This window comes from Chiroxiphia lanceolata, chromosome 11 (genome assembly GCF_009829145.1).
Source record: "Chiroxiphia lanceolata isolate bChiLan1 chromosome 11, bChiLan1.pri, whole genome shotgun sequence".
In the NCBI taxonomy this organism is placed as follows: Eukaryota; Metazoa; Chordata; class Aves; order Passeriformes; family Pipridae; genus Chiroxiphia; species Chiroxiphia lanceolata.
The window spans coordinates 12,189,398-12,260,514 of record NC_045647.1 but is presented as its reverse complement, the minus strand read 5'-3'; the positions used below and the strand labels follow the sequence as shown (position 1 = coordinate 12,260,514).

Sequence of the window (71,117 nt, the reverse complement as noted above, 5' to 3'; positions counted from 1 at the left end):
CTGGGGCCCAGGAAAAGAGCCAATCTGTTGACTCCATCAGGTTAAGGAAGCCAAGCAAAGAGGACTCCAGGATCGCTGTGTTCCTGGACTCAGACATGCAACCATCATCTCCTGATTTAGGAGGAAAGAGGTGATCTCTGACACAGAGAACCTAAAGGACTCTACAGACTGAAACAGGTGGCAGAGAAACAAGCACCTTGCAGAGACAGGACATCAAAGGCATAGGCTGAATTTCCTGTACAACAGCTTCTCCTCAGCAAGGAGACATGGGTATAGAAGAGCCAAGGCTTCAAGGATGCTCAGGGCTTAAGTGGCTGAAAATTAAAGTGCTGGGACATTTTTTTAGCCTGCACTTGACAGTGGGGATGAGATAACATCAGAAAGCTGAGCAGGGAGCATCTCTTGCAAAAGATTGATTATGCCAGCAAGGAACAAAGCCAAAAACATCATGTCAGCCTCCATCCTCTTGGAGCTGAGCTCTGTCACATTTGGGACCCCCTGTATGCTCACCAATGTCTCCAGTCACAGGTTCCCCATCACTGATGAGCCAGACTGAGTGCTGTTCAAATCACTCCCTTGCCCTGTACTGGATCTCCCTGCTCCTACTTCAAGACTAGCCCAACCAGAGAAAAAGCAGCTCTTTTGTCCTCAGACCTAATGGGTTGGGTACCCTTCATGTACCAGCCAAGACTCTCTTGTTCTTCATGGGTGTTCAGAAAACTTTATAAAAAACCCCAAGTCTTTTCCAGCTCATCCATTTTCCACAGCTCTGCCAACACCTCAATCCTACCTGGCTCAGACCTTGGAATGACCACAGCCTGAGTGTAATCAAAAAGCAGAGATTTTAAGCAGGTGTCTCACCATCCCCATGGGATTTGGAAGGCCTCATTAAGTTACCTCTCACCCCACAGTAAACAAGTCCAGCCTGGTTTCATCCTGTTCAGAGGTGCAGATAACCCAAACCTCACCCACTGGCCACGCAAGATACACTGCCCAGACCCTTCACCCAGGGCCAGCCCTTCCCAGCACCACCACACTAACACTCCCCATCACACTTTCCTTACAATGCCACCAGCAGTGCCCAGTGTTATTTGTCATTGCTTCTGCCTGGTACCCTCTGAGCTGGTTAAACAGCCAAGATACTCCCTGAGGGGCCTGGGCTCAAAGAAGTACAACTGTGTGTATCTAGAGCACAAGAAGCATCCAGATCCAGTTGGGAATGAGAGCCACAGACAGAACCTGTGACACAGGGAGTGAGGATTTTGGAGGAATAACATGGAAAACACTCCCTTCAAATTTCCATACACATCCTCAGTCCTGGGAGAGGGGGGAAAAAAAAAGGAAAGAAAACAAGTGGAAAGGAAAAAAGTATCCTTTTCAAAGTGAGGATGTGGTAAGGTCCAAACAGTCTCCCCTGAGACACAAATCAGGATGCAGAGATGCTGTTTCTTCCAGGAGGAAAGAAGGGATTTTGCTGTCTCCTTCACTTAACGAGGAATTAATCTTAGATCTCTGCAGATCGGGGCAGCTTATATGCCTGATCTCTGCCCTGTGCCTTACTTTCCCCACTAGTAAATCAGGTTGATGCTCATCTATGGCACAGTCAGGCATGAGGCTTAACTTGTAGCTGCAAAGCCCTTGGAGGCCTTCACATATTCCACCATCCATCATCGTCTAGAACATGAACACAGAGTTTTTGCAGTGCAAAGAGCAAGTCCCAGCCAGGGAGAGACTCTGCCCTTTGAGGCTCAGACTTTCTCCCCTCTCACCTCTCCTCCTCCAGAAACAGTCTCCTTTCCCTCACCTCCTTCCTGCACAGGTCAGAAACAGAGCCAAGCTAATAATTCAGATAACAGAATTAAACTGATCCTGATTAGAAAAAACCTTTGCCCCAAAGAGAGCAAACTCTGGCTCGGTGCTGCCTGTAATCCAATAGTCTCCCATGGCTGTGCAGCAAACCTGAAACCTGCCTCCAGGCAAAGGCACTTTGTCTTGAAACAAGGGAAGTTAAATGTGTCTTAATGGGAATTTTGACACGTTTTGCTTTGATTTAACTAATGTTACAAAAGTAACTGTTAAAAAATATTTCAGCCCCCCCATGAGGAGTCAGGTCCTCGTGTGTATGGGCGCTCTGCCCAGCTGGGCCTTTCAGAAAGGGGTTGTGGCTGTGGGGAGAAGGGGTCTTGGTGCCAAATCTCTTCACACTTCCCTGGATGCAACTCATGATGTAAGAGTCCATCAGGGAGGCAGGAACCCTTCAGCCCTGCCCAGTTTGCAATGACACCTGTGGAGCAGCCAGGATCACAGATGGGACCTCTTCTTTTCTGCCCATACAGCCAAGAAATGAGGAGATAATCCAGGCTGAGGGTCCTGGGGCTGCCAGGATGGTGGGTCTGGCACAGTTTTGGTGGGCACTGATGATACAGGGCTGTTTGGTGGGCAACCTATGGGGCCCACAGAAACACCATCACAACATGTAGAAAAAAGGGATGCATGGGAATTGCTATGAGGGGAAATACTAAGCCAGCACCCACCTAAAAGACCTTTCAGGAGACAAAGACAGGTTGTCCACAACATGCCCCGGGGCAAATGAGGATCCTTCTCTGCTTATTTTCCACTTCACTTGTGCTGTTCAGGTGTGGTAGGGCAATCATTCCTTACAGGAGCAACACTGGCTCTGCATGGATGCAGCATTGACCAAGCAGCAGATGCTGAGCCCCATTGCTTCTTTGTCCACAGGCACCACAGAAGGATCACTGCTGTGGGCACTCCTGAGGGGGTAGGAGTAGTGTTCCCCCTTACCCCTATGGAACCTCTTGGCAGCTCCTCCTGAGGTTTCCCCCCCTCACTGTTTCCAGCCCCAGGCTGTTGTCTCATCTGCCCCAGGCAGAGCAGGGTTGGGTTCAGTGCAGGCAGGATGATGACACAACCATGTTAGTAACTCCCTGATGTATCAGCTATTTCTTTCCATTTGGCACCAAACCAGCAGTTGGTGCTTCCCTGGTCCTCAGTGACTTGGGGCTGGGGAGACCTCCTATGTGTTAAATGAACCCTACAGACATTTTGGGAGCATTTAACTCTGAAGCACCTGGGAAAATACACCAAGAGGGGACCAGATGCCTCCCACAGTGAGGCATTAAGGTGTAAGTAAAACCCTGGGGCAGAGTTGAGGATGTGTTCTCCCCAGTGTCTGGGAACTCCTCCACTCCACGTTCATGGGCAGAAGCATCCATGATGGATGCAGTTTAGTCTTGACTGATCTCAATGAAATGCATCACTTAACTCCAAATCCCAGGCATTTCAAGAGGAAGAAGCAGGATTTCCTTGGCTTTCTGGCTCCAGCTCAGCCTGATGGTCACTCTGTGGGCTTGCAGCACATCCCTGGCTGAGCTTTGGTGTGGAGCACTGTGGTCCCTGCATAAGGGCTGCTGACCAGGCTGAATCAGGATAGAAGGGGAGAAAAAAGTTGGTGCAGTTAGGACAGCAGTAATTTTAGCAAGGCTGAATGCAACAACCCCAACTGGAATAAATCAGACAAGCAGCCAGGGCTATGGGGTTGCAGGAGCAATCTGTGCACCTCCTCAGAGATAGTGTTTACTTGCAGTAGCTTTTCCCATCCCTGCTCCAGTGGCCCCATCTCTGCCTGGTCTGACACAGCCCACATTTGTAAGCTATTTTTTGTTGTTTTAATGCAATGCTGCAATTCTAACCCAGAGCCTCAGATTGTCAAACAGTTTTTCTTTTCTTTTCTTTCCTTCAGAAAAAAAATACAGCTGAACTAACTTGATGAAAGGGGAAAATAAAATGTAAGCCAGACTAAACACATGCAGTTCCTACCTACAGCCAGGACCTGGCTTCTCCCAGGCCAAAGTCAACACATGTCAATTTTTAACATGACAGGGCTTTAAAAGGGAGGTTTGAGCCTTGGATGAGAGGTGGCTGGAAAACATTAATAACAAGGTCTGTCAATTAAAGGCAGGCATGACAAGCCACCAAGACAAGGGCTGGGGGGTTTCCCTTCCTCCCCTTCTCTTCCCTCTTTGGTGAAAAAAAGTGATTTATGAAGAAAACACTCCATTCTTAAAAAAAAAAAAAAAAGAAAAAAATGCAGCCACTTTACCAAATCAAGGATGGGCTTTGTTTAGGACCTTTGAGAACAGCCCAGCAGACAAGGGTTGAGATCAACAGGTTAAGGAAAGTGCTGCCCTGAGGGATGCTCCGAGTGGCCCCACCAATCCCAGTGCCATTGCTCCCAGTTCACCTGTGCATGCTGGGGAAGAGCAGCAGCCCAGATGCCTCCTCCTGATCATCACCATCCAGGAGGATTTGCAGTTACTGTGCTGAGGTGACTCGGAGGTGGATGTGCCTGTTGCATTGGAAAGGGCTATTTTGGCTTCTGGAAAAAAAAAAAAAAAAGAAAAAAAAAGAAAAAAGAGAAACACCACCCTGTTTTTATCAGCCCCATAGGAAGTGTTTCTATGACTTCCATGGGCTGGGCAGGTTTCTGTCATGAGCCACCCACTGGGCTCCAAAACAACTGGGAAAAACAAGGGAAAGAGGCAGAGCAGTGGCCATCCCACCAGCCTTTGGAAATGAAGGCAAAAGTGAGTGAGAAGGGGGATAAGGGGAAGCAAGTGTTGCATTAGGAGTTGTGGAGGGGAAAAGGGCTTTTCTCCCAAACTCCGGGAAACATCCATGTGCTGTGCTGGGAGGAGTTTCCCATGCTGCAGAGAATCAGTGTTGGTTTTCGGCGTGGGAGCAGGTAAAGATTTCCAGAGGGAAACAGTAGAGATTCATTTCACCTTCAACACCTAAATAAATACTGCACCAACAGTCACACACTCTGCACAGTATATACCATGTGCTGGTGTGCATTACGCATCCACACAACACAGGAACCAGCTGGTGGACCAGCTCCAATATCCCCTGCTGCCATATCCTGTCCACAACAGTGGCTCAACCAGATGCTCCAGCATGTCTTAAAAGCTTGCAACAGTCAAAGGCAACATGCTCTGCCTCCCAGCATTGGCTGTCTTAGTCTCTGAAGGGGAAAGGACTTTCCTGGAGACCCTCCAGGTGCGGACATTGCACCCACCCACTGACCTGCCAGCTGGAGCAGGGCTGGAGCAACACACCTTGAGGGGCTGCTCAGATGTGCGAGGACTTTGAGGACCAGGGGTGCAGGATGCAGCTCTGCCCCTTCATGTGCCGCTTGCCAGAGTATGGCAGGTGAGCTAGGCTCCCACCCTGCTCTCAGGCTGTGTTCCACTTTTTCTGGCCCAACAAACAAAATCTCCTTCCAACATGCATGGGGCTCACTTTGCAAGAACAGGCAGAGACACCCCAGGCTGATCTATGTGAGCAAGCCCTAGGCTGGGCCCCTGAGGTGGTGAAAGGCTCCTGGGCTTTATTGAAAGCCATCTCCCCTCTCTGTGGGATGGAAAACAAAGTCATTAGGTGCTCTTCTGCCCAGGGACTTGTCACTGTTAAGGACAGTAAGAACAGACTGAAACCAACATGCCAAGTGAAAGCAATGGGGAAGGTGAAGCTGGTGCCTTCAACCCAATACAGACTAAATGCACTGAGTATGGAAAAACCCCACAGGACAGCCCATCCCTGAGCTCCTGCACTAGGCACAGCCACATCAGTCTTCTCCCTTTGGGGCACACCAGCCTCACTGCCCAGCTTTAGCCACCACCACAGCAGCATGGTCCACTAGCCCAGTCATGACCCACCCACGCTCGGCACCACAGAGCTGGCTGGTGATGATGTTCCACAAGCCAAGCCTGGCTCTCCTGTCCTAAGGAAACAGCCACTTTCATCACCAGAAAGCATTTGAAGGCAGAGCTCAAAAAGCCTTCAGCTGTCCCTGCTCTGTGCCCGTTCTTCCTGAAAGTGCTTCAATGGCCCATCCCATTACTATGGCCCTGGTGAGACAGCTGTTGACAACACCACCAGCATCTCCACAGGCAGTGGCTGGAAAACACCAGTCTGAACAAGGGGAGCACCCTGGCTAAAGTCAATAGCAGCTGCCTGTGCTCCTCATCCTGATTCTTTAAATCATTATCTCTGGTGGCTGCTACCAAGCCCCCTCCACCACCCACACTGGGTGAGTGCCGGCTGTCAGCTCTCTCCCAGCCCTTGCTTCCCAGGGCAAAGCCAGAGCACTGTGCACCATGCACTGGGACACAGGCAGGTGGCACCTGGGATGATTTATGCCTTTGCAGCAGATGTACTGTTTGGGTTTTGGAGATAGGCTGTCAGCCACTCCTCAGCTCACAACAGCCCAGAGGAGACTGAAGTGGGGAGCTGATCACTCTGCAGCCAGCAGGGACTATCTGTACATCTCAATCCCAGTGGCTGCTTGTCACTGTGCTGTCACCATGCCCACACTGTCCTCAAGCACACAGGTCAACCCCCAGTCCCATTCACAAGCACTGCCCTCATCATTCTCCAAATATCCAGCACAGCCAACCACACTGTCCTCTCTCCTCTCCTTCCCCTCCAGACAGGCAGAGCAGCCTCTGCTCCCCACAGTATCACATAGCCTGATCGCACAGAACAGGGGAAAAAAATTGAAGGAAATCCCTTTTAAATCAAGTTCACGCCTTGCATCAAGAAAGGTTAGTCTTTCCACTCCCCAGATAAAGGCTACAGATGTTAAACTGATGCCACATTTGATCTCAGTCAAAAAGCCAATAGGGTTTAAAACATTCATTCGTCTCAAGCTGTAAGCAAAGCTTGTTCTCACTAATCTCAATAATTATCCCACTTCTCCTGCATCGTGAGGAGCAGCCATGCAATGGCAAGGTTTCCTTCCTCTATGGGACCCTGCTCAGAGCAGGGCTCAGAGATTTGCAAGAAATTCCATCTTTAAAGAGGTGTTACTGGGGATGCTGAGCTGGATTCAACAGGATTGCTTTGGACTCAAAGCAGGATCTGCACCCAAACTCTTCCCACTTGAGACCAGCATCTTTGATCTGAGAGCATCGGGGCTGTTGGTGTCACTAGAAGACCAGAAACGTACAAAGTCGTGAGGGATCAGTAGGACTTAAATCCTCTCTAAACTCCACAAGATCTTTTCAGGTGCAGCAATGTGGACAAGGATAAATTAAGCATCTCCAGTGTAGTATCAAGTGAACAATTAGCAGAGAAAAGCTGCCCATGAGGGCCTGACAGAGCAGAGCAAGGAGATTTTCTTCCCAGAGATGTCTGCTAGAAACAGCCTGAAACATTTCCATTTCTGTTGCCTTTTAATAGCAAGGTCAGCTCCTTTCTTCCTACCCTGACATCCTCTATCAGGGCCTCTTTCTGGGAACTCACAGCGATGTACCAGATGTCACTGAGAGACAGAAAAACAACCGGGGGGCCAAACTGGGGCATTTCACCATGGCTCTGAATCTCAATCCACATGGCTTTGGGCTCACGGGGAAGGGGAGCAGAGAGCATCCCCTCGGTGGCACTGCCAGCCCCCCCAAGCCCTTGGGACTGGAAGGAGCCCCTTCTTCCCACATTTGAGCAGCCACCCTGCTCCTGCAAAAAGCCACATGACAGCAGCCCCACATGTCTCCAGGCCTCCCCCAGCAGTAACTGGCCACTGGAAATAATCTAAATATTTGGCAGCACGAAGGGGACTTAGTTTTTTTTTCCCCCATTTTTGCTCCATGTTGGGTTTGAACAGCACCCAGCACAGCTCTGAGGAGTTTCCAGCAGCCCCAGAGGGCACCAGCACTCAAACATTCCCACTTGCTGGAGGACAGGAATGCTCACAGTGAACTCTGTCACAGCCCTACCCATAACATCCACACTGCCAACACTGGGGCAACTCAGCCCTTTACCTCAACAGCAGCAATCATAAGAAAGCAAACATCACAAGAAAGACCAACACCACTACCCCAAGAAGAGAGTGCTAACACCCTAGGTAGGGGAACACCCCTTTTTAGCTGAAGGACATAGTTACTCCCAGATTTCTAAAGGCTTTCTCAGGGCTGCAAACTTCAGAAGGGCATCCACCACGTCAACTGCTGACCAGGATGGCAAGGATGAAGTAGGGGAGAAAAGAAACCATAAGACTTAAAAAAGAAACCCACCTGTGTTTGGTGATGCTCTGAACTCATCCTTCAAACATTCAGCTCAGGGCAAAAAAATCCAAATCCTAGGATCTAAGGTTTAAAAATACACAGCTTTGTATTAGTCCTAAAAGTGCAGTTGTCTGCCCTCCTCCAAAAGGAGCAGAAGTCAGTAGAGACTAAAGAAAGAGGAGGGTGTTGGTGTGGGCTTTTATGGGTGTACAGGTGCCCCAGGTGAGCAGGTCCCCAGCTGGGAAGCTGCTCTTTCACTCCCCTCCCAGGTGTGCTGCTGAGAGCAGGGGTTGCTGCCTGTTTTTAGGAGGTAGGCATGACACTGGCCCCTGCTGTGCAACACCTACCTGCAAACAACTTATTGAAAACATCCTTAGGTACATTCCGACCTCTGACAACATCTGTGTGCCCTGTGCCACCCACCTCACCCAGGCTGTCAGAAGCTGAGGCAGCAGGATGGAGGATTTGCCTTTGCCCACTCTGACTCCTGTCCTCCACTCCCACTCAACCTCTCTGCAGCAGGTGCAGGTCATCTCCAGGGACAGACAGGAATGCTAACCCCCTCTTTTAGCCCACCCTGAGCTGCTCCAATGTCATGGCTGGAGCCACCGGGACACCCCTGTGGGGCCCCCTGCAGATGGAGGGATGGGAAGGGAAAAAGTATTCTTCAATCCTTCTTCCCATTTGCACATATTTCCAGAGTATCTATTTTTCCACATTAAAAGGGGTTGGAATAAATGTCACATTGAAACAGGTATCTGTGAACAAAGCCACAAGTGTGAATGACTGCATGCACAAATTCTCTCCCCTGATTTTCCAGGTTTTCGAGTGACCTTGGAAAAAGAGTGAGCCGTAGTTCTTCATGTCATGGGCGATAACATGTTTGCCACCATTCAAACTGTCTGAAGGCTGCCCAGGTTTTATTTTATTGCATTTCGAGGTGTCACCAAGACCCAGTTGAATTACGTTGCCAACTCCTTCATAAAAAAAAATAAAAGTGACTTTGCTTTCCCTCTCCACACCACGCTGGAGACGGGGGCTCACGGGAGCAACTTGGATGTGCACAACACATCTTTTTTTAGAGGCACGCAGTAGCTGAAACTTGCAGGTGAAAGGGCACCTGCACTACTGAGTAAAAACATTTAATCACCGCGGGAAGAAGCAGATACAGACTCTTGAGGTGCAGGAACGGGTGCAAGCCCGCAGTGAGATTATATTAATTTTTAGGGTGCGACAGAGAGTCGAGAGGTGCCGTCCCGGGACACGCCCATGGGGTACCCCGGTGGGGACCGCACGGAGCCCCCGGGCGAGCCCGGCTCCTGCCCCGGCCCCCGCGGGTCCGCAGAGGGGGGACGCTGAGGGGAGGCGGCCCCCAACACCCCCGGCTGACCCAGCTCCTTCGTGTGTCACCCGCCGCTGCCAGAAGGTGCCGCCGTCCGCCTGCGAATCGCTCCCAGCCCAATTAGGCGGCCGGTATCGCCTGCAATCACGGCTGCTGATAGAGATAAATGGGGAAGGCACTATCTGCCCAACAATAGTGAGGGGTTTTTTTTAAAGGGAAGGAAAAAAAAAAAAAAAAAGAAGGAAAAAAAAAAAACAATTGAACTTTTCATCAGCTGCTAATCATGATTTTTTTATTGCTTTGCTTAGCATTTTCTGGGGAATAAAACCTCAGAGGAGCCCAGTCTTTTGTGGAAAATGAAAGGGCATATAAAAAAATGAATGTACATGGATTCTAAATATTTCAGGTTGTATGACTTTGTGTTTGACCTTAGCAGAAGATGAACTAATCCTGCAATATAATAGACTTTCATAGAGATATGGAAAATGGCTGCTTTTTTATCTCAGTTGCCATGGGAACCATCAGAGAGAAGGCCTAGCTGAGATGCAATAGAAGGTTATTAAATGTGTGCTTGTGTATATTGGAAAAATACAGCTTTTTGTCATCTTGTGTCACTCATAGGTCTTTAATACGTAATGTTTAGGTTATTAATAAACTAACACAGGTCCATTTTTTACAGGGAACAACTGTGAATACAGCCATAAAAAATTAGTACAAGTTGAACATTTGCAAAACTCTCAAGCATGGGTAGGGGCCAGCTGGGGTTGCTGCTTGCCCACAACTTCCCATGCAAGTTTCTCTCTCTTTCCAGGCAGGGAAAAGACGAGTTTGCTGGCCAGGCAGAGGGGACCAGGACACTGTGGGTGTCCTGTCCCCAGCTGAGAATCTCACTGGCCCCTGGGCTGGTGGTCCAGGGCAGTGCCAGTGACACAGGGAATGAGCTGCGGTGGCACAGAATAAAATGTTGCCTTGTTTGGTACCTGGGCACAGGCTCAGGTGCTGCCAGAGAAAGAAGGGGTAGGTGAGAACCTAGGGGACATGTTCCTGGCTTTGGGCTGGGGATCTTCTATTCTGAAGCTGGGGGCTGCACGGCCAGACCGGGAGGCATTTACTGTTATATAGATGAATATTGAGAGGGAAGAAAACAGAAAAAGGAAAAAAAAGGAGAGAGAATAAGAAAAAGAAGAGAAGAGAAGAGAAGAGGAAAGAAAGAAGAGAAGAGGAAGAGGAGGAAGAGGAAGAGAAGAGGAAGAGAAGAGACGAGAAGAGAAAGAGAAGAGAAGAGGAAGAGAAGAGAAGAGAAGAGGAAGAGAAGAGGAAGAGAAGAGAAGAGGCAGAAGAAGAGAAGAGAAGAGAAGAGAAGAAGACAAGAGAGAAAGAAAGGAAGGGAGTAAACCTGATACTGCCCTGAGCTGGAAGGGACGGACTTCACACTAACTCTAGCAGCAAAGACTTCCTTTCTGTGAAGTTTATTTTTCTCCCCTAGGATCACCAATTGCTCCCCAAATTTAGGCTGCCCCATGTGCCCTGTTCTGGCCATGGCTGGGATGTGGAGGGATCCCCCAGCACCTACGGCGAGGGCTGGAACCTTAGCTGGCTGGGCTCTGTGGCCAGGGTTAGGGGGGAATAAGCTGGGGGGACCACCGGCAGGTTTTACTAGATTGATCCAGCTGGGCCCTGAGATTGCTGAGGGCTGGGGCAGGACTAGGACGCAGCTGAGCCTGGAAGTGCCTTTCTGGGGCAACAGAGATGCTGCCAAGCAGCCGGGGCTCCTGGAGCAGTGACCGCTCGTGAGTGCGGGTGAATGCAACTGTGAGTGCAGGGGTAGGAGTGTAAAGCAGGTGCCTGGCGTACCCAGGATGATGCTCACAACTGTTCACCTTTCCCTGCAAATCCACCAGTTCCCCAGCAGAGCAACCCCAAATGCCCAAGTGCACTTCACGGCAGCACCTTGCACGGTGGGCTGCTCCATGCAAGGTGCTGCACGGGGACGCAGCAGGATCGGGGATGGGCAGGGGACACTCTTGTCACTCCACGGAATCCACAGCAAAGACCCGCATGTGCTGAGAGCCTCGGGGGTGTCCCAGGCCCGGCCGGGGGCACCCCGCGTGCACAGCAGCCCCGCATCCATGCATACTGAGTAAAGCAAGGAATACATAGATTTTGCCTATCTGCCGATCAAACGCGGAGATCTGCTCTGGTAAATGATGCATTAGATGCGGTGGCTGTATTTGTTGTGTGAGTTTTGAAAGGGTTCCGATAATCTGGAAGCGAGAGATAAGGAACACCATTTATTCAGCAGCACTTTGGAACCAATTTTCAACCCTGTTCAACCCCATTCTCCAGCAGCCTCCAGGAGCCCAGGAGATAAGGATTGGGCTATTCATTATCTTCACAAGGAACAAAGATTAGCTAGCAGAGATGAAAAATTACCCCTGGATAGTAATAATAAGGAAGCGAACCTGGAGAGCTGCTGAGCCTATATTCTCCTTGCTGCCGGTGCTGCTTCTTCTCTTTTTAAATTCTCTCCCTTTTTTTTTGTTGAATCAATATTGAAAAGGTTGGTTCTTTTTTTTTTTTTTTTTTTTTTTGGGGGTGGTGGGGGTAAGGAAAAAAAGCCTTCAACTGTCTATCATATTTTTCAATATGCAGAATATGGTTGTTACCGTGGAAGAGAGTAGAACACGCTCCCCCATTCCTCCCAGACTTTCAGATGACATCTTTAGTACGAAAGCTAAACAGCAAAGGAAAACATCCTTCTCTTCCAGCGAGCGTGAGGGGAAAATCGTGACACCTTGTCCCTCCGACCAAAAATGCCTCTGGTGGCACGTGGAGGGGTGGTCCTGGATGTCCCGGGACAGGCCAGCCGGCGAGCAGGCACGGTGCGGTGAGCCTCGTGTGACAGCCCTGCGCCTCCGCCGGTCAGCCCCCCGAAACCCCCGCTGGGACACCCTCGTCTGTCCTCGCTTGGGGAAAAATCTGCAGCCTTCCAACCCCACTTTTCCTGTAGTTTTTCCACCTGAGCGACAGTTTCTCGTTTTGGAGTCGTTTAGTGCAGGGCGATCCCAGGGCGCGTCTGACGACAGCGTCTCCCTCTTCCTGGGCACAAGGGAAAAAAGAGGGGATATATATATGTATATATTTTAATACCTCATTCTTTTGTATTTTCCCCTGCATAAATCTGGTGATGTATCTGCTCTCAGAGGATGAAGGGTAATACAGGAGGAGTAATTAAAACACTTACTTTGGAAATGGGCTGCGTGGGGCTGATAAGAATTATCTGCCGCATATCAAGGACCCTTTTTCCCCCGAACCATATCACAAAGACAGACAGAAGATGCCAGCAGAATAGGATTCCCCCCCTCCTTTCCCCTGCTCACATTTTTACCTCCATTATGATGATAATTCCCCTCCCGTGAAACTTTTCTCTTTCCCTTCCCGAACCATATTTCGTTCCCCCATCTCCCGCAGGGGCCCCGCCGGACGGTCCGGCCTTTGTCTCTCCATCAGTATGGTTTTCCCGCAGCCTTGGGCGGGGGTCCTGCCTGTTTCCCCCCTCCGGAGAATCCTGGCGCGCCCCACGAGGCGCCTCAACGCGACCCCCGCGGCGCGACCCCCGCTCCCGTCACCCCATCCAGCCACCGGGCGCTTGGAGAGGGAAGCCCCCAGCCCCCCGCACACACACGCACCGGGAGGAAAATACCCAGCAGGTGAGGACTGCCAAGCTAGGGCTGGGGCGCGCAAACGTTTCCAAAAATATTCGTTCTGGCTGAATTTCTGAGTGGTCTACGAAATACGTATTTTACCGTCTCTTTCCTAGCCATAACAACGACCCGTCGTGTAATATCTGCTTGCGCCTCTTTCAGCTTCTCCGCTGCCTCACTTACGTGCAGGTGCATAGCCCGAAAGGCTGAGTTTGGAAGGGAGAGGGGTGAGAAGAAACACGAGGTTGTACAAAAGCCAGGCTGGTCAAGGGGAAAAAAAAATCCGAGACCCCTAAGGCATTCCCTTCATTAGAGAGTGGAAACAAAATTAATACGAATAGGAATAATTTATACGAATAATTGATCCTAGGAAGCGGCTCCCCCCACCCTACGTTCCTTGGGATCCGAGGAAGAAGCGAGCGGCTCAGGAGAGGCTGGGGCTGCGGCGCCCGCCGCGCCGGAGCCCGGTTTCCCAGCGCCTGGGATGTGAGTGTGTGTTGTTGGTATAATATCAATTCATTTAAAATATGAAAGTCAAGTCGCGTAGACTGTGACAGCAACCGTAACAAAAGGTGCAAGCAACAGACAATGTGATGTGCTTGTACAGATATTGTAATGATGCAAATGAAGTGGAGGGGACGAGCTGCCTTATTATGTACATAAATACACAGTGGCTCGCTGTGCCATCCGTGAATGCAGGAGAGTGAGAGAGAGAAGGGGAGGGAAAGAAGGGAGAGAGGAAAGGAGAGGGAAGGAGGCGGGAGGAAGAGAAGGGGGGAAGGAGGGAAGGGAGGAAAAAAAAAGGGCTCAGCTCGAAACTGCTGCCAGTTTTTCAGCAGCGCGCACGGCGGCAGCCCCTCCGCCGGGCTGCGCGCACCCTCCGCCCCCGGCACAGCCGCGCTCCCGGCGCGGGCAGGCGGGGAGGCTCCCGTGGCCGGACCCTTCCCCAGCCCGCGGAACGGCCCCGCCAGGAGCACAGCCGGCGCTTCCCAGGCACCGGGCGGAACACTGCAAGGAAAACGAGGACGGGCGAAAGGCAAGGTAAGGGGCCGCGGCGGCGCGGCTCTGCACGGCCCGGGGTCGGCCCTGCAGGCATCGAGGTGCGGGTCCCGCTGCCGGAGCGCTTCGCTCGGGGCGATTTTCCCCAGGGGCAAACCTGGCAGGGTTCGTAAAGAACGAAAAAATGTCCCCAGCACGGCCGGACCCCCTGGGCTGCTGCCTCCCGCCCCGCCGGGCTGAGGCCGGTGCAGCGCCCGGGGGCACCGCGGGGCTCCCCCGGCTCTGCCCGGCGGCGGAGCGCGCCCGGGCCGCTCCCGCACCGCACTCCGCGGGGAGCGGGGCTGCCGGGCCGGGGTTGGGTCTGAGATTGGTTGTTTTGGTTTGGTTTTGGTTTTCTTTTTTTCTTTCCCATTGTCATAGGGATGATTATTTAAATCTCCATCTTGGAAAGTTGCATTTCACCCAGGGCGGCCAGGCAGAGATTTTCCCGGAGACAGGGTGTGCGGAGTCCTGCGCCCCCTCCCCGCAGCCACATCCTATCTCCTCTCTGCCTTTGTTGGCAGATTTGGGCATTAAAAAAAAAAAAAAAAAAAAGTTGCGAGGGTTTGTTCTGCCCCGAAAGCCGGCAGGGACCGGCCCCTCTCTCCCTGCACCTGCCTGCCGGGGAGTCTTCCCGTCCCAGTCCCGTGCGGCAGCTTTACGGGGCTTTGCATGATTTAAAATTACCCAGGCACATCGGGGACACGGCCGCTCCTCTCCGCCGGCTCTTTCACCCCCCCTCGCCTTTTTTTTTTTTCTGTTGTTGTATGTGCAAAGTTCCCCTCTTTATCCTCCTTTTGCTTTGGGGTGCTGAGGCTGGAAGGCAAAAAAAAAAAAAAAATTAAAAAAAAAAAAAAATAGAAGCGACCAAGAGTGGAGCCTGCCTGGATTTGAGGTGATTTCAATAAGAAAAGCGATTTCACTAAGGGGGTGCGAGTTTCGGTCGCGGGGATTGTTCTTCCCCAGAGCACGAAGCATCTTTATAAGACGCAATTATTTATTTTTTTTCCTCCGAAGTCTAAGCCCCGGCCTGGCTCAGCCCCGCGGCTCGCAGGGACAGGCGACCACAGACACTGCCGGTGTCGGGCATTAGTCGAGCCCCGCTCCCCGTGCCGGGCCGGTCCCTCCCCAGCAAAGTTTTGTCTGAGGAGGAACAAATCAAACCTGCGGGATCGGCCTCTTTCCTCCCTCTTGCAACAGTTGCTTCCGAAATAACCTTGAAAGAAAAAAAATACATATAAAAAAATTAAAGCGAGATCCTACGAACGAAATCTTTCCTAGCAGCGCCTGAAAAAAATAATTATACCTTTTTCTGGACAAAGCTGTGCGTGTGCAACCCTCCCTACCCCCCGCACTTCGGAAACTTGCACAAAAGGCGGTTTTGTGGGCAAGCTGGGGTCGACTTGAGGCTTTTCCTCCCCTTTATTTGCAGCCGGGCGAGCTGCGGGGGTGGCGTGCACCAGGCAAATTGTGGACAAAGCGCAGGTGAAGGCGTGTGCGGGAGTGTGCCGGGGGCGAGGCTGGGACGGAGAGTTCCCACCGTGGGGGACATACCCCGCAGAAATCGTCTGCGGGATGAGGGATAGCGTATTTACAGAAATAAACAAAAAATAAGTTTTCCGCGATTTATTCCCCGAGCCGTATCTCTCGCTTTTTTTTTTTTTCTCTTTGTTTTTCCTCAATGTAATTTAAAGAAGGGTCGTGCGGTTACGAGGTAACTGTGTCACTTTATAACCCTATTAGGAGCCATTAATACGTGGTAGTAACGCAGGACAGGGGGGCCGGGGGAGAAGAAAAGCAAAGCGGAGACAAGAGCAAAGGAAGGAAAACACTGAAAAAAAATAAAAGGAAAAAAAAAAGACAAAACCCAAGAACTTCCCCTCCCCAAAAAAATCCCATCCAAGGAAATAAACCCGGGGCGGGGCGGGGGGCTGCTCGTCGGGGCCGAGTGCCCGGGGCTCCTACCTGCGGGCGGCAGCCGCTGGCAGAGCCGGCTGGTCCCCAACCTGCGGCGGGGCGGGGGGCCAGGGCGATACGCCCACAGCGGGCCCACCCAGCCCCCTCCCCGCCGGCGGGCAGCCGCCTTCCCCGGCCCGCCCCGGCCTCGCACATCGCCCGCAGGCACCGGGAGCGCCGCGGCCCGGTGCGGGACTGAGCGCTGAGCGCTCTTTTTCTTTCTTTTCACGGAGTTTTCCTGCCCTCCCTGCTTGCGATGGAGGGTCGCACCTCACGAAGTGAGGAGTGGGGAACGCTGCACGGGAGGTCTCGACCCCCAAATCGGGGGGGGGGAGCGTGGCTTTCGGGGGGTCGCCGAGGGCACCCCAGGAAGGGGTCTCTGGAGGCATGTGCCCTCGGGTCTGCAAGTCCCACCGCCGCTTCCTCAGGTATAATTTTTCCCAGGTCCAAGCACCCAGGAAGAGGAGGGGAAAAAAAGGAAAAAAAGAGGAGGAAACCCCTCTCCAGGAGTGTAAATAAATGGTCCGTGTGCGGCGCCGGGGTATTTGTTTTCTGCCTTCGCCTCTGCCCAGGAATAGGTGTCACCTCCATCACATGGCGCTACTAACTGTTGCTAAAACATGTTGTCGTCTCCCCCCTCCCTTAACGATATGACATCACTTGTCAATCAAATCAAAATAACCAGTTGTGCTTCCAGGTCTGGGAAAGCTCCCCTATTAAAAGAGAAAAATAAATGCAACGGCAATAACAAATAAAGTTAATAAAACGGAGCCCGTAGTGTCCTGGGGAAAAAGCGGGGAAAGAAGGTAAACGGGGGATAGCGGGAGCGGGGCCCGGCCGGACCCTCTCCCGGGAGGCTTGGCAGAAAATTGAGGGAAGAGCTGCTTAACCAGCCGTGTGAGCGGCGGGCTGCGGAGCGGAGCTAAGCCGCTCGCCTCCAGCAGCCAGCGCGGTTCGCTGCTGCTCCCGGTGGGTGAATTAATTCAATTAAAAACCTCAGCCGTGCCGCCGGGGCGTTCAGCAGCCGAGACCGGAGCCGGCAGCCGGTTCGCCAAATCCAGGCAGCGGGGATGGGACACGTCGGGAATAATAATAAAATATATAAAATAAAATTATAAAATAAAACAAAATACTGCGAGCCGGCTGGTTAGGAAACCTCCCAGCTCAGCCAGGTGTCTCGGCAGAAATCCTTCATTCCTGCTGGAGGGGTTATTATTTTGCGAAGGGTTTTAATAGGATGGGGGTGCAAAAGGCGAGAGGTGGGTGCGAGGAGAGGCGCCGGCCGCAGCCAGCACCCGGCAGCGGGGAGGTGGCAGCCGGACCCCCGGCCCGGGGGTGGGGTGGGCGCCGGGGGATCCTGTCCCGAGGCGGCGCGGCCGGAGCCGCCACCGCCGCCCGCTCGCTTCTTTTGTTTTGCTTCGCCTGCCGGCCCCCGGGTAACCCGAGACGGGGGCTTCAGGGAGCCCTGGCCGGGCAGCGCCGGGGTCTGCCTCGCCATAAATCAAGCCGCCTGATTAATCTTTACAATTTGTCTTTTAAAACAAACACGAACGAATTATCAGCTCGTTAACTGCGATTTTATCACCTGTCTAAAACAAACAGCCCACCCCACTTCCCCCCCCCCAAAAAAAACCCCCTAAAACAAAACCAAAAATCGCGGCCCCGTGCTGATGGCAGGAGGGCAGTAATTAAAATATCCATATTAATATGGGTGTAGCGAGGCACTGGGTTTTGCTGCCGGCCGGGAGCGGGAGCCGGCGGGGCCCGGCTGACCCCTGCCCAGCTGCATCGGGCGGGACCCCCCGGGCACGGCCCGCCCCGGCCCCGGTAGCCTCCGGCTGTGGGTAGAACGAGGCGCCGAGGGGACCTACCTGCAACCGCATGAGTTTATTTTATACTCACCTTTCTTTCAAAACGTAAAAAAATCCGTTTTGGGGCGATATTTTGTGTGATTTTGGTGCTCGTAGAAAAAAAATCGCTTCGGAGGGAGGAAGCCGGATTTTCAGAAACCTCGATTGATTTTCTCTCTGTCTTTTAACTTTCCCGTTTTTAAAATAAATTTTTTTTTAATTTATTTATGCTTTGTTTCCCTTTCCTCCCGGGCAATACCTGCCCAACGCTCCTGGGCACGCTCCACAGCGCGGGGGGCACTTGCCCTCCCGAATCCCAGCCCCTCTTCCCACCAAGCCCGGCCCAGCGCCTGTTCCCGGCCTGCCCGGGCAAACCAGCCCGTCTCGGGAGAAGCCGGCTCCACCGCCCCTTCCGCGCCCGGCAGCCGCCGGAGGAGCTGCTGCCCGGCCCCACCACTTGCGACCACCCCCCCGGCGGCAGGAGGGGGCGAGGGGCGCCGCAGCCCCGGCGCCAGCGCGCAGCCCCGAGGTCAGGGTACCGGGACGAGCGGGACAACACGGGCTTTGGGTGCAGAAGGCGTCAGAGGAAAAGATGAGGGGAGGGGGGGAGCATAATCTGCTCTCCCTGCCCCAGCCTTCGGTTCCCCCAGTCCGGCCCCCGCTCCCCCGCCCCGTCGGGCTGCGCTGTGGGTCCCCCCGGGGGGCTGCGTTGAGAGATCCCTGAGGGGAGGTTCTGTGGGGACAACGGGTGGTGGTGAAAGAATAGTTAGAGAGGGAGCCCCATGTCGCTCCGGCCAGACGTGCTCCGCAGCGAGGAAAGGGAGTTTTATTATTATTACCGTCATCATTATTATTATTATTGTTATTATTTAAAAAAAAAAAAGTTCATTTCCTGGCGAATTGGCAGTGACGGGTGACGTCAGAGCCCCGGCGTCGTAGTGACTGGGGCGGTCGGGCCGGGGGAGGCCGGCTCCGGCTCCCAGCCCCCAGCGCTGCCCGCCGCGGGGGCGGCCCCGGGGGCAGCAGCAGCATCCCCGGGGCCGCCCCGCTCCCCCCGCCCGCAATATCCCCGTGGGGCCCGGCGCAGCCCCGACCGGCTCCCGCGCCCCCTGCCCCGGCCGCGCCGTCGGGCTGGAGCCGCGGCCGCTGCCCGGAGAGTGGAGGGGCTGCTCCCCGCCGCCCCTGCCCCGTTCCCCAGGCAGGGGCAGTGTCCTCGCCCCGCGCCCAGCTCGGATGGCTGAGGGAATGCCACCAGCGTTTCCCTTTTCCCCCTAAAGCAGCGGCTGAGGAACGGGAGAGGAGCGCCTGGGAAACGGTACCTGCAGCAGCGCCCGGCCGCGCTCCGGGGAGTTAATTGCGACTTTCCTATTATTAATATTTTCCGCCCCAAAAGCGGACGGCTTTACCCGCACCTTTAGGAGTGGTGGAGTCCGACCCGCGCCCCGGCTGCTGCCGCTGAGCTGCACCGCAAACTCCACAGAAAACGCCTGTTGATTTAGGATGCGCCTCTGCTCCCCGGCCCAAAGCACACAAGTAATTGCAAATACTAAAACTGTGATGTTTATTTCGTTATTTATGTTTTCTTTTATAAAACGGGGGAGAATGGAAAAACAAGCGTGTTTGCCGCGCCGCAGCCCCGCTGGGAAGGCTGTAGCCGGTCCCAGCGCCCTTCTGCCCCGGCCCGGCTTGGCTCCCCGGGCCCACAGTGGCCAGGAAACCCCAGCCTGGGCCCGGTCCGAGAGCTGCGGGCCGGGGAGCAGACAGGGTCCGTCTCTGCCCCGCAGCTGGCCCGGTGCGGCCCCGCCGGCCAGGCCCTGCTTATCCCGCCGGTCCCCGGGGCTGTCGCGGAGCCTCGCAATTATTTGTTTTTAATTATCTTTTTCCCCGATCCGGACAGTTATTTTAAACTAACGTGATGGGAACGACCACGGTGGGGTTTGTCTCGCTCCCGGCTGCGTCCTGCTCTGCCTGGTTTAAAGGATTTTAGCGTATTTATCTCCCTGGTGCCGATTTCCAGCCTCGGGCATCCCGGCGGCGGCGCTGGGAGCCGCGGCTCGGCAGCACTCGGCGGAACCGACCCCATCGCCGGGCTCTTCCCGCACTCTGTCTTCCCTCGCCCCCTCCGCATCCCCGCACACCCCGGCGGGACCCCCTTATTTTGCCGTCCCCGCCCCGCAGGGGCGTGCAGCGCCCGGGCGGGGAAAGCCCCCAACGGCGCTGCCGGGCGAGCATGCTGCGAGCGGGGGAAGGGGGGCGAAGGAGGGGGTCTGCCGCGTTCCCCCCACCCTCTCCCCCCTCCGGGCCGGCTCCGTTTGGGGCCGGGGGTGCGGTTGGGGGCGGTGTGGGACGGCGGGATTGGCTGGCCCGGCCGCCGGCCTTGCGCGCCCCGGCCCGTCTGCGGCGCCGCGGCCAGCTGGCGCCAGCGCTCATATAGGATGCGCGGGGATGGGACCGAGCCGGCCAGAGCAGCGGCTTTGCCATCTGAGTAACACCCTCCATCCAGCCTCCTCTCCTCCTCCCGCGCTCGCTCTGCCTTTCTCCCCTCCTCTCCGTCTTCGCTTTTTTTATTCCCCCCTCCGTTCTCCCCCTCTTCCCGGCACTCGCATCCTCCACGCCGGCATCCATCGCCACCCAGCCTCCCGCGCCGGGTAAGTATGGGGCAAGGGAGGAGGGCAGGGGGGTCGCCGCGCCGCTGCCAGGGCGAACTCGCTGCCTTCTCTAAACACCCTTCTCCCCGCTCTTCTCTCTCCCTTCCACATTTCTCCCCCTCCTTCTCCTTTTGTGTCAGTCGGAGTTCTTGCTAGAACTACGCTGTATTAGTTCTGCCGTTTTTCCTTCTTTACTCCGGTTTTGAAGCCAGCTGGAAAAACTCCTGTTGACGTTTGTAGCAAGAGCGGGGAGTGGGGGGGGGAGAAAGCTTTTCCCTTTTTTTCTTTCCTTTTGTTTTTGTTCTGTTTTGTTTTGTGCCTTTTTTTTTTTTTTTTGGATGTTGTTTTTGGTAAAGAGTTTGGAATGGGATTTCTGTTTATTTTGTGGGGCAATGAGCAGGGAGGGCGCAAGGCAAGGACTTTTGGGGAGAGAATATTTTTGGAAGGGGGGAGGGGCTCTGCTTCCCCCTCCCCATCCTTGCACCGCTGGGAAAAGCACCCTGCCGGGAGCCAGTCCGGCAGGCAGCGCACCCCGGGCTGCCGAGCCGCTAACCCTCCCGTCTCTTCCTACAGGTGCTGCCCTGGCGCTTCCCCGGACCTGCCTACGCTACCCGCCTATTGACAGAGGGACACGCTGACTTCGGGGGTCCTCCCCCCGTCCCCTCAGAGGGTGCGCTCCAGTCACCCGGCGGTTCTTTTTCTAAGAAAAGCTACCCCATCTCCTAAAACTAACCAGGAGAGCCAAAAGCCACCCCACGAGCAGCACCCCCACCCCCACCGAGCGCCGCTCGCTCCTGGCCCGGGGGTGGGCGGGAGGGGAGGCCTGAGGCCATGGAGGTGGCCACGGACCAGCCTCGCTGGATGGCCCACCACGCCGTGCTCAACGGGCAGCACCCCGAGAGCCACCACCCCGGACTGGCTCACAACTACATGGAACCAGCGCAGCTCCTACCTCCGGATGAAGTCGACGTCTTCTTCAACCACCTGGACTCACAGGGCAACCCTTACTACGCCAATTCCGCCCACGCCCGGGCCAGGGTCTCCTACAGCCAGGCACACGGTAAATCAGCACCCCCGGCCCGTTCCCCGCCGTCTCCTCCAGGGCTCCGGGCCCCTCCGTACTGGCAGCGGGCGTCCAGTGCAGGGGCAAGAAGTTTCACTCGGGGCCGCTTCGGTGTGTCCGATCCAGGGAAAAGGAGATCTAAAACAGGATAGAAAGGGAGGCATGGGTGGATTTTAACCCTAGGGATAACCAAGGACTGGAGGAGGGGAGGGAAAGAAAGGGGGGAGTGAGAGAGGAAGGGGAAATAGTGTGCGCACAGGCAAAAACTTCTCAGACACGGCTACTTCCCGGATGCAAAATACAAACCGATTCAAACAGGCGATGGATTTTATTTGGGGGTGTTTTTAGGAGCCGAAGAGAGTGCGTTATGAGAGCTCAGAAGATAAAGCAGAAAGGGGTTTGCTGCCTATTCCCAGGGGTGGGGTGGGTGGGAGGAAGGGGGGTGCTTGGGTCCCCCTCCTGCTCCCATTGCTCCTTCTCGCCAGGCTGGCTGATATCTCCCTCGGCTGGGACAGGGTGAAGGGGCTACTGCGTCAGCCTGGCTGCTCTTCCCCGGGTTGGGAAGTCTCTCCCGTGGCCGGCTGTCCTTCGGCTGCCCGCAGACTGAGGAGCTGCCCAGCCACGGGGAGCTGGGGAACTTCTGGGAGCCGCTCCGGGCTGAGCCGCCCCACGCTGATCCTAATCGCTCTTGTGTTTCTACAGCCCGCCTGACCGGGAGTCAAATGTGCCGGCCTCATCTTATCCATAGCCCGGGGATCCCTTGGCTGGACAGCAGCAAGGCGGCACTGTCTGCCCATCACCACAACCCCTGGACCGTCAGCCCTTTCACCAAGACCCCCCTGCACCCCTCGGCAGCCGGAGCGCCTGGGGCCATCTCGGTGTACCCGGGCAGCAGCACCTCCAGCACCGCCTCCGTGTCTTCGCTAACCCCGGCCTCACACTCCGGCTCCCACCTCTTCGGCTTCCCCCCGACCCCACCCAAGGAAGTGTCCCCGGACCCCAACTCCACCAGTGCCGCCTCCCCTTCTTCCTCTGCCGGGGCTCGGCAGGAGGACAAAGACAGCATCAAGTACCAAGTGTCGCTGTCGGAGGGGATGAAGATGGAGAGCGCCAGCCCGCTCAGAAGCAGCCTCACCAGCATGGGGGCCCAGCCCTCCACCCACCACCCCATCCCCACCTACCCCTCCTACGTGCCGGCAGCCCACGACTACAGCAGTAGCCTCTTCCACCCGGGCAGCTTCCTGGGGGGCCCCGCATCCAGCTTCACCCCTAAGCCGCGGAGCAAGGCCAGGTCCTGTTCGGGTAAGTGTCGCAGCCCATGGGCTCCCCGCCGCGCACCGGCCGCGTCCCGGGTGCGGGTGGTGGGTGTCTGCGCTGGCTCTTGGGGTGAGGGTGCAGGCTGCTGCGAGGCTGGGGGCTTGTGTCGGCCCTTCGGGACGGAGGGGGGGGGTGACTGCTTGGTCCTGCTCTTCTGGGTTTTTAAACTAGGAGATGGAGCTTGGACCAGGCTCCTGCGGGTGCCAACGCACCCGGGCACCGGTCCCAGAGCGCTCGAAGGGGCCGCGGGGCACGGGGCCGGGGCAGTCTGAGCCAGCAGAGCTTTGTAGAAAGGGGGATTGAGATGGAAAAAAAAAGCTTTCCTCGAAGACAGGCAGGCCTCAGCCTCCCGAGGGGCTCAGGCCCGACACTGCTCCCCCAAGTCAGGCAAACCCCTGCAGATGACATGTGGGGACTTCCCGGTGATAGGTATTTCTCCCTCCATAATTTCCATATCTCTTCTTTAACGCCGCCCAAGGCCCCAGCGCAGGATGAAAGCGAAACTTCCCTGGCCGGTCCCCTTCAGATCGCGAAGGCCTTCTTCCCTGCACATTTTACAAGAGTAAAAGTTCAAATATAGTTTACATACCAGCGCAAAAGACTGAGGTGTCCAGTCATTGCTAACTTACTCCAGCCTAACTTTAACTAGAAAATACTTTTTTTTCCCCCTGCCCCTGAACCAGACCTATCTTTGCTTACAAACGACTGCCTGCAAACCTTACCCGTGTTCACAACCACTCCTTGCATTTCGTCCTAAAAGTGCAGTCCTAAATCAGCAAATTTTGATCCCACTTTGAAATCACAGCAGTTATACAACTGGACAGATGAATTAAGACAGTTTGTGTAATTCTTCTGACCTTCTTTGTTTGACATCCTCACCAACTAAATTATTAGATTAACTAAAATATATTGAGACTGAATTTAAACAACACTTTAAAATACATGGCTCTATAGGTGTTTGTGCATGTATTCCATTGCACATATTTGCTTGTGAGTACACTACATGTTTTTATTTAAGTAGACAATAATTTAGAAATGTGAACTCTTAAGAGTTTTGCAACAAAAATACCAGCTATTTTACAAGCTCATCAGCTCTGTTTCAAATGGCTCCTTTGAGAGAAAAAATACACTCTTTCTTTGCCACTCTTTCAAGGCAGTTGCTGCTGTGTGTATCTATTTTTTGGTACTGCAGAGAGTAGAAAATAAAGGCAACTGGCAGCCTGAACCTCCTGAGTTTAGAAACTAATTCAAGATCCAGGTCTCTGAAGATAGATGGATCTTGAGTAGCTTTTTTATTTTTGTCCTGTAGCCGCCAATGATTTTTAGATGGGGGAAGCAAGGAGCTTTTTTTGTTTTGTTTTACAGTTGCCTTTTTTTTTTCTTCTGCAAGGGAGCTCCCAGTGCAAGGAACTGGGGAAAGTTCGTGACCACTCAGTGTTTTTGTAGGAAAACTAAGACTCACGACACAACGACTCCTGCAGCTTCCTGCCCTAGGAGGGACAAAAGCTACAAATGCAGCGCTGCAGAGCTCCCCTCATTTTTCACTCTAGACTGTGTTGTTTAAAAGCTACCCACTCCCTAGATTAAAGGAGACACAAGCCCTGCTGAACTCAACATGGCCTGCTTCAGTTATTAGCAAAAAGAATTTCCTATCCAGTTAAATACTGTAGGATTTGCATAAACTGTATTAAGAGAGATTTCTATATTAAGCAGACCTGCCCTCGAACCATCCAAGGCAGATGAACTTTTAGCAGAGAGCTTTCGCAGGCAGAAACAGATATCTAGAAGTTGTATGTTGGGTTTTATTTAAAACAGCCTTCTACAATGCTGTGTTTAGCAAGCTGTGCCACTAAAACTAATAACGAGGCAGTAATAAGGTAAACTGCTCCCTACCAAATCCAAACTGGATTGCTGAAAAGTCACAGAAAAAGAAAAGTGCTTTTCTTTTTCAAAGCCTGTTTTTTACAGTAATTTCCAGAGTGCTTGTTGAAACTGAACTTTCCCAAAGATCGGCATTAACAGCGTTTTTCTGCTTTTAGAACAAAAATAATAACTGAGCCTCTGGCATTCTGTATCCATTCCCAGTCTGCTCGGCTCTACTTTCTCATCCTGTAGCATTTGCAACAAAAAAGAAAGCACAGAATGGGAGGTCTTTTTGCTTAGATTTAATCCCAGAAAACCTCTTCCTTTGACTCTCACTTTAACATGTTGTGGGTTTGCAGGTGTGTGTGTGTTTGTGTACACGTGTACGTGTGTATTTGTGGCAGGAGAACACAGGATCTAACCACCGGAGTGCAATAGATACGGGAGGGGAGCGGTGCCCAGTGCAGACTAAGGGAGTTCTTGTTACTGAAACGATAACTTCCATCTGACACAATAAGAGTGTCACTCTTTCTCACCTTGCAGAGAGTGCTGCCCATTTCTGATCATGACATAAAATACTCACTGGAGTCTGGGAGTTCTCGAAACACCGAGCTCCTTGCTGCATGTGCTGTAGATGTCACTGCTGTCTGAACGTGCTTGAATTAACACGCTGTTTTGACTTCTGAAAAATGCCTAAAGGACAATGCAAAAAGCTTTTGTGAATTTGTTTTTAAAGAAAGAAATCCGGTTTCTTCGTGTTTCCATTTAGAAGGCAGAGAGTGTGTGAACTGCGGAGCAACTGCTACCCCTCTCTGGAGAAGAGACGGCACCGGGCATTACCTGTGTAACGCCTGCGGGCTCTACCACAAAATGAACGGTCAAAACCGACCTCTCATTAAACCTAAGCGGAGGCTGGTAGGTGTCTCTGTTTCTCCTGGGTTTGGGGATAAATAAGGCAAAGGGACCACACACAGGCACAAGTCAAACGAGTCTCATCTCTGCTCAGCCCCTGCGTGGAGCCGAGCTGTACTGTACACGGGGGTCAGTCACGGCGAGGTCACTGCCGTGCCTCGGGGCAGATCTCCCCCCTCCACCCCCATCCCGGCTCAGACCACCGCGCCGCCGAGCGCCTCTGTCCCGAGCCTCCCCGCCGCTCACAATGCACGCGGGATATCGTGTAACCGTCTCCCGGTTTATCCTCGGATGACAGCTTTTAATTTAATTCCTCATTTATTTGGCCTCTTGGGACGTTTTGGGCACATACCGGGAGCGAAAGGGTTATGAGCGTGAATGTCCTCCACCGTGTACTAAAAAAAAAAAAGTTCCAGCTCCAAAAAAGCAAAACAAATCAGATGAGTCAAAGCTACTGCTCCTTACTTAATAATTATTTGTATAAAAGCCATGAAGTAATTTTCACTCTTATATTCTCTGGCAATACTAATATTGGTTCCCTCCCCAGACAATCCCCTACTGTTAAAAAAAAAATTCCTATTATTTTTCCATGGAGTCACTTATACTTTGTATTTTCATTTGAGCGATTTAAAAAAAAAAAAGTCCTTTCTAAGCTCCTGGTAGTAGTTTCCTATCCGGATATCTGTACGTTAAAGATAAGGAAACTTTGTGTATCTGTTTCCTGACTCTAAAAGCTTTTGAGAGTTTCTATAGGCAAGCCTTGCCAGTCATGCTTGCTGTTTTGAAATTTCTAATACACTCTACTCCACAAATAATGCGTAAAATGCTAAGAATAATAAATATATTTTTTGGAGCTTTGTGATTTATGGTGCCTAAGTCTCTTAGCTATTCGTGGGCACGTTTCAATGAGGTTTGGAGAGCAGAAAATTGGCATTACTGCCCTAACACTGGGATAGGATACAGAAGATTTCTGTCGTGAGTCAGAATTTCAACTATGCAAGCTTCTTAATGACTTGCCTTCTAAAGTGACTGACATATAGAAAAATGTTAAGACAACAGTGTAACATTATCGTCTCTCAGGCTCAAGTGCTTTCCAGACTGAATGGGACAGGCCATAGAGTTAAGCAGCATAGTTGAGTATCAGTAAGCCATCTCAAATATGCAAACATAGGTCTCCACCTTCCAGTGTGTTGGGAGACTGTTATACTTAGCTCACTGTGCAGGGTTTGGGGGGCACTAAAGAGGTTTTCTTTTAGCATAGTTGTTTTAATGTTTCATTTTGTTTTCATTGATTTACAGCTTTGTTTATTGCCCCTTTTTCCACTGTAGTTTGCTTGTTTGCGGGGGAGAGGAGATGGCCATCTTTGGGAATTTGTTCATCTGCCATGCAATAGCAAAGTGATCGTATTAATAATGTCAGCGTTTGGATGTCTGGCATTAATTGTGTTTGGGTTGCATGAGTGCATTTGCAGTAGGGGGTACCCCCTCTTTCTGCCTTTGGCCTGTTCTCACGGGTGAGTAAGGGACTGAAATATATGAGTCTCCGAGGGCCTGAGTCTTGCCTAAAGCTCCTAAACCGTCCATCAGCTTTGGGAAAGTTGCAGAGGGCCATGGTGTAAATCAGGAGCAAGTGAGAACAGAACCCTGGGCTCCTCTTTGGCGAGAGGGTCGGGCTGTGCTTCCAGCGGCGCCAGCTCCCCACCGGGGCCGGCAGGCAGGGAAGTGCTCAGAGTTCTCTGGGAAACCCACTGCCCCAGGACTCGGCTCTGTGCTCATGGAGATGCCCTGTGCTATCCTGAGCTTTGCTGCTGCTTCACCCCACGGCTCTCTGTGGCTAATTGCAGAAATATCCAGGGAGCAAGGCCCCCAGGGAATGACCGTGATTGATACACTTGTGGAAGTAAACTCTTAATTTAAGAAAATACTGAGTCCTCAGCATTAATTCAGTAGCACAAAATGGGACTGTATTCTGACCACTTACAGAGGCAGGGCTGAAGCTTTCTAATACAAAATTATTTCCCAAAATACGGGGTGCAGTTAGTCCGTCCGTAACACTTTATCCATCACCATCCATGCACAAAGAATGCATTATTGTGGGGTCTGCTAGACAAGGGCCCATCCAGGAATCACTGACTGCCTGCTGTTCTACTTTTCCTGTTCTTGTTTTGGGACTTTCGGTAAAAGTTTGGGCATTTTTCTTTCCCCTCACCTTGGTTTCGGCAGAACAATGGTTTTAGGAAAGGGTGCTAGATTTTTGGTGGTTTTATTTTCTTTTAAGACAGTTGTTTGAGGGCTTGTCAGTCAAGGAACTGAGCAGGGACAGAGGCTGCGGGTCAGCGGAATCATTGCTGCAAGGCATGAAATTTGGTTTGCTAAATATTTAAAGAAAGTTGGAGCCGGTTTTGTTTTCTCCCTTTCACTTGTAAATGCAAACTGAATTTTCAGTGATGGCTCTGATAAATACTGCACCCAGCTAAGTAATGTGGTCGGTTTTCTTTTGTGTCCACCTTCCAAGGGCCAGAGTAGGGGTAAAAATCACATTCTTTAAGATCATTCCCTGTTTTCAAACCCAGTCCCAACACTGGCACAAACCAAACTGGTCATTAAAGAAAAAGAGAAAAGTCAAATTCGTTTTCATGATGCATTCTAGAATCCTGCAAGGGGAAAATCCGAAAAAATCACATTATTTTTCCTCCCTCTAGAATTTTTGTTAGAGTTAGAGATTCATTGTTTCTCTCCTTACTTCCTCTGCGCACACAGTGCCACTGGGCTTGAAAATGCAGCACGCATAGGAGAATATTTAAATTTAAACAAAAACCTAACGGCTATAAAATGTAAAACTGACAGCAGCTTTCCTCCAGCCCCGATGCTCCGTCATATCTTAGTAACTAGTTCTTCCCAACCTAAATATTGAGTCCAATTTGACTTTTCTCATGATCTCCCTCCTCCTGGCGATACATTTTAATTTTCTTTTTCTTTTGGTTAGTCAGCGGCCAGGAGAGCAGGGACTTGTTGTGCCAACTGTCAGACAACCACCACGACCTTATGGCGACGTAATGCAAACGGGGACCCAGTTTGTAATGCCTGCGGACTCTACTATAAATTGCACAATGTGAGTATTTACTCATCTCATGTGTCGCCGCTTGCCTGGCCGGGATTGATGTCTTAACTGCATGGTGTACACTAGGCTTTTATTGGTTTCAGGGGTTTGGTTGTTGTTTTATTCCTTCCCCGTCTCTAAGGTTCCCTTGGGAAGTGACAGCCGTTCTTTGTCAGCATAGTGATGCTAAGTTCAGTGACATTACAATGTATTAGCTTGGCTTCTAACAGCTTGGGCAAACCAGGCAAAATAGAGCTACCACACTTGGTTTTAAACTATGTTTTGTGTGCCGTTTCCCTCCAGAAAGAGAGGCCATTTGGAATGGGCTCCGTGCAAAAATTAATCCTGATGGGCTATCTACATTCTGACTTTGTAAAAATAATTATATCTAAGGCTTTGTTGTATTTATTATTTTTATTTTTAAGAAATTATTCCTAAGCAGGAATTGCTTGACATGTTGGAACGTTATTTAAGCTGTAAGTAACAGAGGTTACTGGTACAAGATTGTTCATGTTTTAGGACTGAATTTGGGTCAGCATGTGCCTCCTAGTTTGATCTTCTATTAGGAAATGTATGAGGACTGAGGGTTAGCCTACGGGAAAGAGAGTCATCAGCTGCCAAATTCAGTTCAATTTGTTTTTCATGTCTAGGGGTTTTTTGTGTGTGTGGTTTTATTAAACAAATCAATATAAACAAGTTCTACAGAGAGAAACACCATTTTTTTTGGCCAGAAAAAGGTCTCCATCCAGGAAAAACACATGGGGGCTGTCCAAATATTTTCATTTTTGCACAATAAGGTCATTTTGTCTGCATGAGCCTGATTTCTCATTTCTTGCAGGTGAACAGGCCTCTGACCATGAAAAAGGAAGGAATTCAGACCAGGAATAGGAAAATGTCCAACAAATCAAAGAAAAGCAAGAAAGGCTCTGAGTGTTTTGAAGAACTGTCCAAGTGCATGCAGGAGAAGTCATCTCCCTTCAGCGCTGCTGCCCTTGCCAGTCACATGGCACCCATGGGGCATTTGCCCCCTTTCAGCCACTCTGGACACATCCTACCAACACCTACCCCCATCCACCCATCCTCCAGCATCTCATTTGGACATCCACACCCATCCAGCATGGTTACAGCCATGGGATAAAACCTGATGACCAAGAGACCCACCCAGAGATTGAGAACATGGGGCTTTGCCTAAGATGACACCAAGTAAGAAAACATTCTGCCGAGAGGAGAATGTAGGGATGGAAAAAGGGCATCTTTGCTCCCATGTGGTTTTAACTCTTAATGCTGGACTAAAACCTTGCAAATGATGGGTCTTCTGCAGAAATGTGTAGTGGTGCCTGTAATGCACTTTGCCCCCTCAGGTATAAGAAAAAAGAACTCACCTGTTCGATACTTAATGGTCCAGCAGGAAGCAAAAGGTGGCAGAAGCTGAAGGAAAAGCTTGGAACTGGCTTTCCTTTCTCTCTTTGTTATTACTGTGAATATTGTAAAGAGATGTAAGCAGCCTCCCAGGATGGAATTGGCTCACTGGAAGCCACACATGCTGGATTTCTATCATGGACTCTGTTTGGGATGGGGAAAAAAAGAAGAAAAAGAAAATGAAAAAAAAAAATAAAAGGACATCTTTATAAAACCGTAATTTTTAAAATCAGACACAAAGTCATATTATTTGGTTTCCACAAAAAGCCTCAACCCCTCTGATTGCATGTTTTTGTGCTGTCGTTTGCAATGGCTACCCTGTAAGAAAATCTGCCTTTAAAACAAGGAGGAGAGGGGAAACATACTCAACAGCCCTCTTGGATTAGCTCCATCTATCTTCCATACCAAAATTACTAGTAAGGGGGAAAAGATTTCGAGGGGGAGGAACAAGGAAAAACATATCTGTAATACGGGGATTTTAATGTGCCCAAGATGGTGATTATTTTGACACAATTTCTTCATTCTTTTCCCTAACATGAAAGATTGCTTTAAAAAAACAGCCCCTCTTCCAACTACCCTGTTGCTCCTCAAAACAGACACCTAGATTGGACAAACTGCTGGGGGGAAAAAACTCTTGGGAAGGCAATCCTGCACTAGCAAGGGGTGAGATACAGGCGTTTACCAAACGCGTTGCAGCTAACTTCTAGCGCAGCCGAAACCATCACAGGGCATAAAAAACATCCAACTCACAGACTTTAGAGGTTGAAGCATTTTTGTTCCGTTGTGTTGGCAGCTGTCGCTTAAAAATGCAGATTAGCTGCTTGGGTAAACTTCGGGCAGTGTGGCCACCAGGTCCACACGCAGCCGGCCCGCGCGGGTGCTGTCTCAGGCATCCAGGCCCCGGGACTTCACAGGGAGGAAGGGCAGAAATGGGGTTGAGATCACTGTAGAGGGGGGAAAAAGAGAGACAATCAGTGTTGAGCTTCACACATCCGTCAAATCCAGACACAGCGACAGCTGATGAGACGAGGGAAAGCATCGTTCTGTAAGGGGAACGTCGGTTTCCGTAGTGGATTTTCTATGAAAAAAAAAAAAAGAAAAAAAAGGAAATTTAAATCTCCCATTATGAAACCATATTGTACGTAAATGACCGAAAACAAAGCTATTGCCAATGTGAAGTGTATTCTATTGATTGTTATGATCTGATGCCTCTCGTGAACACAAGCTCCAGTATAACATACAGTGTACATATTTAGCTATACTTCTGATGAAAATGCCCCAATGAACGGAGGGTTTGATAATGTAAACCACGTAAGCTTAACTCTGTGACAAGCTTTTTATTTTATTTTTTTAAATTTTAACTATTTGTTGTTGGGGTTTTTTTTGGTTTTGTTTTTGTTTTTTTTTTGGATCAAGCCAAATTGTATCTTTACGCAAAAGTCCTGCTTTAAAGAAAAAAAACAGAATGAAACAAAAATGGATGTATGTTAATTTTTTTCTAAACATGTAATTCTAGTATTTATAATTAAGAACCAAGCAGCCATGAAAATCCTGCTTTCCTCCTCTTTTTTTTTGGTCTGCATAGGCATATAGGTGCACTTTGTAAAGAAGTGGAAATAAATGGGAAACTAAATTGGTTGGGAGAAATCATAAGAATTTTAATCTACTGAGGTAAAGAATTAGGTCCTTTTTACTTTTTACCTTTTACAATGGTACAGTTGTACATTATTTGTACCCAACTCAATTCTGTAGGATTTGAGCGGAGGGGAAGGGATGTGGGTGGAAGACAGGGATTACTGATACAGTTGACAAAGTGCAATATATTGTCAGTCACTGCAGCATAGACAACGGCAGTCGAGATTTAAATTATTTTGTACTTGTATCAGCATAAAAAAAATTTCTCAGTATTTTCTGGTTTATTTTTAATTTTTATTTTGCTTATTTTTGGATTAGTGAACTAAGTTATTGTTAATTATGTACAACATGTTTATATATTGTCTGTAAAAGTGTATGCTTTCCTCATATTCCTTCAAGGTGAATATTGCTAAGAATAATAAAATACCTTTTTTGTGAGACTACCTGTGCCCAGCTTCATGTCATAAAAGCTGCTTGTAATAGGGAGAGAGGGAAAATTATCGTCGTCATTGTTGCCAGTAGAATTACTAGCTAACTTAACGCAGAGCAGTCTATGATATTTTGAAAACCTACCAGGGTAGGACAAAAAAAAGTATTTGATGAATGATTCAGTATTAAAAGCACAGGTACAAAAGCTCATTCTCTGGTGTTGTTTTGGGGTGACGAGGTCACGCATTTAAGTGTGCTAAAGTTTCTAAACCAGTTTAAAATCTGAGGCAGCAGCCACATTGCTGACGAGGAACTGTGGTTTCTCTGAGATTTTTTTTTTTTTAAGTGTTTGGATAAAATACTTTTGAATTTAAAACACATTTTAAAAGCACCATAAACTCAGAAAAGCAGCCAGCTGCTTAATGGGTTTCAAGGCAGGACCTGTATGAGACTAGGCAAAGTTCTCTGAAGGAACAGTCCACCTGGAAACCCGTTTCCCTCCTTTTGTCATCATCAGTGGCGTGAAGGGAGCACGGGGGATGGCCAGCTGGGAGCTGCTCAGTGCTGCCCTGGGAACAAGGGGTGCAGCCGTGGGTGCAGGGGGTTGTGCACATGGGCTGGCATGTGAGGGTGGAGAGGAGTGCTCACCGGACAGATCTCCCGTTGCCAAAACTTTGCAGCTGCTTTCATCACACAGTCGAGCCTGACCAGGAAGCTTCTTGGGGCCCTACAAAGTGGAAGTGAAGCTTTGCAAAGCCCCCCTGCCATGTGTAAGGGTGGGCACTGCTCCTGCTGAAACAATATTTTTCAAGAAAACTGCTAATGAACTTTGGGTTTCCTCCTTTGACCCCCTGGGAGATGTGCCTCACTTCTGTGGAAACCAACCTGGGGATAACTCTTTACTCATTAAGGAAAAAATAACCCGAGTTCCCTTTTCAGCTGCGTGTAAATTCGGTTCTGTGGGTAAATTCCAGCCCTTTCTATCAGTGCTTCTCTTTCCCCATTGCAGCCTCCTGCCCAGCCCTGGTTGCAAGCCCTGCTCCTGAATAACATGGAGCCACAGCAGCTCTAGATGTGCTGAAGGAAGAACACGCAACTGGGACGAGGCCTTCCCGCATCATTTCAGACGAGTTAATCATCTCTCTAACTTGTTTAGCAAGGCTTAGTGCAAACACCCATTAAAAAAAAAAAAAAAAAGGCAGTTTATAGCATACCATGCAAGCTTCATTTAAAAAGAAACATGTTCTTTTTCAGACAGGTTTAAAATGGGGTTATAACTAAACTCAGCCACTCTCCCTCCATCTTCAAATAGCTGAGATGGGAGAACTAACAACATCTCTAAAATAATTTAAAATAATTGAGCTATTTTCTTTGGTTGCACATTACACACTCATTCAAGTTATGATGAGGGCTTACCTCAGGGTTGCCTCTGTGCAGGCATTTTGCTGGGTCGGTCCAATCTGCTCACAGAATCAGGGACATAATCCATTGGGTTGCCTGTCAGGAGGGGTGGTGCCTCCCCCAATGCCCGGAGGAGCGTGTCTCTCTGAGCAGGGGCTTCAGCAGTTCCTGCAACACAGATAATAAATAATCCCATATTTGTCAGGTGGCACTAATCTGTGAAAGATCAAACCCTCTCTCTGCAATGTGTGTATCGTGTTTGTCTCCAGACATTTTGCATAGCAGAAGAAAAACAAACAGCAGGGAATGGAAATGGAGCAAGTGTGTAAAGTTCAACGTAAAGTGTAAGCACAGAGCAGATATTGAGGCAACAAATTGGGATTTATAGTCCTTTCACTACCACCAAACACTGGGGGACAGGTTTTTTGTGAGGGGGGAACCCTGACATTACTTGCCTTTGGTTCCCGTTGTTGGGATTATTGTTTTAAGCCGTGCTTAATTGTCATGTCTCCACGGCCACATCAAAAGCCAAGAAGATTAGGTTACAGGGAGTGTTTGATGTCAAAATACAAAATAAATAAAAGGAAAGCTGAAAAGGTGCCGTATTTTCCATGATGTCTAGTGAGGCTTTTGCCTCAAAAATCCCTTTTTTATTATTATTATTTGCAAAGGTTGCACTTTATTTGACAAGATTTCATTTACTTACTTTCAAACAACTCCACTACTTTCCTGCAACAGCTCGAAAGGGTTAATATCCCCTCTTTGATGGCAAACATGGTATAATTAAACGCAAACTTCTTAAGTATCCTGGTGACCTGTAGATGGCCACATGAGAATTTTGTTATTTACTGACTTGCCAAACGTTTATTGCTTACAGCAGGACAAGTGGGAAGCAGGCATTAATTTTGATGCTGTTATCTGTGATTGCGTGTAAAGTTCATAGCAGAGAATGCCTATATGTCAACTGCAATTAAACATTTTCCTATTTTCTTACAATTAATTTCACGCTGGTGGAAGGGGTTGGACGGGCAGATTTGCAAACTGAAATCCTGCCCATCCGCAGAGCAGGCGTGACACAGCCAGACACAGGACAACTTCCCCTTACCTGCAGGCTGCAAAGAAACAGTCTGGCGCCACGGAGCATTTGATCCTTGGCTTCTCCGCAGAGACAGTCAAATCAGTACCAACTGTGGCAGGGCATAGAGGGAGATTTTGTGGTGTGACATCTCCCTTTGGAAATTAGCCTGAAAAACAACCAAAAATGAAGCCAAAGTGGCTATCAGGTGAGTATGTTCATTTATCACCAACCTGGACTGGATTAGAATGCATGACCTAGAAGTAAAATGCTTTGTTTAGCCCAACTCCCTGGGCCATCTGGTCCTTGCAAGTAAACATTTCTAAGTGAGATTAAGTGACTGTTCTTTAAGCATGGTGATATGAGTGAAAACCAGGCTGCTCTGGATCTAACAGATCAAACCTCAGCATCAGGGCAGATGAGTGGTGCCAATTCAGAGCCACCATTTGCTTGAACAGCTTTGGGTGCAATTCCCCACGGTGCCAGCTTTGCAGTCAATCCCGATTCAGTCAGATGCATCCCTGTCAGATCCAGAGCTCCTCCTAAATCCAGGGCTCAAATTGCACCAAAGTGCTGCTGGGAGGTTGAGGACCCTCTCAGAGGAAACTTATGGGAGAGACTGCAGAACTGCCCAGCATTTGCAGTAAGAACTACTTGCATTTCTGAGTACAGAAAACTCCGCTGAACAAAGTGCAACTGCAGGGCGAGAGATACAGCAGAGAAAACATCCAGCAGGTTGAATGACAAGGCAGAACTAAACCCTCCTTCAGAGAAAGGCTTCAGCATGCCACAGGGACGGAACTGCTACTGTTTGGTCTATAAAAACTGAATCAGGGAAGTATAATGTTAACCCAGCCTATGCAGCAATGCCAAGCAGAGACCAGCTACCTGCCTGTATCCTGCTCCCATGCACCTCTCTCTGTGGTTCTCTGCACTCTGGGCTGCAGGGAGTATTTGGAGGAAAGTTGACTCTGCCTCAGAAGGGTCAAGAGTCCTGTGTAATCATATGGAATTGGGCCTATCAATGCCAGAGTGTGAACATGGACCCTTGTTTCTCCTAAACATTCAGTCCTTCACCAGAATCTTCCCCAGTGCTTTATTTTGCTCTGGCTCTTGATTCAGCTTCTGCTGCTCTCTGTCAGGCAGAGAGTACATAGCAGATTCTTTACCTGGGACATTTTTTAATCTATTTTGGTTGTGATTTTTTATCTCTGGTTCTTTAATTCACTCCCACCTGTCCACATTGGCATTCTGGTAGCAGGTTATACTGCTAGAGTGATTTCAAGGCACCCCTGGAAAATCCTTACTGGATTTTGCTGTAAAATTCAGATTAATTTACTGTCTCCTGCTGTATTTCAGCCCATCCATTATTTTATTTTTCTTTTCTTTTTTGTTCATCCTTGTAAAATTTGGAAGTAGAAACACCCATTTTGAGAGTTAATCTGTTAGAATAGAACTAGATGAACAAAAAGGAACAGACCAAAATCATTCACATAACCTTTGAGCCCACGGTCACTCTGGACTGCACACTATTTTTCTCTTTCCAAGCATAACTCCCTCCACCACAGGGAAGTTCTTCATGAAAAAGCACATCTCTGGAGACAGACCACTGCCTGATAGGTGCCAGGACTCACCCCAATCCCTCGCACACTCACTTTCTGATAAAAAGCAAAGTTATAGCACTCTGTACCTCAGTTTACCCTTGCAAAACCAGCATAAAAAAGACATGACCTGCCCTATCAGCTATGTACAAGTGTTGACTTGCTCCAGCCCAGCAAACTCTTGGGCAAGTTCTAACAAATGTCAGCATGTGGTGTGTACTGATAGGCACAGGGAAAGGGCACAGCACTCTCTGGGTGGAGCTCCTCCCTGCCTTCGCTGTGGAGCTGTTGCACTGCCATTTGCCTCTCTGTACAGCTGTCTGTGGCAAAAGTGGACACACTGGAGAGAATTAGTCATTGGAGTGCATCACCCGGCTGATTCCCAACCGCTGTCCGTGCACACACAGGGAGAGCCCCACGCACCGCCTCCAGCCCCGGCCCATTGTGAAGCAGCCCTTTCGCCATCTCCCATGCTGTTGGCCCCTGACCTTCCTTTCACATGCTCTACTGGTCACTAGAAAATGCTGCGAGAGAACACGGTTGCAGTATTAAATAGCCCTAATTGTCTCCAGGCCTTTCCCCTCCTCCCCCTCACCTCGGTCTCCCGCGACTTAACGTTTTAAACCAGCTGAAGTTACAACAAATCAAAGCTCCCCATAGGCCCAGATGTCTAAATACGGAAAACAGGAAGTGAGTAACCTTCAACGGGAAATTGTTCATCCGATGGAGGCCAAGACCCAAGGCCCGGCTCTTTCCAGTCCTGCCCCAGCCCAGCAGACACAGCGTGTACTGAACGGACACCCCCGCGTCCGCAGGAGGGAGTGGTTGGGGAAACTTTGCTTCTCTTTGCCCCATGTTTGCGGCTGCTTCAAGAAAGGAGGTGGTGTTTGTTGTCTCTAGAGGGCAGTTTGGGAGGCTATTTTTAATAAGCTTGGGGATGGGATGGAGAAGGAGACAAGGTTGGAAGGGAAAACAGAAGATGAGTGAATCCGAACTAAAAGCGTCTCTTGTGTCCTATGAAAGTGAATATGTCAAGAGAACACTGCATTGGGCTGCTTCCAGAAGGGCGGGTAAGAACATTCTGTGTGACAGTCCACTTCGTGATGAAAAGGAGAACACTTCATTTCCTAGGCAGTGAGAATAATAATTTATTTTTGTTGAGTAACTTGCCTGCTTCCCCCAGCAGGAAAGATCCCAAATATTTTACCGGCTGTTTATCTGAGGCTTATATTATTCACTCCTGAATTGCAACCATTAGTGGGGTGGAACACAGCAGCTGTTTAAGACTCAAACAATGCCCCTTTTTACGGAAGGTCAATATTAAGATCCTCTCTAACTGAAGGTGAACTTCTTGCTACGTGACGCATCCACTGGAATAAAGCTTTGCTCACAATTCACTTCTGCCAGAATCACAAAAATGCCAAAGAAACTAGGATGCCACAAAACTATCCAAGCATGCCTGAGTCCTTCCACTCTATCTCTGGACAGAGCTAATGAAGCATGTACCACAAAGGGGCCCTGGGTCATAGGCAACTCTTTCTGACCCCCTTGGAGCCTGTACTGTGCTCATATACCAGTTTACTCGGGCAGCTCATAGAATAAGCATCAGCAACCAAGCCTGTGGTCTCTGATTTGAGAAATGGGCAGGAGGAAAAGAAGGCACAGTCTGGTTTGGAGTTTGGCACCACTGTTGAGGAAATGTGGGTTGTTTGGTCCTGTCCAGGTTTCTTGCCCCAGGACTGGGAGTGTTACAGAAAAAGGGGCACTCCTGGGCACATGTGCACACATGGGACATTCTCCAGAGGACATTCATACAGAAAGCACAGCTGGAATCAGAACCTGCCTGACTGGGAGCTGCACCTCTGTAAGACTTGGGCAAGAGAGAAATCTACAGCAATGGTAACTGTTGTGTCTTTTGAGGAAGACAAGTTAGAGAAGAAGCTTCTAGTTAGATCTCTTTGCCTGCAGCGTTTAAAATATTGCACTGAAATTACCCTTTAAAGTATTTTTTAAACACTGGGTTTAGGCATAAATATTTTCCCTCTTACTACTTACAGTCTTTTTCTGCAGTGATTTCCCACGATTTCTCGAGGTTTATATAGGTGAGTAAAACATGGCACTGGCTTCAGAGAGATTTCTCTCCTGCATAAAGATGAAGTTTAGTTGGTTGTTTTGTTGGCAAAACCAGCTGGCTGGGAGAAAGATGCTCTCAATCAAACGGCCTCACTGCCTCTCTGGGGACAACTCTGTCTTTTTTCCCATCACAACAGGTTTCTTCTTTGTTCTCTGGTGGGCAGGTGTTGTCCCTGTGGGATGTGAAAAAGGGCAGGCTCTGATCCCATTAAAGATAGCCCCATTGGTAATAGATCAGAGGGGCATCCCTAGGTTGTGGGAGAGTATGCCTGTCTTGCTTCATGGTGGTGAATAATAGAGCTGGCTCTCAATGATACTTGCAGGGTTTTTAACAAGTCCTGTTCTCCAGAGGGACAATGAAAGGGAAAGGAACCCAGAGAGTGATGGCTGTGTCTGGTATTGCCAGAAATCACAGCTGGTCCTGCAAGTGATGGGAACGGGGACAGTGCTTCTACCCAGGAAAGATGCAAAGAAATGCTCCCCTGCTGCATTGTCTTCTTGCTTTACTCTCTTTCTCCACCAATTCTACAGCAGGCTGACTTTGAGGGATGTGGAAGTTAATTTTCTTCCAGTGGAAGGAAAGACATGGATAATCCCAGAGCTGGAAACACTACTGTAACCCCTGGTCTCAGCCTTGGAAGGTCCTTTGATCTTCCATCTTGAGGGTTACAGCAGATCTGATCTTACTTTCTGGGAAGAAAGTCTGGATGTGTGGGCTAAAGGAGCTCCATCCCTGGCGTGGATGAGGTGATCAGGGAACCAGGGCTGTGGCTTGCCCAGTGGAGCCTGTCTGCCTGCAGTCCAGACATAGCATGAAATAGCTTTTCTTCTGCTTACCTTGTGCTCAGAAGAACTGAGATAGCAGCAGTGTATTTCCTTCTTCTGTGCTTTCTAAAGTCATCTAGGAGGCGAGTCCACTCTGCGCAGGAGCTACAGACACCTGAGATCTAAAATAGGCTCTACACATGCTTAACTCAGAGCCTTAAGTGTCTCTGCCTGCTTATTGAAGGCAGCATTTTTTCTACATCACATAGAGTTGTGGCAATCCATTAATCTGTTTTAGTGCAGGCCTTGGACATGGTCACATCCCAAAAATGGAAACTTGAAGCTGGATACATGCAGCAGGCAAAATATGCAGCTCTGACTGCAAACTATACCATAGGCATGTTAGCACAGAATGCACCAGGACTGTGGGCCCAGAGGCTTGAAGCAACAGCTCTTACAGACACTGTGTCCAAGCACAGGCTCTGTGAATTTCCTTTTCTTTTTTGGCAAGATCCCTTTGGCCATTGTCACTCCAGCTCCAACAAAGCTGTCCATGAGGGACACACACCTGCTCAGGAAAGGTCTTGCATCCTCGAAAGAGTTAACCCTGAGCTCCTGACTCAATGCCCAGGAATGCAGCCACCTTGAGTAGTCTCACTGGAGCCAGCCTTGCACACTGCCTTCATGGGAGTCTGCACAACTCAGAACTGAAGAGTGTGATGTCAGAACTGACAAGAACAGAGATGGTACTGTCATTTTAGACAGCTGGCTACATTTTAACACACTCTTTTTACTTTCTTTTCCTATGTCCTTCCTTAGTACCACTTGGAAATTACACTCCTTTTGCCCTATGCACCCTGCACCAGTTGGACATCTTTTCATCTACACCCTCTTCCTTGCTGCTCTTTCTGATGTTTCACTCTTCCATTTACATCCTGGCTGAATTTACCTCTGTGGCTCATAAACCAGCCAGAGTCCTTTACATCCGATGCACTAGGTCTTGGGAAGACTGGTCATTCTCCTTGTAAGGCTGCCACTTTGGGCCATTCCACTCGATCCAGCCCTGCCAGAAATCACCACCCCTTCTCAGTATTCCTGCAGGCTGCTTTCACTTTTAGCTCTGATGCTGAACAAACCCAGCTCTCTCTTCATATACATGTACGTATGTATTTATACACATACCCCCCACCACAGAAAGAGACCAATTTTGCAAGGTTTAATATGCTCTGAGTTCTGCTGTGGACTCTTCCTCTTTTGTTGCAGCTGTGGTTTTAGGGCAGGCTTTGTGGGTTTGAGAGAGTCCTTGGATGCCTTGGGAAACATTCTGCAGAAGCTCACTTTCTCTCCATGCATTTTGCACTCCAGCCACCAGGTCCTGAAATCTCAGTGCACAGATTTCCCCTATTTAGATGAGCACAAAATCTACTTAACTTTCAGGCACCGAAATCAGTCAATCAGATTTTCAGGTCTGATTGAGTTTCTGATTGATACCACTCCTTTATGCCTGCAGTGTCAGGCAAAGAGACAGAAGAGGCAGCTGGACCCCCTCCTGTGTCAGCAGTGGCTCTGAGTCACAACACTGCATCAGGATGCTCTACATGGGCTAAGAAACACCATCTCACAGCCACAGCAGCCCTGGGGTTGCTGGTCTGAGCTGCTTTGCCATAGCTCTAGAGAGAATAAGATCTCACCATTATCCTTAATGTCTCTGCCCCTGACAGGAGAGAAGCAATCTAGTCTATCTCATAGAAAGTAAGGGAGCGCCTGCAAGTGCCAAATAACTGAACAGAAACACTGTCTGCCTCTCCTGTGCTTGTCGTAGTTAGTCATGAGGGAAAGTAACCCTGCCTCAGAAAAGCTGAGGATTAGCCTAACACACCTGGGTACCACCTGCTGCTTTAGTGTCTCCAGCTCAGAGTTTTGTGACAAGCTGGGTGCTTGACAGCAATACTCCTTTGAAATGGCAGGTATAGTGCTGACTGTTTGGAAAAGCCTTGCACCAGCACAGGGTAATTGTCAATATGCATGAAGACAAGCTTCCTGGGGTTGGCTGGGGGCAAGAAGGGGACAACCCACGTGGAAAAAATGCTTAAACCACATCACAAGGCATGCCTGTGCTCCTAACCAGCTACACAGCAACTTGGCCCGATAGAGTTAGAGCAGCCTTGAGGTGGCTCTGACAGGCAAAGCACACAAATGCTGTAATAAAAAACAACCCCAAAGCAACAGAATGTCTCCCAAGGTTTAAAAGCACAGTTGTTCAGCCTTGCCTATTTGTATGGGAAGCCGGAGCTGCAGCTCCTGAACGTGGAGCTGGCAGGCAGCATAGGAAAGGAGAGGGAGGCAAGATATGTAGCTGAGGAATTTGCAGCCTTTGAGTTCCCTCTCTCTCCCACCTCCTCCTCTTGCAGGAAATGAAAGAAGCCTCTTTTGTGGAAGAAGGATGGTAGGTGTGCATGCGTGAGTGTGTGCTGGGGAGCAGCCTGGCCTCATGGTCCCCTTCCCAGCCTGGCACTGCGCTCGCCGTGTGAGTGGCGATGCCGGAGCGCTCGGGGCGGGCTCAGGGCTGTTTCTCAGAAGTCTCCTCATGCGTGTCTGAAAAGGTGGATCAGGCAACGGAAGTGGCAAAACCACCAACATGCCCAGGCCTCAAAGGACTCCCTTTTCACTTTTTTTTTTCTCTTTTTTTTTTTTTTTTAAAGCAACCCCCCAAACTCTTCCTCCCTCCCTCCCCTGCTCTGCCCTGCTGAACAGCAGTGCTGGAGCATCAGAGCCTGAAACTGCAGGAGAGTAAAGGACAAAAAAGTGGCCATTGCAAGGGCCATTGCAAAGAGTGATGTCAGGGACCAAGGCTGGCAAGACTGGCTGTGGGCATGGCTGTCTGCAGCTGCTGCTGCCCTCACCTGGGACCAAGGATGGAGTGGAGTGGGAAGCCAGCCCTCTTCACCAAGGGGGTCTCTTTTAGCCTCTGTTTCCACAATAACAGGGACAAAAGAATGGGCTGTTCATCCCTGTTCCCACTCACTGAATTACAAGGTCTACCTACATGGCCTGGCAGCTTCTCCTTGGGGTGTCCTTGGGAGGGAGGGGAAAAGCATGGCTGGACATCTCGTTTCTATCTCTTTGTTAGCAGCAAATTTTCCTCTCACTGTGCTTGCTCCTGACGTAGGTATTACCAGCAGGCTGAGGAGCAAGAGGGTGGCCCAAGCCCCCTCCTTCTGTACCCTCCAATGGCAGCCAGGACAGGCTGCCCCAGCACGGTGATGGTGAACACAACTGCACCATCCCTCGTGGGCTTTTACCACCTGATCCACAGACACACAATGTCAGCCCAGCCCCCAGCACCTTCCCCTCAGGTAAACATAACAGATCCCCAACATGTGGCTCAAATTTGTTCCTCTGAGTGTGGAGGAACATCTCACTTCCCAGACAAGCCCCGGTAGCAGGAGAGCAGCCCCCCCCCCGAGATATTGCTGTTGACACAAGACCTAAAATGCATGAGAAAAATAAAGCCCACTCAAAGTCATCATGGTAAAGGCAAACTCATCTGAGAGGAAGGGTGGAAAAGCTTGGGAATGAGACGAATAAAGGGAATGGCTGCTGGAGAAGAACGGCTGTTGGGAAGAGACACCAGGATGCTATAAAGACCCAAACTCTAAAGACAATTTTGGAACCAAGAGCCAAAATTTCCACTTTCCAGGAGAGCACTGAGTCCACATTCAGCCCTTCTAGTTTTCCAGGTCAAAATAAACCCTGAATAAAAACATTTTCTGAAAAAGGCATAATTTTTACTTCACGTGTTTTCTGTAGAACAAAATATATTGGGTGAAAGAAAGGAACTGCCTGAGAAGATGGGACTGTCCCTGGTGGAAAGCACAAATTCAACATTGCAAAAAAACTTGCACAGTGCCAAAGGAAAAGGTGACGGTATTGAAGGGAATTAAGAAATTGAGCAAGTAACATGCCATGTGAATTGGTCCTGAGATCTACCTGTGTGTAAGGCAGATGGGGTCCTTACACACACAATAAATAAGGTGGGGAGAAAGAAGAGTAAATAAAGAAAACGCAAGAAATAAACCTGCTCAGAGATCTAAGGATTAAAAAGAAAACCTTGTAGAAATGGAAAACAGGGAGGCAACCAAACAAGAATATTCAGTCAGTTAAGGCTTGCAGGGAAAAGATAAGGGCAGCAAAAATGCAGAATGAGTTAATTATAGCCAAAGGGATTAAGGAGAATAAGAGGCCTTTTACAAATATATCAGGGGAAACAGAAACACTAGGTAGAAGGTGGGTCTGTTAATAATAGGTCAGAGTAGGGAAGCAAAATAATGAAACAAGGGGACAAGTCATGCCAACAGCAGTGTGGGCATCTTCCTGTTACCAGCCAGTCTGAGACCTCCAAAACAGCAGGACAGGTCAACTGATGGCGACTGCTTCAACCCACAGACTCTCCATCCACAAGGACAGATCTGAGCTGCCATCACAATAGGGCTGGGTATGGAAATGAATCTCCCCGTGCAGTGCCTGACACTTCACACAATAAATCATATATTTTCAGTGATTTAATTGCCTCAGTCTACCTTTTTGTTTTGTAAGAGGCTGGAGAAAGCACATGTACAGCAAGGTTAGGCCACACATGTGGTACAATGGCCTTGGAAGAAGACCTGGATAAAACACACCAGTGAGTGATAGACTAACTGACCAACTAAATATGGGCTTCTCATCAACTCTTGTCCCTTGGCTTGGCTATTTCCTCTCTGTCTGCCTCTCTTACCCCCCTGAAAGCAACAAGAATAAAACCCAGTAAATCCCTTCGGGTTGGAAGAAAGGATTGGCAATTATTAGGACTTTGCAAAACTTGCATTTCACTGATTTACAGGCCAGATTCTCACCTCCTAAGAAATTTTCCACAAGAATTCAAAATATTTAAAATATGCACACATTCCTTACATCAGAATTTGGCTTCCTCCTTCTTCAGAAATCAAGTTTGGCTCCAAATCCCAGGTTTCCCTCTCAGTTCCTATAAAAACAAAAGGGTCAGTTAGGAAAACTACAGACTGCATATGTTTTCTCAGAGTCAAAAAAGAACCATCGGGACACAGAAACTGTTTTTCCCAGCTCTTTCACAGGAGGAAACCCATCCCTCTCCTGTCTGCCTGTGGGTGCGTTTTGCATACTGGAGCCTTTCCTTGAACAAGACCCCTCAGGCACCCTCCAGCCCCCATCTGCCAGGAGTCACACAGCGAAACAAAGGGCCAGCTCCTTTGTCTGGGGACACAAGGTGCCAACCTGCCTGTCTCTGTTTACCAAAGGGAGGGACGTTTGCAGGGTGAGAATGGGGGCTGGGACCATTGCAGAGGTGGGGACCATTTGTCCTCTATTCCCGGCTCTCAGGCGCTTTTCCCCACCCTGCTGTCTCCCTCTGATTTTCATGTCTTCCCAGCTTGGCTTTTTGAAATACTTCAAATAGTTATTTAGGAGGTTGCTGCTGATAGATAGACAGACAGACAGACAGACAGATAGATAGATAGATAGATAGATAGATAGATAGATAGATACATAGATAGGTAGATAGATAGGTAGATAGATAGACAGTAGATTCTATTTCTGAAACAAAACCAGGGAACAGCCTCATAGCCCAAACACCTGAGCTAATTCCCTACAACTCCATTCACCAGTGATAAAGGGTTCTTATTTCTTACACAGTTCTGATTCCATGGATAACCCATGGAAGCACACAAACAACCCTTACCTTGTCCTTTATTCAGTGCTTGCCTTTTCCTGCATCCCTGTCACGTCCCCTGCTGAGTGGATAGTGAGGAGATACTTGGGGACAAGTCCTAGAAGACATGGCAGTTGTATCAGTAACTGAGCCATGCCAATGGACACTACTTTGGGGATGACAGCTAAAACATGGACAGTTTTCACTAGCATGATTTTCTAACAAATGTATCCCTCATGGAACTGAATGAAATAGTTTTAATGAGGCAGGAAGCTGGATGAAGGCTCTGCGCTCACAGAGGCTGTCACCTAGAGTGCATTGCTGTGTGTACCTGCTGCACATCCATGACAGCAGCATGCTTTCCCCCAGCCACACATTTGCACATTTAACTGTGTCAGAAATGGACAAACCCAGCCAGCAAAATCCATGGGACACCAACACTGAAGACTTTCCTTCCACACTCATCCTACTTACCTCAGAGACCACACAAGAGACAAAAACCAGTCAGCCTTCCTCCCTTTTTACCTATGTTGCACCTTACAGGGTGAGGCCTGTGCTCCCTATCTCCCTGCTGTCTCTTTGCACTTTCAACTCAAATATGTGAAACTGCACAAGGAAGGAGAGGTTAAAATAACAGCACTCCATAATAAATGATATACTGTCCTTTATAGGTTTTCCTTTTACACCATTGGTTCTCTTACCAGTATGATCTCTGTTGGGTGTTATGTTAGAGGGAGTCTCCAGGAAGACACTGAGCAGGATATTAGATTTTATAATAAATAAAAATATAGGTCGTTGCTTTGTATTGCACCCTCAACCTAAGGAATAGCACACACGTGATGCTTCTATAGGCATGTTTGCATATGTTCCCCCTCTCTTTCTATATTTGCCCAGCAGTATACACTGCTGGGAAAACAGTATACACTGCTGACTGGAGTCTTCACCCTTCTGTCCACTCTGGCACTCAAGGACTCAAACAGGAGCAGCAGGATTGCAAAACATTGCTGTTTCCCTGGCTCAGTCCCTCCTGGAGTGGGGACGGAGTTTGCTGCCTCTCTGGACTCACACAGCCTGTTTCTCCCCTGCATGAAAACTTTGCTGCCACAGACCTAACCTGCATTTTATTTTTCTTCTCCTCCTGAGCGCTCCTCCTTTAGCTCCCAGCTGCCCAAGAGATGGTTTGTAAAATCGGGCCAGGGGGGTGGTGGTGTGGGGAGGGAAAAGGAGGTAGAGCCCAAGCACCAAAAGCAGCAGCCACAGCGGAAGGCAGCGCTTTGCATGATCTCATGAATCAGCCACGACATTATCTACAGTGAAATGCCTGGGAAGGGGTTTCCCATGTCCTACCCTGACCTGGAAGGTTGAATCCATAGGGGCCTGAAGGGCATTTTGATTGCCAAAGACAAAGGCTAAATCAGAAGGAAATGATATTTTATTTAACCTCTGCATGGTGGTGGGGCCTGAGGGGAGGGTAGAGGCAGGGGGATGGTGACAGAGGCATGGGATAATGAGGGGATTCAGAGCAGATAACTCAGTAACATATGGGCTCTCACTAAAGCAGTGAGTCCCACCGAAAAGCCAATTTCCCTTGACGTGCTGTCAGCCTCTGCTGGGGAGGGCAGAACCCTGCACAGGCAGCCCAGCCTGCTCTGCCAGGCTGTGCTCTGCCATACTACCGTGCTGCTCAGTGCCAATATGGAATTTCCTTTCGGGAAAGGGCTGTGATAATTGTCTCTCTCTTTACACAGCTCTTTCCAGACATCGTGCCCAATGTTGGAGCCCTTATAAAGGGAAAGCTCCCAGGGACACCCTGACTTGGCTTGGAAGCCAGCTGGGGCTATGAGTACTCAGCATTATGGAGGATCAGGCTGAAGGACCCCAGACTTGTTGGTGCAGGGACCAGCTCTCCTTGTAGGTACCCCATTACCCAAGTGTGGCTTCTGGCCATTAAAAAAATCAACACAAGGGTTTTGGAGGGGTGGGGTGGGGTAAGCTTACCTTCTTGTTTACATGGCATTGTAGCTACAAAGGCTTTAGATGCTTTCCTGACATGACATTCCTGTAGGAAGTTGCTGTAGATGTCCTGAGGACTTCGTGTCTCTGGTGGGTGGGTGGGGAAGGGCTATCTAGTAGGGAGGGACTGGGAGGGAAGGCAGGGAATGCAACAGTGCCTCCAGGGGAAGGTGGGGCCAATACCACCCTCGGTGGTGGGCTTTATGCAAGAATGCCCTGGAGGAGAGGTGGGACCATACCTTTGCAGAACAACCTGTGGTGCCAGCAAGGTGAGGCATGGGTGGTGTCCACTCTGGTCTTTCTCTGATGAGTCTGAGAGCCCTGCTCTTGATGTAGGGAAGATAACATGGGCATCTGAACATCTCTAATACTTCTGTGAAGCCCAGCCTTTCCAGGATTGTTCTCTCTCAAGATTTTAGCCAGCCCTAAAACACAAATAGGGTGGGATCAGAGAACCAGAGGTGTGAGAATGGCAAAGACTTTCACTCTTCATCACCTCCTGTAGTATTTCATCAGACCATGCAGGCCTACAATGGCACTTCACTTCTTTTGGGAAGTAGTTTCCATACCTCTGAGGCACCCAGGAATAGGTTGTGTTTTGCCAAATTTCTTTTTCACTCTAAGTAGAAAATAGTCATGGATGTCAATATGAGTTTTTACAAGCGAAAAGAACTTAAAAGTGACACCCCCTCCTGTCTTCCCACAGTACCAAAATATCACACGTCAAAGATCCTCCTGCTGAGAGCTGAATTCCCCTTTCACGCTAAGTTCAAGGACTGAGGCTTGTTCCAAGCGTTTCTATTTCAGACTCTTGGTCTTTGACCAAATCATCGCATTTCAGGCTTGTGCTGAAGACCTGAGGACCATATTTGTTTGTACTCCCTTTGCACTTAGGGGCCCAGGCACAGCCCCTGTACTAGAAGATGTGCAAAGGCAACAGAAAAGTCTCGGCCTGTCCTGAGCAAGTTCTGCCAGATATGTGTTTCCTTGAGGTCCTGGATACTTTCGGGGCAGGTCAGGCACACACCAGCACTCCAGCTCTGCTATGTAGGGAACCTGCAGCACAAATTGATCTGTGGGGAGCATGACCCAAAGTGTCAAAACAGGGCCTTTAACATTTTCCACTGCCACCAAACCTGTTTGACTGAATTGCAGGTTAAAAAGGCATTGTGTCTATAATTGTTGGGCTTTAGAGAGCATGTCTTTTCCTTTAATGAAATACCTTGCTCATTCCATTCGAAAAGGAACCAAAGACTTCTCAGGTTTATGATAAAGTTGTAAAAATTTTATTTACCCCATATTTCCTGCTGGGTTATTTATGAGGCATTTGTCAGCTCTCATAAAACTGCCTAGTAAAATATATTTTCTTACAAAAAAATAAAATCATTTGTGCGGAACATCTTGAGAGCAGCGAGGACAGAGTTAATGGGATACACACACGTTCCGACCCTGGGAGAAACAAAACAGAACGCAACCATTCATTGTTTTTTTTTTTTTTTTTTTTTTTTTTTTTTTTTTTTTTTTTGTGCTGCATTAGTTAATAATAGCTTTAGAGCTAAAATCCTGCTCCCACTAATGTTACTGGAAGTTGGTCCTTAATATAAAATAATCAGAGAACCAGCTGCCATGAATTACAGAGCTTCAAAATGAACCTGAAATCCATCAAATACCCAGAAAACACACTTCTCCTGTTGAGATTTCACAAGAAACACCAGCTCAAGAAGTTTTTCTTGAAGTATGCTGACTTAGGTTTATGTAAGTTGGGGATAGTTGCAAATAGTCACTCAGACTGGAACCCAAGGTCGGTTGATTGTTAATACAGTAACTTTTACCTAGTTAAGGGCCAAGATGCACGACATGAAGCTCCTTGACGTAAACCTGGAGGAAATCCCATCTTGGTAGTTGCTGTCGAGTAAACAGCCTGGGCACTGGAAAAGCATGACCCACCCACCCCAGGCACAGCTGGAGTGCATTTCCCTCTCTTGGAGCACAGCTTTTCAGTTTTATGTCACATGTTTGCATCTGCTCAGTTCTCCATGGTCTAAACTTTTGCTTTTTATTCCAGCTGATCATGTTCCCTAATCCCAGTGGGAATCTCTAAGCACTACGTTTGTTGGGCAGCATTACCCCCAACACCCTTCACTTCAACCCTTGCAGCTTCAGCCATACTCACCACTCGAAGGTAAGCAGGACACAGATAAAAAGTCCTTTCCATGTGACTGGCTTGGCCTGGCTCACTCAGGAGCTCAGCAAAGGAATTATAGCTTGGAGGTATCAAGAATATAAAGAAAACAATGAAACAATGAATAAGAGATTTAAAAAAAAAAACACAACAAACAACAGCAACCACCCCCAAAAAAACCAAACCAAAAAACCCAGGGAAGGTTGTTTTTAAAACAAGAGCTGGATGCTGGGAGGCGGTCAGGGGGCTTTTGTTTTGTGCCTGTACAGCACTTAGCACAACACAACCCCAAATTACAGCTGAGCTCTTGCTCCTGTTGCCCTACAAACCTGAAGAAGCAGCAGCCAAGTATGGGAAACAGGCAAGGAGCCAGGTTTGCAAAGGTATTTAAGTGTGTAAAGACACAGGGGGATATTTATTTACGGATGCTGGTAGAGGTCCTATTTCCTACAGGAGCCAAGGGGCATTAGGCTCACAGTTCCAGTGCTTTATCAGTGCCACCAAGTGTTATCTGTTTCTTTAGGTACAGGTAGAGCTGGGTTTACCACTCCTCCCAATAAGACTTGTTTTTTAAAAGCCAGTCTTATCATGGGGTTACTCCCTCTATGTGTCTGCAAAGCGCCTTTTGCAGTGCAAGGTCCTGCCTCAGTCACACAACCCGTGACAGCATTTAGCAGCCACAGGTCAGTGCTGCTTTGGGCATGTGCATATCTTGGGCTATGCTTTCCTTTTGCACAGGTATGTTTCTCTAGGGAAACAGGAGTGTCTCGAGATGTCTGGGTGACCCAGGGGCCTGGAGCTGGCCAGAAATCCCCTCTCAGCCTGTTGTCGGGGAGCAGAGGGGGGAACTGCCTGCTAAGCAAAGCAGGGGTGGCTCCCTGGAAAACACAAAGCATGGAGTGGGATGTACCAGACCTGAACTTTGACAAGCAGTTTAGGAACTGCCTGAGATTTTAACCAAACTGGGCCAAACTTCCTCCAGCTCAGCCCTGCCAGAAGTGTATGATAGAACAGAAAATGTGCCCTCCAACTGCTACATTCTCCCTAGACTGAACTAAATCCATTACAGTAACTCAGCAAGCAAATTCAAGGTGGACTCACCTGGTACATTTGTCAGCTGTCTAGAAATAAATGCAGCGGAACTCCAATGGAAGGAGTTCAGAGAAGAGAGGAGAAATGTGCCTAAAGGCTCTCTGGATTTGCTCGGAGTGTTGAGTAGGTGGAGATGGAGAAGGAAAGTCATTTCTACTCCAGATATCAAACAAGCTCTGAGAAAATTCCTTCTACAGCTTAATTCATTTCAAAAGAAAACACCTTTGCCTCCCAGCTTTCAAGAGGTTTTGGCATCCTTTGCAACCAGCATAGTCAGTTGTTCCAGAATCAACAGTTTTGGTCAGTGACTGACAAGGAAGGGCTGCTTTGCCTCAGTGCACCAGGGAGAAACCAGCAGACATGTGGCAGACACCTTATTTGCACTGGTGGGACTAATGCTTTTGACTCAGCTTGCGAAAGGTGAGCTGGCAGGATGTTAGCATACTGCACGCTCTGACAAACCTCTGGTGATGAGAGAGCTGCTGGAGACCAGAGCAATCCGGCCCAGGAGGAATGTTTCTCCCCATTCCACCAGACCGTTTCTATTAATGGGGCAAATTCCAAAATTAAAACTGCAAAAAGCACCCTGTGCTCCAGGCAGGGGACAGGACATACGGTGCTCAAGCTTGAAAGCTGGCATGGGTGTTGTCTTTAGGAGGGAAAATAAAAGGACACAGATAGCGAAGATGTGCAATGGCCCATGCTGAGGCCTCTGAAAACTGCCATTGGTGGGAGTCCTTGTCAAATTATTCCAATCACATGAGCAGACACAAGCCTCATAGCTACCTCTCTTTCTTTTTTTTCTTCTTTGTGTTATTTCTCTTCCCCACTGCCAACTGGCATCAGTGACCAACTAACCTGCATCAGACACAAACAAATGGGTTGTCTGAAGCCAAGCAGGGTCCTCGTCAGGGGAACACTCTGGGGCTGTTTAATAAAGTTAAGAGACCAGAGAAGCATCCAAGCTTTCCCACCGTAGTAGGAGAAGATGAAATTCTTTAATTGTTTGTGTTTGAGTGAAACTCATATAAAAAGAGGATTTGGGATTCTGGGGAAGCTTTAGAGTGGAGTCTGACCTTAAGCCATGCTTCTGAACAGCATCGCACGCTCTCACACTGTGCTCCCTGCACCCACTCTGGGAACTCAGCCCTCGCTCTTAGCCCTCTTGCTTAGACACATCGAGGGATTCAGGGAGGCAACAGTTATCCTATAGTTAGTACAAGATCTTTTGGGGCCTGTAGTCCAGGCAACTTAAAAGAAGCTGTGTCTCTCATGGGCAGACAAATGCAGCTGCTCTGCATCCCATTACAGCTCAATTATCCAGTTATGCAGAAGTCACAAAGTGGTTTGGATCCCAGGTTGGGTTCTCTCCTTAACCCCAATTTGGGCACATCTGCAACATTTAACCTATTCTTCTCTCATTGTACTCCACATAGTCCTTATCACAGTCCTCAGACTTTTCCGAGGAGCAGTAAAAGGAATAAACAAATCAAGTTTAGCATGTGGATTTGGCTTTGAATGACAGAAATCTCATAGGACAAGTGATTTCTTCATTCAGGATTGAAGTTCTGTGAGCCTGGTAAGTTGGCTAGGACCCAAACAAGATCCTACCTGCTTGAGATTCAACCCAAATTTGGAACTGGTATTGGTAACATGAGATCTAAGAACAAAAGCAGAGCAGCCAGCAGCCCAGATGCTTACTGGAAATGACAGTAGAAGGATCTGAATCTTAATTTCCTAAACCACAGACAAGCTCATTAATGCCGTAGTCAGCCTGTGCGGCATCTGTCAATCTTGATAAAAACAAACTCTTTTTTGGTGTTGCTGTTTTTTGGTTGGTTGGTTGGTTGTTTTTGTTTTGTTTTAGTTCATAGGTACAGGGGACAACTGGGAGCTGTTTTGATTTTTAAACCTTGGAAGTCCTTAAAGGGTGGGAACTCTGCCTTCCACCTTTCTTCACCTCACATTCACAAGACACTTGTAGAGATGACGAAAAGCCTTCCCCTTACAGGTTCCACGAATTTTGGTGTCATTCTAAATATTGTAGCTTTGGGTAGAGGATATCATCAAAGCTGTGGCATAAGCACAGGCTTGAAGGTGAAACACAGAATGATTCATTTGGCTTGAAAGATGCCAAGATGCTTGGCCTCAAGTGCCATCAGGCACAGCGGAAATCTCACTGACAAGGAGAGCAAGTAACCAAACTGACAATAGAGGGGGGAAAAAACCCAGTCATGGCAGGACTGACTGCTTACCTCTTTTCCTAAAATTACTCCATTTTAACCTACTATATCTCTACGAGGAATAACTGAAGAGACTGGGCCATTTCAGTCTGGGAAGTAAACAAGAAATAATGACGATCATAGAGGGCTATAAACTGCTGTGTGGCACTGGCACAGGAACAACCGTTTAACAGCTTTTATGGCAAAGGTAGGGAGCAACTGGGGAAGCTGGGAGGAGGCAGACTCAGAGCAAACAGAAGGCAGTGTCTGGGCAGTGTATGCTACAGCCTGGCCCCACCGAGTCTCTGTTTTGAAAAATAATCCTGACGAGGGCTACCAGCCCTGACGAAGCCCGGTTGAACAAGCACCAAATCTCTGCATGCTCAACTGAAGGGCAGGTCTGGTTAATGACAGGGAGCCTTTGTGAAAGGTTGCCTCAACTGTAGGGAAGGCAGATGCTTTCAGTCAACCCTAAAAAAAATAATTGTAGCTTTTTTGTTTCCTGGAAGTGACATAGAAGTGGATTAGGAGCCTTCCACCTTCTGGTAATCCTGGATGGCAGGAATGTTTAGCAGTCAAAGCACAGCACAGGTTGGTTCAAATTCTCATGCTGCACTCCTGGTTTTACCACCAGTTTATTGTATGGCATTAAAAAACACATTTAAGGTCTTGGCATATGTACGGTGGGTGTGAAACCAGCAACAGCCAGGGTCCTGTAGTCTAAAATTTGGCTCAACTTATCAACTTCCAGGTGAGAATGACGGCCTTTGCCTGCTGGTGTCTCAGGAAGATGGGACTTCACCTAGCACTGCAGAGGTTTAGGGGCGCCCAAGTGTTAATTGTGCATATTTGAGTCAGACCGAGGAGATTAACCCCAACTTCTCAGGGTAAGTTTGCAGAAGGCAGAACCATCTGCAAATGGAGCAATGCAAACAAGGAGGGAAAAAGTTCAGTTTTGCATCCTGAAAGAAAACGCAAATCTTAGTTGTTTGTTTTTTTTTTTTTAAACTGGAGTTTCAGTGCCAGTTTTCTCTGATTCTACACCTTCTGGCACAAGGAATGAAACCAGGCTAGTCTCAGTAACTGGCCAAGGAATGCTCAGGCTTTCTAAAGTCTCAGCCCACTTGGTTAGCTCTATTTCTGAGACAGAGAAACAGAAATCTTTCTACTTTTAACATCAATAACACCAGTTATTCTCCCAAAGAATTATTATCAACAATTCCTTTGCTATATTTACAAAGAAGCGGGGCTATTCTTAGAGAAAACACTAAAAAAGCCATTTTATTTAGCTTTCTTGGCAGTTATACAAAAATGTAAGGAATGTAGTCAGTTAAAAACATCAAATCCCCAGCACGAGCCTATAAGAGCTTTCTAATGCATATTTACAGTATAGAAAGCAACCACTTTCCTGTTTTGTAGAACAAACAGGGAACCTTCTCTTTTCCTCCTAGATGTTCCTGAAGACCAAACATTAAGTTAGACACAGAATGTTGCTTTTAATGGTATGGGTTGTAAACTTTTAATGCCTAGAAAATGGGACTTTATACTACAGCCTTCTTTTCCTAAAAAGGAAATCGGAGGCAAATTTTACTGCTGGTTTTAGGAAAGTTCTGAATTGGCAGCCCAGGGTATCTAAATACTCCTTTAGCCACAGCTTGGTTTGCCACAGGGAACAGCAGTGCTGACTTCTTTCATGCTGCTCCTTGCTGAGGCAGGGACCTGCACCCCAGACAGGGGGAGGCTGCTCAGGTCCCACAGTACTGCAAGTGGGACTGGGGAAAAACACTGAATTCGCATAGCTCAGTGTGGGGACACGAGGAATTGGGAACACAAGCAGGGGACCACGCCACTGTTCCCACACATGCAACAGCCTCTTAGTACTTTGCTCTGAATACCCTCAGGAAGAATCTCGTAGGGGCATTACTTACTGCTTAGGAAGGAGACTCTGTGGTGCATCAGGGTCACAGCTTTCCTGATGATGCTGAAAACAAACAAACAAAAGACATGGGTTATTGCTTCAGATTTTGAGGGGGGTAGGAGTTAATGAGTTTGTCTCTTAACTGGTGAAAATGGACAAATGCTACCAGTGTTACTTGTTTTGCATGAAGCTCCAAAGATTTCCAAATGGATGGAAATCAGTACCTCCTTTAAAGAATAGTCTTTTTCATTGGGAAACAAAGAAACTCAAGTCTTCTGGGATTTTGTAAATTCACTGGCATAGAGAACATACTGCAAGGAACAGTCCTACAGGTAGGCACAGAGATATTCAACTTCTCCCTCTTTTTTTTTTTTTTCAGCTATAACTATAAAAAAACCCCCCTCTATTTATCTCTTAAATTTGCCAGTGTTGGAGACCTCGTCTCCCAAGCCAGCTTGAAATTGAAAGGCTCCAGATCCCATATTGAAATTAGCTCAGGCGTCCCATGTCAGAGAGAGGCTGGAATCATATTCCTCTATCCTGTCCTCTGAACCATATTGCCATTTGTTGCTATTCTGCTGCTAGAAATCCTGTTGTTTAAGATATGTTTTAAATGGATCCCTCCTGAATCTTCCTCAGGGAGGTGATAAAACTGCCTTTGAAGTTCTGTACAAGTTTTTGCTTTCATAACTAATATCCATTGAGTTTCTCCAGATTATTCTTTTTTCTGTTCCTGTTCTTGTACAAGATAATGGCTGAAAAGGTCAAAATCCTTCCTTGATCTACACTGAGTCAGTGCTCCAAAACTGGAAATGTGTTTGGCTTCCTTTGTCCAAATGGCGATGGCCACAGCCCTGAGAATCCTGTCATCCTCCTCCCAGCCAAGGGGGCAGCCTCCCTCTCACCAGGCCGTTCACATGTGCCACAGGCTTGACACTGTGGCAGGAAACAAGTATATCATTTTGCAGAGCAATATACCAGGATCTGACAAATTAGCCCATCACAACACCCTGCCACTGTGTTGGCATGTGCTAAAAACAGCAGGAGAGCAGCTTGGCTCTCACTATCGTGCCATGGCACAAGGCAATACCAGGTGGGAACAAATCCTAAAATGGCCCATAATCCTGCTGCAGCGAAGGAACGGGATCTAGGGGCAATTGCTCCTTGGGGCAGACGATGCAACCCCAACCAGGATGTCTATGGGCTTTTGTGATTTGTACCATAACCATATGCTTCTTTTTCTACTTCAGAGAGATCAGAACTGAGCAAGCCCTCACCCAGAAAAAACAATCAAGAAACAGGACCGCACTTGAAGCCATCAAGAGGAAAGGAGAGACTCCTTCAGCCTTTGGCTTCCATTCCCTGTCATGTAACAGTTTCATCATTGTAGGAAGTGTCAATAAGATACCAACAGAGTAAACAATTGTCAGACAGATTTTCACAGAGCCAGTTGACTGGACCATGGCTGCTTTGTACACAATGCCAATGCAGTGTCATTTCTAATGGGGGAATTTATACAGTGTAATTATGTCAGAATTTGCTCCAGGCTACACACTGTTGCATTATAAACCTGGCCATTGCCTGTGATTAGTCAGAGCTTTAAATAACACTGAAAGTAATTATATCAAGCAAGAGGAAGAAAAGTAGTGCATTCCAGTGCTTGCCACATACCAGTCCCTGAAGGGGGTTAGCTAATGATGAGATGATGTCCCCTTTACTGCTGGAAGTTTTGATACCTTAGGTCACATCCTGATCACCTGACCCACAAACAATTTGAGGATCTTCTTAGTTTGGCCCTTGTAATTATGGAGCAGAGGGGACTTCATACAAGTGAGGGTAAGATTCCTGGATGATTGGCTGTAGATGGATGCGATTGAAATGCAAAGGGAGACTGCCTAACACAGCAGCACATGGCCAAGGGGGCTTTACATCAGAGGTCTCCCTGCATGCTTGTAGGCATAGGTGGATGTCAGGCATGCTGTCACCAGTGGCCTGAGGGTTAAGGGCTGGTCTGGTTGCAGCAAAAGAGCACGTTTTCCTCCTGATGGTGGCACTGGCTCCAGTGGAGCAAAGAGCAAGGCTTGTCCAGGCTTGCATGAACATGGTATCACATTGCCAGGGCTCTGCAAAAGTAAGGGCTCCATCCAGGAGGACAGAAGAAGGATCTAAAAGAAAGCAATCACCAGATTAAGGGTGAGCAGATCACAGGATTATGTGATACTCCTGTTTTGCACTTCCCATTGGAAGAGCCCTGATCATCTGGCATCCTTAGATCCCCATTTCCAAGAGAGAGAAAACAGATCCTTTGCTTTCCAATTCATGCTGAGTTTCAGTTCTGTGAGAGGGACAAAGCTGGCTGATACCTCCCTTGCTCTGGCTTTGGTCCCACAGGGCTGTTACAAAATCTGGTTTGTAGCAGCTCTCCTGAGGGCTGTTAACAATGGTTGGGAATTGCCATCACACAGCATCTTTCAGTCTCGCTCAGTCCTGCCGTCATCCCTTGCTCTGTGTCACAGAGGGTGGTTCCCCTTCACTTTACTTTCTCTTTCCAGTAAGTGCTCAGTTGGACCTGAAGCAGTGCATACAGGTTACACCTCCCCAGGGCTCTCATGGGATCTGAGGCATCTGAGATGTTGCAGCCAAAGCAGAGTGAATCACGATCAGAAATGGTGGTGGTGCTGGTCCCTTACAGTATCTGGTCTAGAAGAGACTGAGACACTCAAGACACTTTTAGAAACTGGGAGGATAATCCATGAGAAATCCCCACTACTTCTGCTTCTACCTGTACTGAAGAGCTACAGCACCAACTACTTGTGGTATCCTGGCACTTTTCCTTTTGTCTGGGATGGGAATTAAACCAGGTACTAGATTGATGACACAAATAACAGAATTGTGGAGGATTACCCAAATCTTTTAGAATCTCAGCAAAAAAGTTGCCTTTCATTTTATGAGCACGCATTCAGAATAGTTTTCATTTGTTCTGGACTGATTCATCCTGCCCCTTCCTTTGACCTGACAGAATGGTGACTGAAGCTCTAGGTTGTGCATCCTGTTCCAGCTGCTCCCGAGCTCCATGCAGAGGTGTCTGCCCACAGCTGCTTTTCATGACTCCCATCCAGAGGTTGCCACCTTCTCTGATCCGCCAGCACAACTATTTGTGTTATCAACTATTTGTTTCATCACTTCCCCAGCTTTATCAAAGTAGTCCTGCTTATGGAAGACTGAAATTAAATGGGCTTTAAAAATACAGATGCCACATAGGTCTTCACTGGGATGGGACCAAGGAGAGAACTGCTGTTAAACAGTATGTTCAGGTCAGTGCCTTGAGCAAGAACCAAGATAACATGTATACAAGATATATAATGCACCAGCATTAAAAAACAAGGCTGGAGGCAGCAGCTCTGCAGTATCCCTAGCCAACCTCTCTGCTGAGCACACTATCCTACTTGATCTCCCTCTTTTCCACTCCCTTTGTCACTTGACCCTGTAAAGAACTGCCTCAATACATTGAGCTGGCATAAAACTGACTGAACCAAAAATTACTTTAATTTTCTGCTCAGCATCCTGAACAGGCTCGGAGGAGCATCCAGTGAGCCCCGGAGCCAGTGAGAGGGGAGGGTGCTGTGCAGCCACAGCCCAGATACATTACTGTAACAAGGTGTGTTTCTCTAGGTCTTGAGTCACAAAATCTGCATTTCCAAGCTGCTGTGAAAATAAAAGATGCTGTGGGCAACAAAGCGGGAACTGAACAGAGGTAAATTTGAGTTTCAAATGAGAGAAAGGGAGTGGGGTGAAGAATAAAGGGCAGTGAGAAGAAAGATGCATTTTCTGAACAAAGCACCACTGTTTTATAGGACAGGATTTCTCCTGAGTTTCTTGAAGTCTGATAATTTTATATCTGCTTCTGGATGGTAATTCCTAGTCATTTTAGCTCATGTCATCAACTGTTTTAATGGAGCCAATCTTGTAAAATTACTGCTGTATTTATCAAATGTGCAGTCACATGTGCATACGTTGTGCGTATCAACTGTGAAAAAGGAAGTAAAACCCAATACCCCCATCAAATTTTCCATCTGAGGTGCTTTACCTCACTGTAAGTAGTTCAAAGGTATAAACCCCCCAGGTGATAAGTAAATTGATATGTAGTTGTTGGCTTGATATGATTTACCTCCAGTACCATCCTAGTCTGGAATACCTGGATGTTCACCTGGACTTGGTTTTCATTTTTAACTGGAAGGAGGTTTTGACAGCAGGGACACTTTTTGATCAAGGCTCCCTGATGTTTGTTCTTAAGTTTGTTGTCTGAGTGGAAATGCCATTCAGCACTGCACTGTGTCCTGGGATGAGAGAGCCTGTTCTGGCTGGAGCAATCTGTGTCTGTGCTGCTCTTGCTCTGACCACAGGAGTGCTGAACTAGCAGACCTGGTCTTTAGCAGTTGTGCATTTGGCTGGTTCCTTACCAAAGCAGAGCATTGAGAGGTGGTATTGGCTTAATATTGCCAGTGCCCTGGGTATCCAGCCTGTCTCACCTAACAAACAGGGTAAACCAAGCAAGGCTTCACTCTGAGCTGCTTACCTGCTCCACTGTGTAGAATTTCTGAGCATGGCAGATGGGGGATGCTCCAGTTCCAAACTGTGCTGGTAAGCTGTGGCTTTGAGCATCTTTGGGCTGGTCCAGTCCCTGTTCTGAGATGTATCAGGAGATATTTCAGAGATCTTCCAGCTTTTCTGCTTGAAGGAGAAAGAGAAGTAACTTTTTTTACTTCTTTAGACTTATTAACAGTCACAGAAGTCATTGTGCTACAGCAGCCTGGGGCAAGGTAAAAGCCCACTGCACAGGACCTTGTACTTACAAGAGCAAATAGAACAAAAAACGAGCAAAAAATGTGTGTGGGCTCAGATGCCCCAGTGTACAGCCCTGTATTCCTCTTCAAAATGCCTGAGCAAGGTGTTGGTGACCATGGCTCCCTGGTCAGAGAGGGAGGTTTTGTTCTAGTGAATGATACAAAGGCCTGTGAAGACTCTCCCCAACCCTGGAGTGCCACTGGGCCCCTGAGTCCTTCTGGTTCCTCCAGCAGTCTACGACCCTGGCACAGCTTTGCTGGGGAACAGGAAAGAACAAGGAGCCTCTGGATGTGGCAAATTATTTTGGTTGGTTTGACATGGAGTTGGATGAAACAGATCCTGGTAAAATGAGGGATGTGTGGGCTATCAGAGGCATCAGTCAGTGCCAGGTGGGGACTTAGGGACTTTAAACCTTGGAGGTAATAAGACTCCCATCATGGTCTGCACCAGAGTTGTAAAGCCCCAGAGAAGATGGATTCAGCCAGATATGGAAAGCACACAACTTCCCTTTTTTGTTTGCCCTTCTTTAGCCATCTCTGTCCCCTCTCCAACACCAAATTTCTTGTGTTGCAGAGATGCCAGTAGTATTCATGGGACAAGCACTTTTGGGGTGGGAATCTCACATGTGCTGACCTATGGCCTCACAACCACCTGCACCACAACCATCAGACTCAGGAAGGCTGCAGGAACTGCATGGAGCCTGGGTGAGGAGAAAGAGCAAGAAAAAAGAAATGGGGAAAAATAATTGTTTTATTCTCCTAAACTAATACGGCTTAAAAAGTTCACTGAATGCTTTGCCCCATCTTTTATCCTTTCCTGAAATAAAACCTGTGGTTTCGAGTGTTAAAAAATGAAGTTGATGAAGCGATGAATGAGAGGGGGTGAAGTGAGGTGACCGGGCAGGACAAGCAGAAGGGACGCACCAAGAGGAGGAGAGGAAGAGAAAGGCATATCAGAGAAAAAGGAAGAAAGATTGGTGGAGGGAGAAGAAGGCTGTGGTGTGGCAAAGAAACCCTTGCAGCAACAGCATCCTGGGAGCTGCAGCCAGCCAGCATGGCTTGCTCCCGGCCTCCAGCCTGGTCCAACTGCAACATCTGTTACACTTGAGCTCAGCTTGGTTAGTGGCATGTTTGTTTAATTGTGGGCCTGGTTTGTTATTTTGCTTCCCATTAGGAAGCTGAAGAAAGGAGGAGGAGGGTGTTTTCATTCTGGGGAGCACTTTGCCAGGACAATGAGGTTTTTTTCCATGGCACTGTGTAGTCAGAACTAGCTGTACTGCTTCTCCTGACAAGGCAGAGGCCTCCAAAGCCCATTGTTCAACCTGACGCATTAAGGGCTCACACTTGTAATTTTGGCGGTGATCCCCTCCCATTGTGTGAGCAGAATGGGCTGAAAAGGGAGAGTCTGTCCTCTTATCTGGCAGCAAGAAAAAGGAGGCAGCAGCAGTGGCAGTGGCTCCTCTGCCCGCCAAGGTTTTAGCACTTCTGTGGCAGTGGTAGGGAAGGTGGGACTTGGTGGCTTTGAAAGCTTCCCTGGTCACTCCTAGGAAAGTCACTCAACTTTCAGTCTCTGCTGTAACTCCTTGGCCCCCCTCCAATTTTCCCAAATCCATCACTGACTATTTTAGAAAAATGACTTCTTCCTGCCTGAGCATTCAGGCTTTTTTGTTTTAATAAAACAGAGAATTGTTGAAAGGGGAATTTTCTAGTGCTGAACAGCAGCCATGAAGACCAGTACCCTCTGCTGCTCCACGCACTGCCATCAGAGTACAGCAGGACCAAGCTCCCATGCCACTGTCCCCTACCAGCAAGGCATTTTCCCCCTGGATCTGACCATCGTGGTGCAAAGAAGGGCTTCCATGATGTGGACATCTCCTTCCTATGCCAGGAATCATATCCAAGACCCCTGAAAGGCTTTGGGCTTGTCAGAGGAGCTGGTACCTGCACATATGTTGTGTTGTGCTTGTGCTGCTCAAAGGCAGGACAGATGACCAGGTTTCTGACTCAGCACTGAGCAGAGACCTATATGAATAAGTCTGACACCAGAAAGCATGTCCTAGCAGCCACTGGGACAAAAGAATAGTGATGGGACAATACAGCTTTGTACAGTACAGTTCTCCTGCTCCTTCATCATTGCTCAAAACTAGAGATCCCAACTCAAACCACTGCAGCAACAAGCTGAACTCACAAGGAACACTTCAGACATTGCTTAAAAAGCAAAGCAAAAACCATATTTTTTTAAAATTATGGATGCATTAAAAAAATGAACTGAGCATCAGAAGTTTAAATAAAACTCTAATTAGTAAACAGGCAATACAAACAGAGCTCTGACTTTGCAAACATTTACATATGCAAGAACCCTGGGCACTCTGAGTTCCAAGGGAAGGATCATGTGTCTAAACATACTTATGAGGAGCAGTGTCTGCCAGGGCACTGCAAAAGCACTGGGATGTTAGAGCTGTACAGCAGTGATCCACCGCTGAACCCCCCAGTAAGAGCCCACATCTGACCAGAACCTCATTAGCAGAAATAAAGTATCCTGGATCCTAAGCAACCTGGGCAGAAATATCAGAAAAACTCCAGAAAAAATGTACACTAAAGTCAGGACAGAGATGCAGATTTTGAAGACTACAAAATACAGGTGAGCTTCAGTGTTGCAGACTCGAGAGTGTTCAGCCCTGCTTTGGTAGGGCTGTGTTCTCTGTGCCCAGTCTGTCCTCCAAAGAAGGACCCAGCCATGCCTGGGTGCATCATGTGGATCCCACACCTCACCTCCAGGCCTGTTGGCTCCATGTTACCTTTAGAAAAGGACTTACCTTGACTGCAGTTGCACGACTGCAGTTGATGCCTGGGCTGAAACCTGCCCTCCAGTCACACCCGGAGTCTCTCTGTGCCAGCTGCATTCAGAGTTCAGAGCCTGGTGTCTCAGGAGAGCTGCCCCAGCTGGTGGAGGTTTGTGCAGAGGAGTGCTGCCCTTTCATGTGGTTCTGGAAGAGCATAGTCTGACCTGGGGGAAGGGGCAACACTTCGATGGACTTCTTCCCCCAGCACCCAAAAGCCAGTTACGTGTTGGTAAATTACAGTAGGAGCTTTAAACAACTAGGAGTCTTGCTGCCAAGTATTATGAGTCACAGACTATCACAGAAGGGACCCACAAGGATCACCAAGTCCAACTCTTAAGTGAGTGGCCCGTATGGGCAATCAAACCTACAGCCTCGGCACTAATAGCACCATGCTCTAACCAACTGAACTAATCTCAGTCACTTTACTGAGCTAATTCCTTCCCCCTAATCAGATGTCTAACTCCAATTAGAAGCAACTACAGCTTCCAGGGACAGTGGAGGACTTGTCAGGTTTGCCTGTTTCTAAAGGCCCATCTCTGCTGGCTTCAGCTATGTTTAACGGCCATGCTGGTAGGATGGGACTCCCTTCCTTCCAAACATGTGCCCTTTACATTGCAATCACTGTCTTGCCATGCCTGTCTCAGTGAATGACCTGGAGGGAGAGGAGGCATGATCATACCTGCTACCTTTGCAGAGCAGCACGTCCTCCTCAACTGCAGTTGACCTCCACAAGCATCATCCAGGTGAAACCAGCAGTGTCTTTTCCTTGCTGGAGCCACCACGGACCTAATAAAAAACCCACCCCTGCAGGGCAGAAATCCAACCTTGGATTCAGCCTTGCCAGCCATGGCTCACTTGATTTTCTGTATGGCGTGAGATATAATTTGCTAACCTATTCCAAGGTGGCCGAGTCTGTGGATGCTGCCTGCATAAATGCTGTAAGTCATGGAAGGTAAATTTATGTGGGATCTGGTACTAACATGACTTGATGGGACATGCTGCAGTTCCCAGCTTCTCGGTCACCAGCTTAAATCTTCAGGAGGACCTTAGGCATAACAACCTGTGGTCAGAGGCTCGACAGCATAGTAACTAAACTTGATTTTAAGGTCTGCATGGAGAGAATATTAAAGCAAGGTCTCCATGCTGCAGGGCTGACTGAGCCAGGAGAGTCGGTTACAGAACAACCGTCCATTAGCGCAGGAGGCAGCGCAGATGCTATCTGCCTGCGGTATTATCCCTCGCTGTTCTAACTTCGCTCTGGACAGTTAAGATCTTGATGACATTATGAGCGGGGCTAGGGGCAAACTGTGGCCACAGCCAGATTAGTGGCGCACGCAGGGCCTGGCTGGGGAAGCGCTGTCTGCCAGCACAGTCGCTCGCTGCTGTTGCTGCTGCTTTTCTGGGCTGTCCTATCCCTGCTCCGCAGTGCAGTGCCCCGCAGCCGTACCTGAGCAGTCACTTGCAAACCATCACGCTGAAATAAGGCAAATTTAAATAAAACCACTAAGGAAAGCACACGGCCCAGTTACGTGCCCAGCCACAGCAAGCAAGAGGCCGAGACACATTCACCGCTTTGCCCGGCCAAAGGTGCGATGGCAGGATAACCTCTCCATGGGTTCAACCCCGCACCTCCCAGCAAAGCTTTTACCATCCTCAGCCCAGGGCGGGTGATGTTGCTTAAGCTCAGGCTGGTTTCACGTTTTCACAGTGATATGATAATTGCGTTTAGATAGCCCTGTCTCTCTCTGCTGGGCTTTCACAGGGCTCTCCTGGCCCCCAGCAGGGCTAATTTAAAAGCGGCTCCGCTCTCAATGATATGCCACAGTGTTTTCAAAAAGAAACAACCAGCAGTGGCTTTCTGGAAAAATAACAAAGGGACCCAATTACAAGCAAATGTGTTGAAGGGTCCCAGGGCCGTCTGTGGGCAAATTAGGGCCAATTAAAGGTCAAAATGATTTAAGGTATAAGGACAAAGAGAGACGGGAAACAATTGGTCAGATTCCTGCACAGAGTGTCTGCTGCTGGATTTGAATATGTTTTAGCGCCCAAAAGGTGGATAAACACAGAACTGGGGTTATGCCTGATTTTAAAGTGGGCAGTTTATACTTTTTCTTTCATCCATGCTTGAGAATGTGTTTGATGTGCTCATGTTCAGCAGTGCACCTTCGAAGAGCCCTGCTAGGACCTGGAACATAGCTGCCTGCATGGCCCCTGTGCAATCTCAAACCAAGTTTCGTTGTCACCCAAAGGCTGTGCAGAGGATGTGCTCTGGCTATCCCTGCTGAGGGGCAGAGGAGACTCAAGTCACGGCTGGGCTTGGAGCAGCTCTTCTCTCAGGTTTACTCAGCTCAGCCCAAACTTAAAACATTTTCTTTGGAGAGTCAGATGGCTACCCAGGGGAAGAGGTGACCTGCCAAGCTGTATGACATCTTTTTCCTGTCCCTCCACCTCCTCTCCCACCACACCATGAAGTTCAGACCTGTAGTCCCACTGGCTCCATGACCTGCAGGCATGTCCACAGGCAAGCTGGCCTTGGCTTTTTTGGGCAGATGGACTGCTGAGCCTTTACACTCACCTTCCTGCAAAGGCAGCTTGAAACACAGGCATGGAAGCAACCCTGAGAGTTAATGCTCCACAACGTAATTTTAAAAAAAAAAAAATTTCAGCATTAGTAGACAAGACTCTTTGGAATGATAGTTTGGAAATGTTTGAACAGTCATACTCAACTGAGGTGCACAGCCCTTCTGCGTGAAATTGTCTTCCCTCCTGCTACCCAGGCATCATAGCAAAGGGAAAAGCAACTTTCCCCTACCCCAGTGACAGAGCCTCCCTCACTAGGATCTCTGTTTCCATGCCCTTATAGATGAGATCATCTTCACCCATTCAAAAAGCCAAAATCTTATCCAGAAATGGTCCAGAACATGAATCTGTAAATGGGCTGGGGATCTGACACCAAGTTTCCTTCCAGAATCAGTCCCTCTGCCTGCAGCCACCACAAATACCCCAGAAATGCTGCAACACATCCAACATGATAAATACTTTCACCAGATCTATTTAAAACTGGAGAACATGCTCAGCCTGCTGTTTTCTGTTGAATTTCAGATGAACCCTATGGAGGAGATGGTTTTCTCATTGTCATTTTTATCCAGAAACAGAGAAGCCTGGGTAAGGTTTGAATTCCTGATTGCTTCCCCACATCTCCCCTGGTTCACCATGGAGATCCACACGGACACTCAAAAGAGTTAAATGGAAAAAGCGAGGGGCACTCTATCTGCTGCAGCAGGGAGGGATGGCAGGGGTGGACCCTGGGCACAGAGAAGTGGGTACTACATGCTACAAACCCACACAGGGGGATCCGGGTCTCATTTCAGGTTCATTTGCCCATCACTGTTTCACTTTAGTAACAGATAGAAATGTAAAGACCTAAAGCGCTAATTTTTTCATTACTATTTTTTAATTTCCTTCCCTCCCACCCAAGGAACAGAGGGGCCATTTATAAAAAAGAACCCTGCATTTATATTTCCCACATTCCTTGGTGAAGAAGTGCTGAAATCCAGAGGAAGACTCAGGGCAAAGTAGTCCTGATGTAAATTTTCAGTAGGCCCATGATACTGGTTGGCTTTTTATAAGTCAGCAAATAAAACCATTCAGGGAGAAATGGCACCACAAATGGTTTTACTCAATTATTCATCATCCTGTGACATCTTCATCATACCCTACCTGAACCGTTTGGAAACAGCTGATTATTGGTGACACGTTTCCATGCAGACTTGCTTAAAAACCTCACAAACAAACCTAAAAAAAAAAAAAAAGGCAGTTTAAACCCATCTTAAAATGACTTAAAATATCCAACTCTGTCCCATCTCCTCCTGCCCTCTTCCTACCATCTCCAGCTGGAAAAGAGACCATAGCAGTTTTGTGCAGTCACATGTAAATCCCCTGTCTCTGTTAAGGCAAGAGATTAGCCTGTTAACAAAGTTACCTTGTCACCTACCCTGCTTAATCCTTGCATTTCAAAGTCTAATTTCATTGAGCGCCTTGGAGCTGAAATCTGGTGTGTGCTATTTATTTATTTCGGTCCCTACTTTTTTTTTTTTTTTAATTTTAATTCACATGGAGCTCAAAGGATTTTTTTTTTTCTTTTTTTTTACCTTGCTGAACGCTGGGAGTTTTGAAAAGGCAACCCTTCTGCCGGTTTTATTAATTTTAATACATTTATTTAACCCGTCAGGGACTGAGGTAGTGCAAAGACCTCTCTCCTCCCCCCCCTCCCCCACACCTTTCCGAGACGACAGTCAGACAGTCTCCACACAGTGCCGTACGGCTGGTGGTGCAGCAGAGTATCCTAGACATAAATCTGTCAATACAAAGAGAACAACACACACATAAAAAATGTGGCTAAAACCAAGAAATGTAGCATAATTACAGGTTCATTACTGCAAACAAAAGCATCCCCCGATCCCACCCCTTTGGCAGGGACGGGAGCAATTCAAACAGGCTCATTATGTAGTTACCTAGCCAGGGTCAGAGCCTCCTGAATAGCTGCAGTGGCTCTGCTTATTATCCGGCCCCGGACGCTGGGAATGCGCCGGCTCAAGCTGTGGAGTTGCAGGAGTACTGGGAGCAGCAAGGCTCCAGGTCTGCTTCTATTAGGTCTTCCTACCTATTGTTAATCTCCATCTTCAGAAGAGATCTCCCTTTGTAATCGCTTTAAAGAGAAAAACGTGCCAGGTTGACAGCCTTGGAGTCTGAAGTTTTGTGCTTATCTGCCCAGTGGATACAGCATGAAAAGGGGAGACTGGGTGCAGCAACAGGCATGAGAAGGGGGACAACAGTTTCATCTCCATTGCCTGCTCCATTTCCTCTCCAAAACTGCATGCCACAAGGCTGGATGCTGGCTGGGTAAGGCACACAGTTCCCACAGTCCATCCAGCAAATACCTCTCTGCTTGGAAACAGCTCGTACTGAACATGGGCTGGAAAAATCGCAATTTTCCAAATCATCCTCGATTTCCCAGAAGTTTGAGGGAATTCACAACACACTAAACCAGCATGCTGCCTTGGGCCAGCAGTCAAAACTTGTGCCCAAAACTCCTGTTCCAGCCCTTTGCAAGCCTGTGCTTCACTCCACCACTCCTTCCCCGCACCCAGATGCAGGCAGATGCACAAGCAGCCCAGGGATGCAGACGGTGCTTTTTGGACATTTCCAGCCTGGGCTCCCTTTCTCACCGGGCTGGGAAGTGGTGTGAAGTCCCCTTTGACACCACGTGCCCCTTCCAGAGCCACAGCTTCCCTCTCCGGTGGCCTAAGAATTGAGGAACTCCAAACGGCACCACCGAATATTCAGGGAACCTGACAGCCCCCTTCCCCTCTGCCTGCAGCAGCGGTGAGCGCCACTAGTGCACCCACGCTGAGCCTGCCTCCATCTATAACCCAAATGTCAAAACATTTCCTCTTACAGCCCCATTCGTCTCGTGGAAGCTCCAATCCCAGGTCCTAGTCATGCTGCTTTTGGGGTCTGCCTCGCTGAGCTATTACTGCCACTGCCCCACTGTGCACAGATAAGAATAGGCTGCTTCTTCTGACTCATTTAGCTAAAACAATGGAGCCACTAGAGGCCAAATTAATCCCTGGTGACTTCAGCAGAGCTACACCAGTCTAAATTTGGTCCCAAGCGTACAATTAGCACAGAGGAAAGCACAGTGTCATGACAGTCTCTTGGCTCTCCCTCCAGTCTCCCTTCACCAGGCTCACCCTCTCTGCAGACCAGCTGGGTGCTCCCTCTCAGCCACCTTGGTGCTCGTCTTGCCATTTCTGGGCACTGAGGAGGGCACCCTGCAAGAGGAAAAGGCAACTCATCTCCAGCAGTTTTTCCCTGAGAAGGGCAGATCCTGTTTCCCTCAGCAGACAAGAAGAAAGAGCTGGTCCTCCTCACCTTGGGCTTGCAAGTAAATGAAACCCATTCCCTGTGGATACATGCCTGCAGGCATCCCTCCAGCACTGGGCATCCTCCTGATGCCTTCAACTGGCAGAAAATCTCTCTCAGGTCTTATGTGCAGTCCCTGGCATACAACAGGTCATTAAACTCAAGCCCTGACCAGCCTTTCATCATCATCATCATCACCATCATCATCATCATCTCTATCATCACTATCACCAGTTCTGTGGCAACAAGGTTCCCTCTAGTAATAACTAAGCCACTGAACTACCCTTTTGCAGCATATTTGTATTTCAAGTGCTAAGAAAATATTTCGGAAATCATACAGAAATTTTCTTTGGTGACTCATCTGACCAGGCACTATGAGAAGCAGAGGCATTGCCCATCTGCTCCTGCCACCACACAGAAACGCCACGAGCAAAAAAAAAAAAAAAGGGGCAGAAAGAAATTAATTAAAAAAAACAAAAGGGAAAAAAAGGAAAAAAACCCTCCAAAAAATGGAGCTAACCAGGACTTTTCAAACTCCCAAAACACTTCCTCAAAAAAATGGTTTGTGCGTCATGCATGAGCAGAGCTTGGATCATAGAGCTACTTCCACGTCCTGCTCTGCACTAAGGTGTGGAATGCCATGCCAGGAAGGGCACGGGGTAGGCTCGGGACTTTGCTCAAACTATAAGAAAACTCCTGCTAACCTCAGAAAGTGTGTGTGTGTGTGAGAGAGAGAGAAAAAAAAAATCAAGCAATGAAAAAAGTCTATTAATTTGAGAAAAAAGAAAAGGGGAACAAAGGGTAGAGTGTGGAACTGGAGAAGGTCTGTGCTTGATGCCTCCCTCTCTGTGTCCCCCTGCCCCCTCTGGCTCCACAACCCAGAGCCTTTTCAAACATTCAGACTTCTCATTCCTTTGACAATTCTTCAAAGGCTCCAGGATTCGAGGAACTTCCTGTTTCATCGCAAAACCTCGCTTTCTTTTCCTTTTCCAGACTGTTAAACCCCACGCTAACGAAGTGGTGTTTGCCGCGTGTCCCACGACCCTGCCTGCTGTGTGACAATAAAGTTACACCACTCAAGGTGTTTTGGTCCTTACACCCTCCTTCTGACCCCCGAGTTTACTGCAGAACAAACTCTTGTTGAGCTCGACACTGGAAAACATATTTCCTTCCTTGCATGCCCATAGACGTTGTTTTAGAGCGTTGTATGGGTTTCATGTACTATTTTGTTATTGTAGAGTTGCTGGTGACAACTGATCTGCACACACTGCTTTGTCATCGTAGGGTTGCTTTAAAACCCTAGACTCCTGGTCTTAGTTTTGTTTATTTTAGGAAAAGGTAGTTTTTAAGGGTTGCAAAATAAACACATTTAAAGGCATATCAAGACAGCGAGATGTGGCGTGGAGAGGAAATCCTGTCAAATCTGGGGCCTTGCCTGCCTGAGCTGTGCCCCTCGAGCATGGCCATGTCCTCGCCTCTGCTCTCCCGTGGCTGCCAAGACTTGCAGCCTCCCGGCAGCAGTGACCGACTTCTGACAGTCGGCATTTATGCAGTGCATATTAATGTCGTTGTGAAAACAGTGCCAGCATTAACAACTCTCAAAGGCTTGAGTTACTGTAAAAATCTGCAACAGACATGGAGTTTAAAAGTTCAGATAAAGGAAGAGGTGGAACGAGAAGAAAAGAGCAAGGGGGTGGAGAGGAGTAAAGTGCTGACTTGAATGATGGCACAGCGCTGATGGCTCTCAGTGTGACGGGCAGGCACCGCCCCAAGCAGGATCCCCAGTGCTGCCAGGGAGCACCCGCAAGGGCTGCTGGAATGGCTTCTGGAACGGCTTCTGGAACCCTCTTCTCTGTTTGCTGGTTGGTGACCAGGCAACAGAAAAGATTTTGGAAATCACAAAAATTCATGCCAATACCCACCTCACCTACAGCATCCCCGAAACCTCCTAAATTTGCTCACTTAGACCAGTGTCAGAGTCCAGTCCCTCACACAACTCAAGGGCAGAGCACAGCAGTGATGGCGCATGGGCCCAGACCCTCACCTTGCCCTGGAATCATGTCTGGGTCTTGTTTTCCTCATTCACTAAGAAAAGGGGGAAACATGAGTTTGAGCAACACTGTGTAGGAGCAGAAACACGCGACAGTGCACCCTTCCCAGCAGAGCATCCACAGCTCTGTTGTGAAATGGGAGACCAAGAAGACAATGAAATTAAGGGGAAAGACTCCTGTCAAGCTAAATAATTAAGTCCCAGAGTACATAATTGATGGGCTCTTGATGTGGACCCTAAATCATTTACAAGGCTGGGTGAGTAACCTGACATGTGCAGCTCTGGCATTGCAACAGCAAGGGACAAGCATCCCCTGCAGCAGGGCTAACTGAGCAGGTCACACCCTGGGAACAGCTCCACAGAGGCTTGGCTGAGTTGGGGTGCTCCACCCACCTGCTCCCACCCTTCCCTAGCTGCTGTAAGCGGGTTGCTCACCATCGAGCCATCTCAGTTGCCTGGCATTGTGCTTTGGCAGACAAGAGTAGCTCCACCAACCCAGGAAACAGATTGGACATGGCAGGACAGGGCGGTACAAAAGGGAGGTGCTGCTGTTTCTCTGCCAAGATTTTTCAACCAGCTTCAGTTGAACACAACCTCAGCTGAATCCTAAACATCAACACAAGCTACTCAGCTCCATTGTAACACACACAGTTTTTTGTCACCATCAGAGAGTCAAACAGGGGCTTGCCTGTAGCACATGCACACGCTCTGCTGGATACAGATGTCCCTGGCCAGCACTGCTTGGGAGCAGCTCTTTCAAACTGCTCCTCTCCCTGCAGCTATGCTGATCCATGCCCCTAACCCAGAGAGATGAAGCAATCAATACACAAATGAACCGCTGGACTAAACAGGGCCATTGGGGACAGGGTTGTGCCATGGACACAATCCCTGGGGGTTCTCTGCCTGAGCTGAGGGCAGAGGATGCAGACACTGCAGCTGACTGCACTATCCCATAAGAAAGACATCAATCTCAA

The 71,117-nt window shown here is 48.7% G+C and overlaps 1 protein-coding gene across 1 annotated transcript; it reads left to right on the top strand.

The window, feature by feature from the left end:
- The first annotated feature begins 20,424 nt into the window (after positions 1-20,424).
- Positions 20,425-32,366, top strand: GATA2 (GATA binding protein 2). The gene is made up of 6 exons (XM_032699393.1): positions 20,425-20,619; positions 21,193-21,679; positions 22,385-22,984; positions 25,632-25,777; positions 28,761-28,886; positions 29,713-32,366. The coding sequence occupies exons 2-6, from the start codon at positions 21,451-21,453 to the stop codon at positions 30,010-30,012; spliced, it is 1,401 nt and encodes a 466-aa protein (XP_032555284.1). The 5' UTR covers positions 20,425-20,619; positions 21,193-21,450; the 3' UTR covers positions 30,013-32,366.
- Positions 32,367-71,117: the final 38,751 nt, after the last annotated feature.

Coding starts and splice junctions, on each gene's coding strand:
- GATA2 (XM_032699393.1), top strand. CDS start 21,451: ATGGAGGTGGCCACGGACCAGCCTCGCTGGATGGCCCACCACGCCGTG. Junction 21,680..22,384: donor CTCCTACAGCCAGGCACACG/GTAAATCAGCAC, acceptor GTGTTTCTACAG/CCCGCCTGACCGGGAGTCAA. Junction 28,887..29,712: donor TCTACTATAAATTGCACAAT/GTGAGTATTTAC, acceptor CATTTCTTGCAG/GTGAACAGGCCTCTGACCAT.